We start from the raw sequence: 72,089 nt of genomic DNA, 5'->3' as shown, positions 1-72,089 counted from the left end.
TGTGTAACATAGCTTGAAATAGGGCTGCCCTAATGTGTAACATAGAATGAAATAGGGGTGCCCTAATGTGTAACATTGAATGAAATAGGGCTGCCCTAATGTGTAACATTGAATGAAATAGGGCTGCCCTAATGTGTAACATTGAATGAAATAGGGCTGCCCTAATGTGTAACATTGAATGAAATAGGGCTGCCCTAATGTGTAACATAGAATGAAATAGGGCTGCCCTAATGTGTAACATAGCTTGAAATAGGGCTGCCCTAATGTGTAACATTGAATGAAATAGGGGTGCCCTAATGTGTAACATTGAATGAAATAGGGCTGCCCTAATGTGTAACATTGAATGAAATAGGGCTGCCCTAATGTGTAACATTGAATGAAATAGGGCTGCCCTAATGTGTAACATAGAATGAAATAGGGCTGCCCTAATGTGTAACATAGAATGAAATAGGGCTGCCCTAATGTGTAACATTGAATGAAATAGGGCTGCCCTAATGTGTAACATAGAATGAAATAGGGCTGCCCTAATGTGTAACATAGCTTGAAATAGGGCTGCCCTAATGTGTAACATAGAATTAAATAGGGCTGCCCTAATGTGTAACATTGAATGAAATAGGGGTGCCCTAATGTGTAACATAGAATTAAATAGGGCTGCCCTAATGTGTATTATCATTTGTCTGTTGTGACATAGCCACATGTGTGACAGTATTGTGAAATCTTATGAGCTATACAAAAACATACATACCAGCAATACAAATATACAATATATGTTTAGATTAATTTTTTATAATATATTTTCAAAATATAATGTCAGGGGACTAGGTTTTATCTAGTCACTGTTAAAAAAGTTGTGTAAAATTTGCACACATTCTAAGGTCAAATGATTCATTAGCCATGTACAATTTTAGGGAGTATCATATTGCCCAGTACACTATTTCCAAAATGTATGTGATTTATCTTTTTGAGTTCAGGTATTGATTTCACCTTAAATACACAAATTTCATCTTCAAAGTTGTGAAAATAAGATGCAAGATACTGTGTGGTACTGTAAAGGATTGAGTCCTTCACATTGCAACCATTATCCTACCAGGTCCCCACTTATACATTTGGGTTAACTTGTAAACAATCTTGGTCTACATCTTGTCCAAGGGCTGTAGTCATACTGAATTAAATGCTCGTGAAATGGCTCAACTGACAAGTTTGCAGCATCTCAGCTGGCCACACTAACCAACCAACCATCTTGACTCCAGAAAAGTCAATAAACATGACTTGACAAATATGCCATAGAGGGCGCTCTTTACTTGACATAATATTGTGTACTCTATTTTTTAATCCAGATATGTTTTCATTTCCATTCCAGTAATGGTAGAGTGTTTGATAGAAGGAAAGATGAAATGATTTTATACCAAGATGTGAAGTCTATCCTGCAACAAATCCAGGCTAAAGGGATTCAAATAGCTGCTGCTTCAAGGTATTTTATCTTATGGTATTATAGCGAATAATAACGATAATAAGAAGAATCATTATTCATCCAATTAAATAAAGAAATTTGTCGAATGGTTACCACGGATTAGCGCCCTAATGCCCTAGTATTGAAAAGCAGGAGGAAACCGAAGTACCCGGGGAAAACCTGCATTGTTTGGCAGAGTCAAACTGAGCATCACCCTTCTTACATACAGACATGGTTAAATTTTAATTTTACCCAGCCAACACCTGGCGGGTTCGAACCCAGACTGTAGGGGTAAGAAGCGTATGAGCTAACCACTTGACCACTGACAACCCATAATTGGAAACTGTTGTAATAATATATTGATATTATCAGAACTATGTATACTGTTCTAGTTGATAACAATCACATATATTACTTTGGGAAATGTGCTATTGGCTAACCAAGATAGACAAACTGTGGAAAATGTGCTATCGGCTAACTAAGATAGACAAACTGTGGAAAATGTGCTATTGGCTAACCAAGATAGACAAACTGTGGAAAATGTGCTATCGGCTAACTAAGATAGACAAACTGTGGAAAATGTGCTATCGGCTAACTAAGATAGACACAAACTAAACCTATTCTTGCATGTGGTAGATTACACAAGTGGATGACAGCAGTGCCTTGGCTATGTGCATACAATCACCTTGTAATCAAGATAGTGCAAACACTGAGTGAGTTTGACTGTGTGGTGACTAGAGGAAAACTTGCTATCAGAAATGCCACCCTACTTTGAGTGTAATTACATAAATTAATAGCTTATATCAACATGTAACAACAATAGTTTTACTTTTTGTATGTGTGGTAGCTTGTCGATAGTTGATCTTCCATTGTTATATGTTCTTTTTGAATATTTTTTAAAGAACAGAAGCTCCTCCTGAAGCCAAAACATTATTGAAGTTGTTCGATATTGACCAGTATTTTAACTACAAAGAAATCTACCCTGGCTGTAAGAAAACACATTTTGGAAAGTAAGTTGTTTTCCTTGTCTTTCATTTGAAGATAAACAAAAAAGTTTTCAAATGAAATAATATTTGAATGAACTAGTCAAAATGTTGCAGGGTCTTTTTTTGATAAAATTTGATACTATTAGTTTGTAGCTTTGTCAGAGTTTTTTGCATTTGACAGCTAAGCAGGTGCCACCAAACCAGAAAGAACAAGCACCATGTTTTTTTACATCTCACACAACATGGTTTTTTTGTTATGAATGACACATACAAAATACAGACACTGATATCGCAAATGCACATGACATGTTACATTTTATCTCACTGTGAACACAAATAAACAGTTCTGTGTTGAATCTTCCTTGTTTCATCTGACAGTAATGTTGATTTGTGTTCATAGTGAGATAAAATATATCGTTTTACATGCTTGTGTGCTATTAGTGTCTGTATTTTGTCTGTAACAAAAGACATGGTGTGAGACGTGAAAAATATTGTGTTGCCTAATTGAAACTCTATAGTCACTCCGGTTTGGTAGTAATTGTAATCTATCCATTTTGTAATTTAGTCTGCTAGTGGTGTTTTGTACCCTTTAAATTTCATTGGCTGTTACAATGACACACGTGTACATATATACAGTATATGTAAAGGCTTACACCATCTGTCATGGCTGCTACAATCGTAATACAAATGTTCTTCTGTCATATTAAAGTTCGAATTTTCTTGTTTGTCTTCTTTTTCTCCTTGGTATATTCATATTTGTCTTCTTTTGATAATTATATTAGCATATCTCTTATATTGCCACAAAATTCACATTTTAGATCTTTAATTCAACTAGGTTACTTTGTGATCCAATCAAATGGAATGTTACAAACATCCAATCACATGAGATGTTACAAATTTGTTTATTACTTTGCTTTCCTGTACATGTATGTGTTTATAGAGGGCGCTCTTCACATGAGATTTTCACTGTACTTTTATAATTTTGTTTCAGGTTTCACAAACAGAGTAAAATAGCTTATGAAGACATGCTGTTCTTTGATGATGAACCGAGAAATATCAGAGACATAAGTAAGATAGGTGAGTAGAAATATGATGCAGTGAAATTTGGCAGAGGCCTGCATTACACACACACACACACACACACACACACACACACACACACACACACACACATACACACATGCAAATGCACACACACATACATAGCAGCACACAATCACACACAGACACACAGACACATTATAGGATCCTTGAAAGTCTGTCAGATTCTTGGAATAACATGACTGTAACATTTGTCATATATTTTTATCCTATGTAGGTGTGACTTGTATACATATTGACGAGACTTATGGGGTGACGAAAAAAGTGTTTGAAGACGGACTTAAAGAATTTGCTAAGAATAGAAGTAAAGGCCATGCTAAAGGAGAACTTTGATGTCAACTGTACACTGAGAAATATACCATTCTATATTTACAGAGAGTGCACTAGGAATATGTATTTTTGTCGGCCATCTTTGAATTGTAGGATCATATGCAAATAATGTATAGTACATAGCTATTATATTGATGCTATTGATAACAAATTACAGGTAGATAGCATTTATACAGACTTCAGTAAAGCTTTTGACACTGTATCACATACTTTACTGTCACACAAACTGAGCGCATATGGTTTCTCTGGCAATGTTATGTCCCGGCTTTCATCTTACCTCCAAAATAGAACACAACTTGTAGTTATAAATGGTCACATGTCATCACCTTGTGATGTCACTTCAGGTGTGCCCCAAGGTTCCCTGATTGGGCCACTTTTGTTTATTCTGTTCGTCAATGATATGCCAGACATTGTCAACAGTCATAGGTCATCATTGTGCTCAATGTATGCTGACGATGCCAAAATATATCGCATAGTTAGAACACAAGATGACTGTATTTCTCTTCAAACAAACATTAATAATGTCTACAAATGGTGTAATACATGGAAATTGAAGCTCAATGTGGAGAAGTGTAATGTAACTACATTTAGTAACAAAAGGAAACTGATTACATACAATTACATTATTGCTGATGGTCCCCTTGTTCGTGTTCATAGTATCAAAGATCTTGGTATTCTACTTTCTTCACAGGTGTCTTTTAGCACCCATATTGATAGTATTGTCAGGAAAGCTTTTAGAATGATGGGTTTTATCAAACGTACATGTGCCAATTTTTCCAACATTTCTACATTAAGATCTTTATATGTGACCCATGTTAGAAGCCATCTTGAGTACTGCAGTGTAATTTGGTCACCATGGCAAGTAACTCAAATTAATAAAATCAAACGGGTACAGCAGATATTTATTAAATTTTTATGTTTTAAAACAAATGTGCAATATACTTCAACAGATTACGATTCGCTATGTGCTAGGTTTAAGCTTCCTCTACTGGTGAGGAGGCGAAAGTTTTTAGATGCTATTTTTGTTTACAAACTGGTCAATTCATACTATAATTGTCCATCCATTTTGTACAAGGTTTGTTTTAATGTACAGAGCAGACAGCTACGTAATAACCATATCTTTCGCATCAGTGCCTCCAGAGTAAATCTGAGAAAATATTCCCCAATTTTAAGATGTTTAACCACTTGTAATGACGTTTTTAAAGCAAATCCAAACATAGATTTATTTAGTCCTGTTTCCGCCTTTCGGTGTGTGCTTCAGGCTGCGTATTTTTAATAATTTTACCTGTTTTGTTGTTTTTATTTGTGTTTGCCTTTTATGTCATGTCACTTCTTTCTGTTATTGCTACCCCTTGTTTTTATCTTTTTAGTGCTTGTTTTTCCGTATTTGTTTCTAAAGGTGCCTGTAAATGGGCTTTATGCCCGTTGGTTTACCTGAATAAATAAATAAATAAATATTAATGAATATGAATATACAACTTCATTTATCCTAAGCGCTGTCCCCCTCCCTCCCTCCCTCCCTCCCTCCCTCCCTCCCTCCCTCCCTCCCTCCCTCCCTCCCTCCCTCCCTCCCTCCCTCCCTCCCTCCCTCCCTCTCTCTCTCTCTCTCTCTCTCTCTCTCTCTCTCTCTCTCTCTCTCTCTCTCTCTCTCTCTCTCTCTCTCTTAATCTCTCTCTCTCTCGCAATGATAACTACAGGAAATCCCAAACATGTTGGACCATTTCTGATTTATTTGAATTCCCCTTTTCATCATATTGAAAATAAAATAGATGCATGCATTTTTGGAAAACAAAAGAGAACTATCCATTTTACGTTGAAATAAAGGAGAAAAACATAAATGTGTTGAGTTGTACTCGATCAGTAAATTTTATGGATGTAAGGTCGTCATTGCTAAAATAAACCAGGCCCATGTCAGTGGTACTTTCTCATGATTACATGAATAGTCACAACATAAACTTGAAGGTAGTCAATATACAGTGATATGAGTGACATCTAGTGATATACATAAGTAGAAAAACATAAAACATCTCACGTTTACAACAGTCTGATTGTAAAATGTGTAGACCTGCAGTCAGACGTACAAGAATGTCAGATTTACCAGATTTTCAGATACAGGAAGTGGTAAGCCCCAAATGACGTGATCAAAGAAAAAAGGTAGTTGGGCCAGCTCTGATATAATGTTTTATTCTGACTGTGTTACTAGTGAACAAAGCCTGTCCTTAACGTAGGCTGTAAGATGTGACATTCATGTCATGCCACGCTACCAACTATCACCGGCCTTCTCTATCTGATGATCAATGTGTGAGGGTGCCCCATAAGTGTATCAGACAGTTTAAGTTCTACACAAACTGTAAGATACGTCATATCAGTCCACCCTCACCGGCCTTCTCTATCCGATGATGAATGAGTTGACCGATGTGTCAGGGCGCCCCATCACAAAATATCTTAAGAGTCTAAGCCTTACAATATCATTTGTAAATCTTCTAAACACTATAGAAATCAGTTTTGATATGTGATACAGTTACAATGATTTACATTATACACCTAGAAAACTATGAAATATCTATCTATACTCTATACTTAAATTAGCCTTTGAGACAAATTTCTATATTTTATCTTTATACACAAATATTTTGTGTCGTCTAAGCTTACCATCAGTCTATATTTTCACCATATATCACTGTGAATCTATTTCTCTGTTGTATTCTATCTATTTTTGATCATTTCCAATTTTTAAAATCAGTTGTAAATTTTCTGATATTTGTAAATTTAAAGTTATAAAATAACAAAAGTATAACAAATCAGTCTAAAAGTATATAGATGTAACAGAAAATGGTCTTTGTCACCAGGGGGAACTATATATTGTATAAGGCTAGAAGTTCAGAAGTTGGTATACCCACAACAAATTCACCTCTAGAGGGCGCTATTTACTGAAAAATTCAAATGTAAATAAAGTGCAAACATATTTCAAAATAGTTTGATTAAAACTGCACTAGCTGCAACATGATCAGTTTTTGATAAGATATAACAACGTAATCGCAATATCGGACATCCATGAACAGTATTGAATATTATCTGAGTAAAGTTATTTGTAATAATACTCCAGTTCCAGCAAGTGCCCCTTTAACAGTGTGCACAGTTAACATTTCAATAATGTTTGTGATTACATTAATCAAATATTTTTGAAAGTTTGAAGCCACAGTAACTTTATTTAACAATTAAAAATGTTCTTATGTTTTTGTAGTTACTCAAACACAAATGATTGCATAGTGACCAGCATTCCATATATTTACATTTTGTTGACAAATGATTAAATAATTTGGACTTTTTTTACTAGCTATGTTTACACATGGACATCAATGATGAGGAGACACAGTAATTCAACTTATTACAAGGATTTTAACCATTTCTAGTTTTGCAATATTAAAAATAACTCAGAGTTACTGCTATCGTGATTCTGAAAAGAGTTTTGAACCAATTTCATACAACTGCAAACACAAAAGCGTTTACAAAAGCTTTTGACTATAACCCCGAGCATTGTTCATTTGCTGCCACTAGAGGGCATAGTAGCAGATTGGACTTTAAGATTGCGATGACGCGAATACTAACATTTGATAAATTTAGGTATTTTATGCATCCTCCTCAGGTTGAACAGAGCCTATGTAAGTTTCACAAACTCCTGTGATTTAGTTCTGAACACTGCTTTCTCTATGCAGACTAAGTTAAAAACTTTACTACCCAAGGTAAACTTTCCGATAAATACAAAAACAAATATTAGACACGGGACATCGTTTGATCCGTGACTTCCCCAACACTTGTCCTACCATAAATCTAATACCTGCTTGTCACTGGATGAGCTGGATAATATAATTTGGAAATATTCCAAAAAGCTGATTGGTCTTAATGTGGTGTGAGTAACTATGTCAGACTTGATTATTCAAATTAAGTCATTATGTAAGTGAACACATGTAAATTGTGATGAATACAGATTGCAACACATGAAGTGTGATAATGTACATGTCATGCTAATATTATGTAAATTTAGACATAAGTTAATCCAATTATGGATTTTGTGGGTGTGGCTAACTTATCCAGTTTGAATGACCATAACAAGCTGGTAATACAATAGAAGTAACACTAGCACAGTGACAGATCCAGCGATGCAAACATACTAAACAAATAGTAGTAATAATAATGTTGCTTCTTATATAGCGCTTTTCCATCCAGTCTGGGTACTCAAAGCACTTTACAATTATTACCCCTGGCATGGATCTATAGCAACACAACAGCCCTTTATACTTCCTCAGCTCCCTGGGGAGCATACAATCCATTGCAGCCTTTATAAGCGTATAGGATTAAAGCATTCACTATCCTACCAGGTCCCCAGTTATACAGCTGGGTTGACTAAGCCGGCCACTCTAACCATTCACCCATCATGACTCCATAGTAACCTGTATACATGGTCTGCTATTTGTGTTGTAATCTAATCTCATGATACAGCTTACCATTAAAAAGCTCCATATATACAAACCTAGCAAGAATCAACAAATTATCCATGATTGCATCAATATTTACAAAACAACAATTGAGCACCCTTATTAACCACATTGTATGGAAAGTAAAACAATAACAAGCTGTCAATTTCTCAGATTTATCGTTACCCCGGTAATACTGATTTTCTTAAAAACCCTAAGTATTCAGTAATCATCTCTGTTCAGTTTGTGGACTCTGTGTGTCTCCTGTTGGCTCTGGTTGGAAGAAGTCTTCACTGTGAAAGATTTCAGGTGGCTGGTATTTTCTCATCTCAAGTACAGGTTTGCTTGGTGTTTTTTTCTGCACAAAAAAGACAAAGAAACATTTAAGAACTCAAACCATTGTACTCATAACATCATTGATTTACTAAACATTCATTATTAGTGTTAGGCTTTCAGTCATAGAAGGGATAATCCAGAAACATCAGCTATCACTTCATTGGCCTGAGTACATTTTATCTCAACAACATTTAAAATCTTTGTGTTTGCTAATATACACGGTCAAGAAAAGAAGACTGATTTGAAATCAGAGTTTGAAATCTACATAGGAATGTACTCTCTGGAAAGAAAGTTACAGGGAATACCACTCCAGACAATAAAGACATTTTCATAAACTACACACAATTTCTGAGAAACACCAATTTAAACTTCTTCGTCATTTAAAGATTTTCATTGTGGGCCACAATGCATCATGGGAATCAGCAGAAATACATATACAATAGGTGAACAATGAATATTCATGATTCCTAAGTGCTTATTATCTTCAGTGAAAACACCATGAATATTTAAACAAGAGAGTGTACTATACAATGGATTATGAAATATTTAGTGAATGGTATTGAGAGATACGACGTTACATACTGTTTGTTTAAATGGTATTGGCAGTGAACTGAATGCTTTCTTGATAGAACTTAGTGATCCAAGTTCAAGTTCATCTTCAGCTGTATTGACTTGTTCTTCTAGAATCCCAACATCTTGCTGAACACGACCAACAAATGTCTGAAAAAATGTCAAAATTCCCTGTATTACTGTGAGTATTGAATGATTTCTAAACAATGCAAATAAAGTGACTTTTATGTGAATATGAATAATTACATGTAACATATGAACCACTGACCAGTAATTAGTTGCATCGGTGTGTACCTGTCTGCAAAGAACACATAGTAAATCCATGTATACAAACTTATACTTGAACACACGATAGTATTTTTTGCTGAAAGTTATTGTTTTGGAATTTGGAAAATGGATAAACATACGTAATAACAATAGAACCACATGAGGTTTGAGTACCAGTGTGGGTACTACGGGGTATTTGCACTTGAACTTGTGGTGTGTTCTTCTGCATTTTCATCCACAATGCTTCTGAAAGTATGGGTGCAGAGAACACCACAAACAGTTGTACAAATACCCAGAGTATGCCACACTTATTTCGTCATGAGATTCTGTCATATTATGTGTATATACTGACCTCCAGCTGGTCTATTTTACTAAATATCCTCTTCATGTCTAAACTCTTGGTATATATTTCTGGTATGGTTCGATTTAGGGACTGAGAAGACTCGGTGCGAATCTGTCAATCAAAGATTTGGATCAAATACATTACAAAATATACTTATGGAATGCCAAAATATGGTCAATGAAAACTCACAGGCAATAAGTGTTCTCTTAGTTAACATATAAATCATTCAGTTATTTATGATAGAACCATTTCACATTATGGTTGGGTGCATTTTTCAAAGGGTAAATATGAAATAGCTACGTGGGGGGGGGGGGGGGGGGTTATAATATAAATACCCAATCCCAATATGGTATGACTGTATTTATACTTTTAGTCTCTTGCTTAAACTGTACATGATTGAGGTAAGTCAAATCTAAAAGTAAGTAAATGAATAGTACTAATAAATACTGAGTTTATTATTTTTATGAATGATGATTTATAAACTATAGCTTGATATGGTGACACCATGACAAGACTGTATTAAAGCTATATTAAATATACAACAATAGCAAATGATGAAATTGCTTTTCCTTTGAGTAATACATACATGTACTGGAAGATTCATCACTCAGGACCCTCCAGTAATGTCTGGAGCTCAATTACGGCAAAATAAAAACTATATAACCCGCCTGACCCTAGTTTGTGCCACAGACTATGAACATTTCTTGAAAATTTACATGTAAAACAAAAAGATAAGAAATTCTTTGTTTTCTTGACCTTCATGTATGTCTGTTTTCTTTCCTCAGTGATATCTGTACATATTTCATCAAACTATCACAGAAGTGGTATTCTAACTGAAGACGCCGTTTGTTTTTTGAGTCAAAGCAATATTTTTAAAAAATAAAAAAGATAAAATAAAACCCTGACTTACCTACCCTATTCTATCACAAATACACAATTTTTTTTCTTGCCTAATGACACATGTCAGTCTAGGGACTAATTTTTTAAAATCATACCTAAGAAATGACAATATTCTGATCTTACCATGTCAACCAGACTAATAAATTCCTCTAGTCTCATTAGCATATCTTCGATAGAATCTTCCAGGACGGTTTTCTGATGAAGAGAGGACACACTTAGAGTACATAAATGATCAAAACAGAGTCGAATTTTAAGCAATGATGTAGTTGGCAAGTGATTCGTTGAGACAACGATGTGGGTTGTTGTGACTTCCTCATTTCAACATACACAGCGACTGTTATTAATATTTTTATGTGAAATCATGATAACTCTGATGAGACTTAAACTGTCTGCACGCAGTCTCTAATTTTAGACAGAAAATAATCATAATATCAATGAATGTACTGTAACACTTTCAGTTATACACTGTTCACCTTCAAGCTTTCATATAAAACTCGGAATTTCATCGAGGGACAATATCATATGCAACTTTATAGACGAGTACATTATTGTTACAAGTTACAGACGGAGTTGTGAATAGCTACTGAACGGATGAAAACATCGTCATTTTCTCTAACACGTAAACAACTAAATTACACACCTCTTTCTTCACATTGACTTTGAAATACGTTGCATATTGCTCTGCTGTCTGTGCCAGCATTTCGTCCAGATCGGGACCATTTGTCTTGTTTTCGTCTGACTCCACTTCGTGTTTATCTTCCTCCCCCTTGTCAGCCATTTTGATTAAGTCTGTCCAGCTTACTGAATATTGGTGCTTATGGTATCCCTAGGTTGATAGCAAATCATCTAGTGCGCATGCGTCAACTAACAAAAGTTGTGAGTTGTGACAAGTATTATATGATTTTCGAAATTGTTAAATTAAGATTATAATAACTGTTATCATAAATAAGTAACTTTCAAATCAGATAAAAATTAATATAAATATTTTCTCACATATATTGAAATCCAATAAAACTGATGGCAATGTTTGTGGGGTGAATGTGACTTGTCTTGTGTACAGAATATTTCTTTACATTGATAATGCACCAGTAGTAAAGATATTATAATTTACAAGTATAAAGAAAAAAATGGGGGGGGTGGGGGTGGTTCCCAGCCTGGTACATTAGTGCTAGTTGAGTTAAAGAATAAGTTCAGTGATGTACCAGAAAATTTATTTACTCTAATACGTCACACACAGCTATTCAGAGATACTTTATCTCAAATAGTAAATACTAGTAGTTAACATTGTGCAAACAACCAAATATAGGTATGGGGGGTGTTAACATGAGATACACTTCATCTACAGTGCAACATTTTCATAAACTAGTTACTTAGGAATGATTTTATGAAATGAAAATGAAAATTATAGTTAACTTTATTCCTTATGACAAAATTAGGTGCATATAGTTTCTGTAATTATATCCACCTGTTTTGAGTATCCTCTGCCAAAATGACTCACACACACCCACATTTTTTAAGTGATGTTCCCACCCTGAACACACTGCTAACCCATCCCTCCTCATCCAAACACCACAAACATTAGCCCAAAGAGTTTCTGGCGGACAATATATTAGCGCCCTCTACGTTCACAACACTGATTCTTTCGATTTAAATTTAGACTTTCCTCTAGCCCGTACACAATGCGAAGCCTCATAAAAGCCATATACCGGTATCCATAGCACCAAGAAATTTTTCAAAACGTGGAAGAACTAACATAGTGTCATTTAACATTGTAATTCATTCAATTATCTACAAATTTTTAAATCCCTATTACCAATAGCTATAAGTTCTCACAATTTTGGGGTAATGCATCTATTGAAAATTACACAAAACCCTTTGTAGTGAATAGTAGGGTTCAATCCTTCAAATGTAAATATGTGTGATATTGATAAAGTTTGATGCTTATAAATGACTTTGGATGGAACCACACCAATAAGTTGATAATAAGTAAGTATGACTGTGACAGTGAAGGAAGTTTGATTAATTGTTCATTTCTTGGTGTATGTGTATGTGAAATTATATAAGTGTGTGATTTTGTATGGGACTGTATAATCAAAATGGTTCACTGTTATGATTGCTCAAATTATAATCACAAGAAAATTGTCATACCACACTTGCACACAACTGAACTGTTATATTACACAACTACTTTCGAATCATACCAGTGAACTGTTGGTGAACACCAATGAACTTTCATATCACACCAGGTAACTTTCATATCACACCACTTAACTGTCATATAACACCACTTAACTGTCATATCACATCACTTAACTTTCATATCACACCACTTAACTGTCATATAACACCACTTAACTTTCATATCACATCACTTAACTGTCATATCACACCACTTAACTGTCATATCACACCACTTAACTGTCATATCACACCACTTAACTGTCATATAACACCACTTAACTGTCATATCACATCACTTAACTGTCATATCACATCACTTAACTTTCATATCACAGTCAACATTCATATCATAACAAGTCAACATGCACATCACAAGTCCACTTTAATATCACACCAGTCAACATTCATATCACACCAGTCAACATTCATATCACACATCAGGGACTATCTACTGTCACTCTTGAAGAATCATTTCTAATTATAACTCCTCTGAAGCTCTTTAACAAAAGTACACAAAATAACAAGCTTGGGTTGAATAGGAAGCTATTGAATTTATTCCTCTAGATTCTGAATGGTGTAAAGTTACAAAAAGCACACATGTCACAGCATAACACAGTATCATCAGATCATTAATATCGGTTTCACAATGCTATGTACAAATTCTGTCTTGGGTTTTAGGTTGTATACAAGTTACAATAACCAACATTAAACTATCAATCCCATTTCTTTCAAATTTCTGTTTTACACAATTAGTTTCTGTGTGGCAAGTGCCAAAGAGAAGTCTTCCTTGTTTAGTGAAAGTTTTGTACAAAATTTACTCATTGTTTGGGTTTATGCAGGAAATGTACTTCAGTAGAAATCCATGATTCTGGAAAGACATTTGAGTTTTGGGGGAGGGAGGGGGAGTTTTATGGAGGGTAGGGAGATAAAGTATACATTTGAATGTCAAAGAATTTACCAAATATGAAGATATGTTATTAAGGACCGTGTACCAAGGGAATGACTTTGTTTTGGGAGATTTTGACAGAATTAAATGGAATTGTAGAATCAGATTGCATGTCATTTGTTTGACTGGACTGCTGTTGCTATGGTTTTACACACAGAAACGAAATAAGTGAATGAGGTAAAACTACACATATAGTTGTATACAGTTCTATAGTGGTGAAGTATCTATTTACAAATTGGCAGGCAGGCAGGCAGGCAGGCAGCTATTTTATTGTTAAAAGTAGAAAACTTCTCACAAATAGCCCGACATATTTACAATTTGCTCTTTATTGTGCAACATCTAGGTTTTTAAGGGCATGTTCTACCAAAGTTTGTGATTTTTTTCACATTCCAGACTGACTACTGTACATGCACAGGACAACTGACATGTCTATATATGGGTATGAGTGCAATTTGTTAACATAATCGTTACAGCACAACAGAGGTGTGAGGGGCATCTTTAACAGTCTCAGGTGTGAACAGAACTGAACAGAAATGTGCACTACACTGGCGAGAAGTCATTTTCATGATTCAAATAAATAAAGAAGGCCCTATACTAATTACTCCAGGAAGTAGTTTCATTTATAATAACAACAACAACAACAACAACAACAACAACAACATCAGACTACAGGAGTTCAATTTATCATTTTTTGCACCATGGCTAAATTTGAAAATGGTCACAGGAGCAATATCATGTTAGCAACATGCTATGTCAGAGATGGGTGCTATATTAATTTAATGTCAAACAGAGCATTGGGGAATACAAACAAGAACTGGTCTTTTACACAGCATATCAATGGCAAATAGATTAAAAGAGGGGGCTGCTACATTAATTGGTGTCTTGCGCCCTCTATGCTGAAATGTCATGAGGTTTTTGTTAATGAAAGTAACTGGGTGTTTAGAAATATATTATTAAATAAATATTACTGTTTGATGAAAGTCTGGGAGGTACCGCTTTCTCTTTTTTCCACTCTTGTCAGCACTGACACTGCAGACGACAAGAAATTGTGAGGCATATGTAAATAATGATAAATATGTATGAAGACAGAAAAAAAAATAACTACTTTTTTTTCAGTATTATGCTACTGAGGTCAATTTAGTTTGGTTGAAGGTGATGTAGTGTCAGATTTTGCAGCATCCTTGAAACTATGAAGTGTTAATGATAACAACTGTGGTGGAAGCAGTGAAAAGTGGAATGTAATAACTTAGTAATTTCACTGTTTTCAACTCATCTAGTTTTCTTTGCATCGATAACTTGTTTATGAATCAATCTTTTGACGTTGAAACTACCAGACTATCCAATAAAATTAGATCAGTATTGTACATGGTATTAAAATACACACTGATTGATACTATTACAATAATAACGTGTTGTCCTTTTTTTTCCAATTCTTACGTAAGGTACACAGTGGTGGGATATATATGTATACAAATGGAAACTTATCATTTGACAGTCACGTGGATATCACATGACCATAGAATGATACCACATGACCAAATTAAGCCAATAGAATTGACACTGTTGGTTGGTATCAAAAAAAATTACACATGTATAAAAACATTTCACTTTGTAAAAGTAATTCTCATATTCCATGTTTAAATATGTGTGAAGATGGTTTTTGATTTGAAGTATTTGAATACATGTATTACAACATTTACAAAACGATGTTGATCTTGAAATAAGACCCTGTTTTAAAATGAAATCCTAGGAAATGGAAACAGCAAATACTTCCAATTTTAAGTTATAAAGTAGCTGTTGTGATTGGATGTTACAAGAGTAACAATGATGCAAAAGGTCTTTTTCTATTTAAAAAAAAAACCACATGAACTTTTGTCTTCAAATAAAATATGGTAAAAGTAATCTAATGCAGTCATAAAATAAGAAGGCTTATGTACAATATTTTAAGATAAATGCTTGAAGTTTTTAAAAAAGTTGAAAGACCCTGTAATAAGCATAAAAAGTCTAGGTCAAATTTGTGAATGCAAGGAAGCAAGGAACTTCTACATGTCTCCTTGCAAGGTAAAGGAAAAGGCATCAGCAATTTTCAATCAGCCAGGTCTTGGCAGCCATCTTGGATGGTCAATGGTGGCCATAGTGGATGTCAGCATGTGAACTCAGCCAGTGGTGGCCATATTAAATGCAGCCATGTTAGATATGGTTTCAGTTACTCGATCCTCTACTGTGCATGCTATATCAGCAGCCAAAAGTCTGGAGAAATGCTACCTAAATACCTCTGAGCCAAGATAGCTAAAAGATATTATGATAGAGTGATATGACTTAGATATTACACGTTTCTTGTTGCCTACTAAAATCACATAGTTAGGCAATACATTCTGGTATTCTGGTCTATGTTATTATCCTGCTGGTGCACTATTGTTGATATTTAACCACCTTGGCTCAGAGAGTTTCCCCCAAACTCTTTTGGCCAGCAGATAAGTTTTTGAGCAGAAGAATCTTGAATGAAGCCGTATTGGCTAGTCAGTGGTGGCCTTCTCGGATGCAACAATGTTGGTTTATCAGCATCCATCTTGGAATATCAGCGGCCATCTTGAATGCAGCCATTTTGGATTGTCAGTGACAGCCATATTGGATGCAGCCATTTTTTTGAAACTCAGCATTACATCAACACAAGCGATACAAGGGATGGTGTTAAGTTGGAGTGCAGCAAGTTTGATACACAAACATGTAAATAAGAAGTCTTTGTTTCTTTTTTCGTTACTTTTTTTTTAAATATATATTTCAGTTGTACAGACACGAGTCACTGTTTTCTCACTAAGCCAGCATACTTTGGTTGACAGACATCTATAGGGAAACACAATCAGATTGTAAAACAGTACGACCTAGGAGAGGTTTGTTTTCAATATTGACTGTACACTATACATTGTACTGTTCTATTAATAGATCAGTTTAAATCTCTGTCATTGTCTTATTTCCTAAGGTTATAGACTTGACCACTTCGTGTGACATCACCATAATGGGCCTTGGTGTCAGCAATTGGTCCCGAGTCAGAGGTGCGTAGTCGTAGCGTAATGATATTCTCGTGTCCTTCAAGTCCGATGACAGCGATGTCACCTTCAGCGTTGATTTGACAGCAAGTAACTGGAACGTCAGGAGTAAAGGTGGCCAAACAGATACCTGCGAAAAAAACAATATGAAAGTTGTCATTAGAAAATTATTAGAGTAGACTTTGTTATTAATTACTCCTGTTTTTGTCTGGTGTCAATCACGTTTAAACATTTTAAAGAAATATGATGTCAAAGTCAGATTCCTAGTATCTGTGCTTTCAATTTTTTCATTCACTGCAACAACAACAACTACATAAATAACTTTTCTCCAACAAAGTTAGCAACCTTACCTTGGCGGAGGTCCCAGAGTCGAACACTTCTGTCTTGCTGATTAGTGTCATAGGTCAAACATCTCTGACCATTCTCATTCATGTAGATTCTATTGACAGGGTGGGTGTGTCCTCTCAGAGTATGTCTGAAACAACATTACAAAGACAATCAATAAATCAATCAATCAACCAATTCTTCGATCAATCAGTCAATCATTGTTGATTGGTTTTCTTGTCTTTTACTTCTGACTAATTATTTATAGATAATTTCACCTTTGTGAAGTATATCTGTACCTGTACACGTTGTACAGGGTAGAATCCTACACCATGTTATTGTGTACTTCAGTGTCTCATATGGCCATAACTATGAAATAAAGTAGTACTATGAACTCAGTGTCTGGTTCATGTAATACCTCCTTTTAATTAGCTGAAAGTGTTAATTCTACTTCTTTGTAGTGAATCTCTTATTTTCTTTAACTTCGCCATCCAAACAACCTTAACTCTACTACTTATATATATACATGACTTTTTATCATTTTCATGTCAGCAATAAAACTCACTTGAGAGCACCAGAGGAAAGATTCCAAACCAAGATGGTATTATCCTCACAACCATTGACAATGCATTCACCCTCTGATGACACTGCTACACAACATGTATTAGACACAGGTTTCCATTTCTTGAACAACTGACCACTTTGTAAGTCATACACAATAACAAAGTTGGGTGAAGGGTCATCAAGTTCCTGTAATTAAAATACACAAACAGGTCAAGGGTCAAACAGTCAAAGTTCAAGAGTCTGCAGACTTAGATTACAGTACTCCAAATTATACAATTTTGTATTAGTTATTTTCCTGTTGTTTTAATACTACAAGCTTGTTCTTTGAAGCTGTTGTCATTACTGTCTTCTATACAATGCAAAATACCTTTGTTACTCATGACTCATGAGTGTATCTCTCATGAATATTCAGTGTGCAACCATGAATATATTATTTCTGCTGACTCCCATGATGCAATTGCTCATAGCAAAGATACTCTATAAAGGCACAAGATCAACTTGATGTTTCTCTGAAATCGCAAGTAATTGTAGGTGATGTCAAGTCATGAAATGACTCTTCAGAACCTATAGTTTATAAAAATGACTTTGATTTCTGGAGTGGTATTCCGTTTTTAAGGAAAGACTTGACATGTTGTACTAGTAGAAATATCCTACCTTGATGACAGACACCACATAGTTACCATCTTTACTGATAGCAGACATCTCTGGTTTAAATTCATGTTGTGCAATTCGGAAATCATGGATTAATTTCCTGGCATTCAAATCCCACACCAATAACGGACTTGGTTTCTGTGTTTCATCACCACACACGCATCTCTCGCCGTTCTCGCTCACAAGGAGGCTGTTCAGGAACCTGTCTTCGCCGACTTTGAAGGTTGACTCGACCTCACCACTGCTGAAGTTGATAATGTTGACGTACATCCGGTTCCTTGCTAGTGCAACCACATGGTCAGCATCTTGTATACCGTAGTATGGCATTTGGAGATTCATAATACCCTTCAGAGTAGTTTCAAACGTTCCCGTATCTAAATTGTAGATCTTTAGTTCGCGATTACACAAAACAACGACTCTATAATCGTCGATCATGCGAATATCTCTTGGCTGATCGATACCCATTAACGTCCTAACAGCTGTTTGAGTTTCAAAGTCCCACACTTTGATCTCGCCCTTGTTGGTTGATATTGACACCATGTGGGTACAGTTCCCTTTCATTCGGTACATTCCATTCAAGATGGCTTTTGGATTTGTTTTCGGTGGCGTGTCTTCGTCTTGGTTGTCGTTATCTACATCACCCAGATCAACAACTTCCAGAAGTGACTCCCCGGACGGCAGGAAGTTAGGTATGGGTGGATTTTGTGTCAGCTTGCAGATCTTTTTCATCCTGGGGTACTGCTGTGAATCTTTGCCTTCCAAGGCACTCCGAAGCCTGATGTGAAACTGAGCAAACATTTGGGTTCCATCACAGTACAACGCATAGGCAGACAACTGTAGCACCTTCTGTAGCATGTCCAAATCAGCGTTGTTGGGTTCAGCTCTTCGTGCCAGCGCAACGTCGTCGAGCATTTGTGAGACGTCAGTGCCGTCTAGTTTGTTGCACATCCAGTTAACATTCCAAATGTAATCATTGATAAATCTCTTGTGATCACCACTATGAAAGACATGGTAAGGAAGTTCATCTAGTTTTCTAGAATTATAAAGTTTTTCAAATTTCACTGGCTGTGGTTGTATGTGTCTATCCATCAGCACCTCGATGCCTTCCTCGTTAGACAAGCATGGCTTCTTCTTATCTCCTCCCCACCTACCTTGGAAATAATCGGCAAGACATTCATGAAATTTCCCTTTCTGATTCTTTGAGGAGAGATACTTTTCAGAGACTGCATCGGTGAAAGCCCTATGTGACCAAGTTCTCAGAGAACGTCCATGTACAATGTGCTCTGTTAGGAAAGGAGCGAGCTCCTTTTTAATTTGTGTCCACAAAATGGTGGGTGCTCTTCTGACAGACAATCGTCTATAAATGAAATATTCATCTAAAAGAAGATCATCACATGATAATAAATCCAACATTTCTGTATCTGAAAGACCATGCTTTGCAACGGTCAAATAACACAATGTGTGCTTGACTGTGTTCACCCCAAAACGCCTCTCTAAGTGCACCAGGTAGGCAGAGATTTCATCTTTGAGGTTCTTGGTAAGTACAGTCTCGTTGCTAATATTGTAACTGTGCCATTGACTTGCTATGTGAGTAGCTAATTGCACATAAAGAGGCAATGGACTTTGGTTTATTGCATCGTGCAGTGTTTTCTTCTGGCCTGCTGACAGCGTCCTTATGTTAGATTTCAGGATTTCCTCACACATAGCTGTTGCTTCTTTTGAACTCATCTTTGGCACCTCCAAGAAGCATGATGAATCGGTAAGATACGACTGTAAAATAGAAACACACAGATCACTACAGTTAGTCACCAGACAGATTTTACAACCACACTCAGGTAAATGTTGAAATCTGCAATAATAGCTGCCATTCAGTCTAAATTGATAAAATGGGTGAAACAAAGCCAAATATGGCTCCTATAGTATTGTCATCATCTTTGTAGCAGGTTTGAATGAAATCAGCCATAGCATGTCATGAGATATGGCTGTGTAGTGACAAACAAATGGAACGCTTCTAATGCAAGCAAATCATTCCTAAAGTAAACCTCTGAGTCTGGTTTGAATGAAACAAGCATTTGCATAATCAGAAATACGACTGTACAGGGACAGATTGACTTCATTGTAATGTAATTCACTAAATATGATTGATATATAATCAAGATTTTTATAACATAAGGTTATCACTTGTTATGGATTGATAATACCTAATACTTGATGCCATCATTTGTTCATCCCAACAACTTACCTTCAGTGAATTAAATCCCGGAGAGTTGTCACTTGATGTGGATAGAATCATCTTGACATGTGGAGGCAAGGATTTAGGAATCCAATCTAACTCATTATAGTCTGATGACTTCACTTCATCTATTCCATCAATTATCATCACTAGAGGGCGTTTTGCTTGCACTTTCTTTAAAATCTTTGGCAATTCTTTCCTCAGTTTGTCAGCCCCCTGCAATTTGAAGTAAGAGAGAAATTTGATTTTGAAAATCAGTATTCATTGTACTATACTGCTGTGACTTGCATTGTATTGTATTGTACTGTACTGCAATGTATTGTTACATTGATATATGTATTGTTTTCAATTTTTCAAAATATATCATTCCTTATTGTATCACTGACTTGTACTGTATTGTATTTCTTTGCATTGTAGACATGTATTTCAGTGCATTGTAGACATGTATTTCAGTGCATTGTAGACATGTATTGTATTACATCATTGCATTGTACTGACTTCTACTGTATTGTATTGTTCTGTACTGACTTGTACTATATTTCATTCTATTGTTTTGTATTGTACCGACTTTTGTACTTATTTGTCATTCTATTGTATTGTATTGTATTGTATTTCACTGTATTGTATTGTATTGTATTGTATTTCACTGTATTGTATTGTATTTCACGGTATTGTATTGTATTTCACTGTATTGTATTGTATTTCACTGCATTCTATTGTATTGTATTGTATTTCACTGTATTGTATTGTATTGTATTTCACTGTATTGTATTGTATTTCACTGCATTGTATTGTACAGTATTGTATTTCACTGCATTGTATTGTATTGTACATGTATTGTACTTACCTTTGAGCCAACAGAGATATGATGTCCATAAAGATATGCTACTTGTTCACATATGCTCCTGAGTAGTTGTCCTAGAGAGTATGTTTCAACAGTTGCTCCTACAAAACGTACAATGCATGCACAGTCATTGATCACCTTACAACACTGTGCTGCAGACTTGGCCATTAATGCTGTTTTACCACATCCAGTGTGTCCATGGATGATGAGGGGATGTCTGGCATCACTACTGAGGTACTTCTCTACTTGGGACAGTAGTTCTTGTCTACCTTGGAATGTTTGACAGAGTTCTTGGCAGTGTTTGCTATGCTGTTGCAGTTCACTGTATAGACGCTCATGGATTTCTGTTGATGGAAATAAAACAGAACAGGGTTAGAATTTAATTAAGTAACTGAGTTTATACCGCTGAAGGTCTTCTTATATATTTCTGTTGGAGAAAAACTGAAAATTAAAACAAATTCCTAATTAGATACCAAAGGAACATCACTACCCATGAGGGTGGTACCAAGTATCATTGCAACCATACCAGCAGGTTATGACTTGTGTTCACGCACACACACACACACACACACACACACACACACACACACACACACACACACACACACACACACACACACACACACACACACACACACACACACACACACACACACACACACACACACACACACACACACACACACACACACACACACACCCAACCAACCAACCAACCAACCAACCGACCAACCAACCAACCAACCAGACAAACACTTTACCATGTCTATTGCCTGACCAAACCCCCAATCCCTAAAACTAACAAAATGACTTTTATACACAGATTCATTGCCATGTGTTTCTGTGACCCAGGCACTGAAAATAAACTGTTAGAATTCAAAGCTTGTTGTATAATAGTTAACAGGGTTGAATATGGTGACACTGAGAGATATCAATTGATTCTGAAATTCAAATTCAAAGATAATCTTTTCATAAAATATGCTAAAATTTGTCTAGAGGCTACTGTATCAAAATTTTAGTTTGTTGCCATAAACAATGTACTCATACTGAAGGTTAATCAACAGTTCAAATTGGGAATATTAATTTCGAGATATCATCTCCCCTTCCCTTCTTCCAACCCTCCCTGACTTTTAAAATTAAATCTGATAACATGAGCAAAGCCTACTTGTGTGGGCACTGACTGATGGCCATCAATTTGAGAGGACATCTCTTCTATTCTATTCTATCCCCACCCCTTTCCTACAAACCACTCCTCTCTTCCAATATTAATTGTGACTAGAAAAATGTACATCCATGTGGACACTGACTGATCACCATCAATTTTAACCCCCTGGCCTCATTTCTGAGAAGTGAGTAGACAGAGATAAGTCTAAGCAACCTATTCAATTTTAATGATGTAATTTTCTTTCCTATCCTAGACAACTGAATAGAGTGTATTATCTAGCAATCCCTTGGGTGTCAGCATTCCGTTGCTGGCTCTCCTTTGATAGTTTCATGGAGGTGTACGATGACTTGGCAATCACATGATTGCCACTAACAATGCAAATGCCCCTTCTTACATATCCCATTGGGGAAATACACAGATAAATGAAGGTGACAGGACATGCCCAGGATTGTAATTTGGGTTCATACATAACCATGAATTGTGATTTCTTGAAGAGTTATCTATCATTTGTCTTAGTCTATGTATAAAGGTTGTTTATCTAGATGTGATAGCAAGTAGATTTGGCATGTCAAATAAACTAACAGAACAAAGAGGCGACAAGGGTTATCTATTTTTTAACAACAGGAGAGAGAGAGAAAGAGAGAGTGAGAGACAGAGACAGAGACAGACAGACAGACAGACAGACAGACAGATAGACAGAGAGACAGACAGACAGACAGACAGACAGACAGACAGACAGACAGACAGACAGACAGACAGACAGACAGACAGACAGACAGACAGACAGACAGACAGACAGACAGACAGACAGACAGACAGACAGCGAGAAGAGAGAGACAGAGAGAGACAGAGACAGAGTCAGTCAGTCAGGGAGAAGGAGATACAGAAGGGATTGGAGGATGGGTATGTGTTTTGAGATTTTACACAAATCATACCACACATTCAAAATACCTTTTTATGGACACAGGAAATGGTAGATTAAATAATAAATGCATAGACTTAGAACTGGCAAGCAGACTTCACAGATGATTTCATCCGTAAGAAATTGACAAGGCATAAGATGACAATTTCCTAAATCAGGGTTGACTAGTCAGGCATATCAACCATTCCATTTTATGAGCCAATTTCCCTATGTAGAAAGAGTCTTAGACTGTAACACCAATTTGCAACTTGTTTTACATTCAGGCAGCGATAGGGGCATGTGATGGGGGTTCAAAGAATGACAGAGAGAGATAGAGATGGGGAGATATTGAATTCTAATATGTGCCTGGTGATTCATTCCAGTGAAAAATTATAGAATTTAGACATCAAACGGCTGAAAGTCTTACTTGTATAAGTAAACTTCCTAAACACACATTATTCAAGTACAGCTGTCATTCTCATTGGGAGAAACATTGCATCCTGATAAAATAATATCAAAAATTGTCAATTGCATTGTCGATAGTACATTTGTTCATTTATTATCCACAGACCTTTGATCTTGCAGTTCACATCCCTCCTCCCTCCATATACACACTTACAAACAGACAGGCTGGCAGGCAGATACATACATACATACATACATACATACATACATACATACATACATACATACATACATACATACACACACACACACACACACACACACACATACATACATACATACATACATACATACATACATACACACACACACAGACAGACAGACAGACAGACAGACAGACAGACAGACATGGACAGACAGACAGACAGACAGACAGACACACACACACACACACACACACACACACACACACACACACACACACACACACACACACACACACACACACACACACACACACACACACACACACACACACACATTACCATGACTATAGCACTAGTGATTTCTATTTTAGTTGGTCTAAAAACAAATACACTCAAAAACTTACAACAAATTAACAAGACATAAATGATTACTGGATAAAGGTGACGAGAAAACACTTACTTTTGACAGGAGTTTCATCTTCTAATGTTTGTACTTCACAGACTGTTTTATCTATCAGTGCTTTCAGCATGGCTTCACTTTGACTGCACAGACTATCAATGTACTGTGCATGTTCTGAGATGCCTTCTGGGTCCACTCCATTCTTGCTCCAAGAGATATCAAACTTGAGGATATTACCCTCATTAATCTTGCTACCTAATCGGTTTTTTAATTGGTTTAGTCTTTCCTGCATGTTCTCGTCAATCTCGTTGTTATCTCCCGTTGTGTCGATGTAACATCGGATGGTAGAATCGCCGGTGTGGGACTCGATGTCTTTGAAGACACGTCGACTCCACATTACGGCATCAGTTGGAGAGTCTGAACTCAGAGGTCCTTCTTCTATTTCCATTTCCATTACTGTGAGACAATACAGACAAACACAATTTGAATTTTGTCAATATGAGTTAATCATCAAAATGTAATCTGAGAGGGATATTTACGATCATTTTATGGTCAATATCTTTTCGACCAAACACCCCTGCTAAGACTTTGCTATACTATAAACATGATTATATATATATACATTATTACACCATACAATTGTTTGATCTAGGCTATGTTTTCATCTTTGGGTGGACAAGAAATTGTTTAATGTAATTTATATAAGCTTGGTCTGACAATAATAATATCTTCATCAAATATTGTAATCAGCACAGTAGTCTAGTTGACTTACATTCAGCACTCATTCCTTCAGAGATACAGATACATGCACACACACATATACAAACACAGATGCACACTGTCAGGCCTACAGCACTAATGAACCCCAGTTCAGTTGTGACTTACAACACAAAATTTTTAACTGGCCCTGCAATTTTGTTCACATATAACCATCCACACACAGACAGACAGACAGACAGACAGACAGACAGACAGACATGTAACCGTGCCTATATGTATACAACTACTGACCCCTAAGTTATTCTGGCTTACATATATGTAAATTAGAATCTAGACAGGGGTTCGAGATACACAGCTGGGCTGATAGTGACTATGTATGTTGTGACATCATTAGTGGCATTGTCAAAGCTAATCTAATCAAGAGGTTCACAACCAAGGACAGTATGAGACACTGTATGACGTCAAAGTACATACACTTACTGCTCTGCTTGTCAATTACTGCTCTTCATCTTTCACTCACAGACACTGAGACAGCGTGACTCATTAATTTATACCATTTCAATGATAACCATACCAATCAAATAATACTTTCGAGACACTTGAAAAATATACATAAGAACCTAAACCAAGGCAATTATTCAAATGATTGAAATACTGCAGGTTGTTTTAAAGGTACACTTTGGATTAGGATGAAAAGCTAGGAGTGAAAAACAATTGTTTGGCAGAGATTTTGGTCCAGAACAAAAGAACGATTTTTGTAATCCCTGATTAAGCTAACACTAATGTGATGACCCAGGATTGAAACATGGCTCTTTAACGACTGAATATACTTGATAACCATTCCTTGCTTCCCATATCACTGTAAGTCAGTGATGTATTCACTATCTGTAACTATGGTACAGCAGACAAGTCCAGTGTATTCACTATCTGTAACTATGGTACAGTGGACAAGTCCAGTGTATTCACTATCTGTAACTATGGTACAGTGGACAAGTCCAGTGTATTCACTATCTGTAACTATGGTACAGCAGACAAGTCCAGTGTATTCACTATCTGTAACTATGGTACAGCAGACAAGTCCAGTGTATTCACTATCTGTAATTATGGTACAGCGGACAAGTCCAGTGTATTCACTATCTGTAACTATGGTACAGCGGACAAGTCCAGTGTATTCACTATCTGTAACTACGGGTACAGCGGACATTTTGTGTCATGACAACCATAAATGACTCATTAGTGGTGTACATTGTAATGATACCGTACAGGGACTAGACTACTCATTTGAAAAAAAAACAACAACAACAACAACAACAACAACCCCACACTATGAATAGCATTACATTGGTAGTTACATGCATACAATATGCATGGAAGTACACTTGAAATAATGTTTTTTATTTAGTAATATCAATTTTGTTCATGACAAATCACACTTTTCCAAGTATTAGAAATAGAGTTTTTCACTTGACTTCTATCTCGAATGAATTGAATTATTCAGAATCAAACTGAAGACTGGTACCAAAAAGTCAATCTTTCTTGTATGGTTTCATTTCTTTTGGTAGAATTCCTTCCAAGATGTACACATACAATCCATTGTAAGACATTTTACCCCATTGACACGATGGTCCACTGTTGCAAGGTGTCCAACTTAAAAACAGAGTTTTAATATGTATATGAACTTGGCTAATGTTACCAGATTTCTCGTTTTCTACTCATTGCCATGGTAATCCTGGTATTAGTATGGAAATATGGCAAAGAGTGGCACCACATTACAGTTTATATTGAAGTGACATGGTCCTATTTGAGACACTTTTCTTATTTTTATATGTTATTACAGACATACATGAAACTCGTTTATTATTACATTGACATGTAGGCCTGCTGTGAGTATCAAATCACACTATAGTCTACACCATACATGTGTAGTTTTTTCTCCACGGTCTTGACATCACATTATAGTCTACACCATACAAGTGTAGTTTTTTTCTCTCCACGGTCTTGACGTCAATATTTTTTAATAAGATGATTTTAACTGAGAACTGGTTTGAGTTTTCTTAGTCTAGTGCTATCCTTCATTGAATCTCTAGATCTCTCTTTAGAACTGATTCAATGCTATGTTGGAATCTGGACTCAAGTTTCCTTGAGCACAGTATTAAAATAGCAACATTTTGAATTTCCATTTCCAAGATGTAATATATACTTACTTGAACACAGGTACCTTTCTTGTTCCTGTGGACTCCAGGCATTAACAAGTATTTTAATGATCCTCTCCTGAATACTATTCCATTCAGCTTCTGCAGTCAACCTTACATCTTTGTTAGTATCTTTGTATTTCTTGATCTGACCACTCACTGGTTGCAATACATACATGGGTGGAATACTATTATCATCTCGCCTGTACCACTCATCCATAAGTTGCTTCTCACTGCTATCTGTTAGAGAGCCTTGCAGTTTTTCAAACGCACTTGCCAGAATTTGCCGCGGACACTGGCAGTTATATTTCTGGTTAAGGAGACTCTGCAATACAACATAATAATTTGACATTGCAGCATAAGAATTTTCATTTTTTAAGATAGAGTCAATGTTTAATAATCAGACATAACTTTCATTTCTCTTTTGATGCCATGCTTTCTTTTTATTAATACATGTATCTGTAAAATAAGCTTACTTGACACACACACACACACACACACACACACACACACACACACGATACATACATACATACATACATACACACACACGATACATACATACATACATACATACATACATACATACATACATACATACATACACACACACACACACAATACATACATACATACATACATACATACATACATACACACACGATATATACATACATACATACATACATACATACATACATACATACATACATACATACATACATACATATATACATTCACACACACACGATACATACATACATACATACATACATACATGTACATACATACGTATACATATACACACACACACACACACGATACATACATACATACATACATACACACACACACGATACATACATACATACATACATACATACATACACACACACACAATACATACATACATACATACATACATACATACATACATACATACACACACGATACATACATACATACATACATACATACATACATACATACATACATACATACATACATACATATATACATTCACACACACACACGATACATACATGTACATACATACGTATACATACACACACACACACACACACACACACACACACACACACACACACACACACAATGTATAAATCACCCTACTTGTATTTCACTCAAACATATTTCTAGCATTTTTTTACAATGTCTTCCATTCATACATTTATAAACATAATTTTTTTCTAAAGCTGCCATGAAATTTGACATTTTATGGTGAACACGGAATTTAAGATAGAAAAGAAGAAATCTCTTGACTGACTAAAAAAGAATCAATGTTGTACATGTACGGCTTGGAGGCATGGTGTAGGTTTCCTACAATGGCATACAATGTGATGTCTATGAAACAAAAGATGGGGAAGGACGTCACAGTACCCTGAATGACGTCAATCAAATGGCAGTATTTAATATATGGAAGGTCACGTTATTCTCTCTGGCTAACATCACCCAGTCACAGACATGCAATATATGTAATAATACACAGTCTACAGAGATACAAAGATGCTCCGTGTCTTCACAATTATCATTTGTGTAGAACATTTCAAATCAATGACATTTGTAGACCAAATGCTGTTATAAGGGTGAAAGCAAGTCGGAAGTTTTGGAAATCTTTTTGAGTGGAGCTTTGTTGAGACTGTCCAGTTTTCGTATGTGTTTTATGACAACATATTGTGCATATCGACCTCAGAATTTGAATTGTCATATTTTAACATACATCCATATATACACATTTATATTTACTCACACATATGCACAGACATCTTACATATACTTGCACACAGATCTACACACTCACTTCATGCATGAAATTTGGAAATTTGACATATACCATATTTCAAAATGACTAAATGTACAATATTTCAAACCTGTCACTATTCCCATCTATAAAAGAATTTACTGATTTGTGTGTGTATGTGTGTGTATGTATGTGTGTGTGTGTGTGTGTGTGGAAAGGATGGGAGTCTTTCTGTGAGCTGTGTGTGTGTATAGATATATGTAATCGTGTGTGTATAGCTGTGTAAATGTGGAAGTGAGTGCGTAGATGTGTGTGTCGCTAGTGTTTGTCTGATGTCTGTGCATGTATGCGAGTACATATAAATGTATATATATGGATGTGTGTTGAAATCTGACAATTTCCAACATCGATATGCACATTCACAATACATATACTAATGTGAAACAGTATCAATGTACTTATAAACATGAATTGAGTTTATATTTTTAAAGAATTTTCTGAATTCAGCCAAATTTCATTATGCTGCATAACACAGACACATAAACATGACCACAGGGGATACCATAATATTCTATGCTACAAAAAATTCTCTGTACACACACAACACCACAAGCAGAAATCAGTATAAATCCTTGCCACACAATATCTAAGGAAAATTCCATAATTTGCATATTTTTGACATTTGCATATGACAAGTTATTTAATTAGAATCTATCAAATTAATGTACTTACCAGGAAATTTGGTCCTAAAGATTTCTTTTGGCATTCTTTTAATTCATAAAGACTATAATCTAAGAGAGAGTGGTCATCCATATCTTCTGACCTTTGACCCCAGTGGAGGTCAATGAACTGAAGTTCATATCCTTGTTCATTGCAATGCCTTTGAAGTTTGGGAAACACTCTTTCCATCAGTACACTACGCTCCAGTTCAGAGTCTGAAACAATAATGAACCATGAATCTTTATTAAAATGTAAATACATGTAGGTATAATTTATCAATGTTTTTCATAATTTTTTAGGTTCACTGATACAATAAATAAACACTTTTATTTTATAATCAGTCAAGGCAAATAACGAAATAAACTTCTTCTTTTTTTTGAGGGGTGCCAATTTGTTTCAAAGGATAACTGACTGCTATGTATGTACATGTATATAACAATGTCCCCTCTAGGCCATTTTGATTCACCTCTGACACACAGCAATTTTTTGCGGTACACCACAATTTGATCTTTGTTTTCCTAGGGTAAGCAGTGACTCATAATATATGTATAGAAAATCCATTCTTCATCATTTTAACAAAACAACAAAAAAACCTGTCTCTTATCTGCAGACAAACTGGTACCACGATATATCAAACGTTATTTTAACTATCAATAGAAGAGATATCTGAATCATAACAGGTACTGTAAACCTACAAGTTTTAGAAATTTTAGCTCCAGACTTATTTTCACTTTATATTTCATTGAACAACAAAAGAAAACACAAAAAACAAGTAGTGACTAAAACGTCAAGTTGTACATAAACACAATGTACCAGTCTGGCAAGCTGTAAAAATAGCGCCAATGGCATTGTCGCACAACTGTACAGTTTTTAAAAAATGTTTACCCACATGCTGATCCATGCTAGGTATAGGTGTTTATTTGCTGAATGATTATCCAGTTGCCTATCCAACCCTGTATGGGTGTGGTCATGTTGCTAGACATATCTGCATACATTTTTTGAATGTTTGTTCACTTATCTATGAATCCCTAATGTTATCTTTGCAATATAAGTGATCATATGGATGTTGCTATGGGCGTGGTCTTGTTGCTAGGTATATTTGCATACATTTTTTGAATGTATGTTCATTTGTCTATTTACCCGTTATCTTTGCAATATGTGATCATTTGGCTGTTGCTATGGGCATGGTCTTGTTGCTAGGCACATTTACATATATTTCTTGAATGTTTATTCAATTGTCTATTAATGCCTGTTATCTTTGCAATATCTGTGATCATTTGGCTGTTGCCATGGGTGTGGTCTTGTTGCTAGGCATATTTTCAAACACTTTTTGAATGTTGGTTCACTTGTCTATGAATCCCTGTTGTTATCTTGGTGAAATATACCAGCGTTTGACTGTTGGTATGGGCATGGTCATGGTTGCTAGGGACATTTGCATACATTTTTTTGAATGTTTACTCACTTGCCTATCAGATGCTATTTAACCAAAATATACTACCATTTGGTTGTTGCTAAGGGTGTGGTCATGGTTGCCAGGGCCAATTTTGTCAAAATCTTTTGATGAAAATCTGCAGAACAACACTTCTGAAAACATCTTACCAGGTTTCAGTCTCATTGCCCAAGTACTTTTTGAGATATAAGTTTTTCACATTTTTTATACTTAATTTGCATTTCATAATATGCTTAATACTTCTTCATCTATACACCTCCAGATGCACCTCCATTAAATTTCAGTCCAATCTGCTCAGTAGTTTTGGAATTAAAGATTTTTTACCAAAAAGACACATTTTTAGCCCTAATTTGCATATCACTGATGGAATCATCATGTCGTGAACAATTCTTAATCTTAACACCCTTAAGAATGTTCCCACCAAATTTCAGACCAAGTTTTTTGACCAAAATCACATTTTTTGACCAAAATCACACATCGGTGGTAAGATCATTTTGATTTGAACAATTTCCCAACTAGACACCCAAGGTAATACACCCACCAAATATCATGGCAATCGGTCCGGTGGTTTTTTACTTTAAGTTGTTTACACACACACGCACACACACACACACACACACACACACACACACACACACACACACACACACACACACACACACACACACACACACACACACAGACAGACACTTTGCCATGTGCATAGCACTACTGAACCTTATCAGTTCAATTGTGTCTTGGAGAACTAGCTAAAGACTGCAAAAAAACGTAAAGTTTCCTAGTGCCATAGTGGTGATAATATCTAGATTTTAATCAGTATTCTATTGTGGTGCTTTACAACTCAACTATTGCGTATTCAGTACTGTATTTATATGTGATTAACACAGTTGAGTTTTTATCTTGACCTCTGGCCATGGAAAACACGGAAACTAAAGAACTACAAGATGATTATCACATTGGGGGCAGTGTGACCTCAATCCACAGACCACACTGTACATCACTGTCTACACAGAATCATTAACACTAGGTCCCTCATTGCCGTTTCCCCTTTTAGTACAGTGTACAGATGGTAAAAGTCTTGGCATAATGGGTTAAGTATTTACTAATGGTAATTTGTAATGCTATGGAAGGCAATTATTATCAGGATATACATGATGAAAACCTGAGACATGGAATGAACAAAATCACAAAGAGTGAATTTTTGAATTTTGTAGATTTAAAGTCAATCAACTTTGTAGTTGGTAATTTAGTAATATCCTACAAAAATTTACTTCTCCAGGTTTTATGTGGGTATAATTTCCAGAACCCACCCCAGACAATGCATGCACATCATATACTGTATCTAGAGAGAGGGGAGGGGGGAGAGAGAAAGAGAGAGAGAGAAGAGAGAGAGAGAGAGAGAGAGAGAGAGAGAGAGAGAGAGAGAGAGAGAGAGAGAGAGAGAGAGAGAGAGAGAGAGAGAGAGAGATCGAGAGAGAGAGAGAGAGAGAGAGAGAGAGAGAGAGAGAGAGAGAGAGAGAGAGAGAGAGAGAGAGAGAGAGAGAGAGAGAGAGAGAGAGAGAGAGAGAGAGAGAGAGAGAGAGAGAGAGAGAGAGAGAGAGAGAGAGAGAGAGAGAGAGAGAGAGAGAGAGAGAGAGAGAGAGAGAGAGAGAGAGAGAGAGAGAGAGAGAGAGAGAGAGAGAGAGAGAGAGAGAGGAGTGGGGTTACCCTGTTTAATATTGACTACAACTGAGTCTGGGTCACCATAAGCAAATATTACTACGAAAATAGAAAATGGCTGAAAACACAACCAGAAATATCAGTTATCAGTTTCTTATTTCGCATGCATATATTGAGCAAGTATACCAACTGGTCTAATATTTCCCAAAACATAACAGTTACCATTGACAGAACAGTATGTACATGAACTCATATAAATTTTACCTGATTTTCCTCATTAAACTAATTCTGTAAATCACAAACACATGAAACTAGAGTACACATTTCACAAGATAGCAAGAAATCACTTACCTAGACATGCACTGACAAATATACTAATTGTTCTTGACTTCAGTGAACATTTCACTTGTGTTACATCTCCTAAGAGTAACTGTTTTACATCTGGTCTAAGATTTGCTAACTTTGGCAATGGTGGTTCACTTGGTCCAGATGGGGGAGGTGGCGAGTAAGGTTTAGAAGCAGGGACTGATGTTGGAGGAGGGGAGGAAGAGGGAGGGGAGGATTGTACAGTGGACTGTGTAGGTGGTTGGCCTGCTGTGTTAGCTTCTGATGGACTACTGCCTTGAGATGGAATTGGTTTGTCTTCTACGTGCACAGCTACACTACTGGATGATGCTGCACTCGGCCGTCCCTTATCTTTCCGTTGTTTCTTAGGGTTGTCTTTGTCATCAGCGGACTGACTCTGACGATTTCCCATACTGCAAGAAATAAGAAGAGTTTTGTGAGATAATGGAAGATGTAGCAGAAATGATTTACGAGTACAGCAGGATACAGTCCCACTTTTACCCTGGAAGGACTGCACCCTGCTGTAATACATGTGGAAGGTCTTGGAAAACGATTTCCCTAAAAAGACGGTCTTAGAGGAAGGTTTCCCTAAAAAGAGGGCTTTGGAGAAGGGTTTCCCTAAAAAGTGGGTCTTAGAGGAAGGTTTCCCTAAAAAGAGGGCCTTGGAGAAGTGTTTCCCTAAACAGAATGTTTTAGAGAAGGGTTTTCCTAAGAGGCCATAATAAAGAATGGTGGATTCTTTTCTCTGATTTCATGACAATCCAGATTTTTATATATGTATTAAACAAGTTCCATTTCAAGTTCATCAATATTCATATTGTTTGTAATTGAGAGTTCTATCACACATTCACCCCAATCCATCTTTTTACATACATCCCAGGTAGTTCAAAATATGCAAAATTTAAGCTATATACAATATACATACAGTACAAGGCATGTCCATGTATAAAAGCTCAAAACTGCCACTGTATCATACATGCATATGCAAATTTACTTGTTGCACTTTTGAAAAAGATATCAAGAAAAATATGTGGGTAGTGCAATTGTGGCGATGCAATGCCTATGCACATGTACATGTACATCACTACATGTTACTGTTTGTAGTCTGGATGCCAGTGTAGTAAATGGTAATAATACTGTATAAGAACTAGACCAATTAATGTACATGAAACATTGTAAATCTATCAATACAGTTATGTTTTCAACCTAATTTTCCACACCTTGGTATTCATGACTGAATGACATTTATACCAAAACCTGACAAACCAAATTATCAAAGTGGTTCTTTATTACAAATAAGATAAAGGATACGGGTATATATCAATTATGGGTGTGTCTCACACACACTTTAATGTATCTGTATTTGATATAGTAGGTTTACAGTATTTCAAAGCCACACAAAGATCACATTATTATTTTTCATAAATTTTCTCTAAATTTCACAGCATGCCGTAGAACATGTTGTTGATGACATTGATATACACAAGTCAAACAAAATTACTCAAAAATATTTTTTTTATTACAAAGCAAAGTGATATATGGGTGAGTTTCCACCGTAGATTTTTCAACAAAGATATTATCTCACTTTACACATGTTTTATGATTCATGTGTTTTAAATTATTTACACAAAAACCCTGTAAAATTTTCACTGAAATTTCAACATCTCAGTATAATGCATGGTATAGCCAAGTACTATAGTATTAGATACTTGAGACACAGTCAGGTCGAGTCAACAGACAGATCTAAATTTTGTCTAAAATTTTGACATTCTGCATAATGCATGGCATATTTTGAGAATACTTGGCAGTTTACAACAATGTGTATATACAAGAAAATCAAACTTTTCTCTAAATTTCCTTTAAAATTTACCACCTCAGCTTAATGTATGGTAAAAAAAATACTTGACATAATGCATGGTACAGGTTTTTGTGATGACAGGGGAAAGCAGTACAAAGGCAATAAATAGAATACAACAATTTCTCTGTATTTTCACTAAAATTTACCATCTCAGCATAATGCAAGGTAACTTTTGATATTTTTTAAAGAAAGTTTGCAGCAGTAAACAGACTATGAAAAAAGATAGAAATTTTCTCGAAATTTTCACTAAATTTACCATCTCAGCATAATGCATGGTTCAATACTTGGAGACACTATGCAACAACACATGCTTACATGTACACAGGTTCACAATATCTAATATTGTGACATGAAGATCAAAATTTCCTCTCAATTTTTCAATGAAATTTTAAAATCTCAACATACATGTAATGCATTTCAACAACACACAATTACAGTACATGTACAATATACACACACACTTGAATAAAGTATTTAAAATGTGCCAAGAAGACTGAAATTTTCTTGATATTTTGACTGAAATTCACCATCTCAATACATGTATAATGCAAGATACAGTTTTATACCGTACTTGAGACAGTTTGCAGCAGTACAAAAGCAGTTCTCTCCAGGGAAGCATTGACAGATATACAGTTCTGACACAATATTGTAATTGACATCCCGTCTGCAGTGAGTCAGGTTTGACGTCATTCATTCTCTAGGGACACACACTTCAACCAGGGTTCTTTCAATTTATCCAGGTAACACACACACACACTTTCTTATATTCCTAATTATGCCTGCACTATTGCACATGGAATTTTCCATATTTCAGTTGGAAATGAAATTCAAAACACATTTTTTTTTTTCAGTTTTATAGTAGTTTAGAAGAAATACAAGGCTTAATACAGGAAAATACATATAAAAATGAAATGAATTCTCGGACACTATGATGTTGCTGGTTACAATCTTTCCACAAATTTGCATGTTATAACATCAGATGTTACTATATTGTGAATGTGAGGCAGTCCATAAAATAACTAATTAAAATTTCTACTCACAGAGTTTAATTTATTTCTTAGAAAGCAAATCCAAAATTTGCGACTTCTTGTCAACACTGTCTGGGTATACTACAATGGGCTACTGTCACAATACTGACAAGACATTAGTGATAATTTAGAATTTGCTTCATAGAAATGTTTTGACGAGTTTAATCGTCATTAGTAACTATGAACCTAGAGTTCATGATAATTCATTCTCACAGTATGACAAAATGTATAATATATATATATATATAAATACACACTTAATTTAAATCATATGCAAATAATTTTGATTACATGAATATGAAAATATTGAAAAGAAATTGATGTTGAGGTCCATTTTACTTTGTAAAATACAGACTTGGGTGAAATCTTCAAGTGCGACTTCAAATAAAAAGCTAAAAATACGAGATATTTTTCAACAAATGTTAAACTTGTATTTTTTGTGCACAAACAAGTACCTTTCTGGTAGAAAGAGGATTAAGAGATCATTTCAAAATTCATACTTTTCAAATATAAATTCAAATGTACGGAAATAATATACTTTAGTACCATTAACATCAAACACAAACACTGACAGAATTCTGACTAATCTGAGCTGATCGGTATATTTTATATTCTGTGAATATATTTAAACAGAGTCACTCATCATATTAGTATATTACCCTGGATTGAATAAAGACAAAGCTTTTAAAGCAGAAGGGGAAAAAATCTCCAAAGTTTCAACAATTTTAAATGAATTTCTACTCTGACTTAATCATGGATGAAAAATCACTTCTTTATTTCTCCGATTAAATATGCCACGCCCTGATTTTATTGTAAATTTGAAGCATTTTACGATGTGCCCTTCAATTTTGGCAGAATTTAAATTTGATTCTTCTTGTGAAAACAGTGTGCTGGGAAAAGGTTGTAGTGATTACACTATTTACAACAGAGTCATTGGTTGCTTAGCAACAGAACAACTACTGACGTCAAACCCTTGCTTCGTATCTCATTCTTCACTGGGAGAAAACAAAGACGTTTAATTTTTCTTTGGCTCCGTTTTTAGTGTGGCTTGTATTATCATGTTTTATATCTTCTGTGCCCCTAATGATTTTTTAAAGGCCCATCCTTTTGTTACGGTCTTTGAAGCAAAACGGACCTTAAGAATGAGCATCTTATTTCTTTGCAAAATCTAAATGTACATGTAAGGGGCAAAGTGATGATGACAATGTTGTCATGGCAACCTATTACGACTTCTTTCTTCATAAGGGATTTTCTGGCGTGACATGTTTCAGGCTGTACTGGCTTGTCAGAAACTACGATATATTACCTTGTTGGACTGTCAAATCGTTTTGTCACCCAAATTCACTTTTTATCAGAACAGAACAAGGGATCTTTGTCCGTCTTGCCTTTTCATGCGACTTTTTTATGTTTATTGTAACACTGTATAGCTACTGAAGCATGATATTGACACTGCATTGTTAAAATTAACATTTTTTGTTCTTTTCTCAAAGCAACATAAAGATGGTTTTATGACTGACGCCGACATGAAAACAATGAGTGAACAGTAGACAGTTAACTTGTAATTTATTTTTGAATTCACTGCAGCTTTTATTGGGACGCGAGCAAACAATTTATACAAAATCAAAGGTGTAGCTAGTACAGACATAGAAATGTGCAAATCTGAACAGTTTTTCATAAGGTTCATTTTGGCATACATGTAGTAAGAGAAGGTGTATCTACTTCAAAATCAAATTGTAACAATTAGATTTAGATTTTTGTAGAGCCAGACACTAAAATGTACCAATTTAGATTCTTATAGTCAGACACTAAAATGTAGCAATGGTAATAGGATTTTTGTACAGCCAGACACTAAAATGTAACAATATACTTTGATTTTTGTACGGCCAGACACTAAAATGTAACAATCATACATTTTGATCTTTGTAGGGCCAGACACTAAAATGTAGCAATTATACATTTTGATTTTTTTGTACAGCCAGACACTAAAATGTAGCAATTATACATTTTGATTTTTTTGTACAGCCAGACACTAAAATGTACCAATTATACATTTTGATTTTTTGTTACATGTAGTAAGATATTTGTACAGCCAGACACTAAAATGTAGCAATGTTTAATAGTAAGTAATATTTTTGTAGTCAGGCACTCATGTTAGTAAGTAACATTTTTGTAGGATTTGACAGTACATGTGTCATAATGCAACAAGTAATTAGTATAACTATTTCTCTTTCTGTTTCAGTTTCGGTTGACATGTATATTGTATTTCTGAGTGACAGTGTGTTCAACTTTGTCTTACATTTATCATACACTGATAACCTACATTGTACAGCTGATAATCTGATGGCATGTAGAGATGAACATTATATAGTTGCTAACACATAGCCCTTATTCTTGAAATCCAATACATGTATAAGAGAAGCTAGTTAAACTAAAACAGAATGTCATCTCAATGTCATCTCAATCAACCTAAAAAAAATGTATTCACACTATTTTAACTTGTACATTTTTCAGCTGCAATGTTATCAGTGGTATTAATGTAAAACTTGTAATTTATTGTTTCCATACATACATTTACTTTCCTTAAAATCAGCAAAAAACAGGATCTGGCTAGAACAGCAGACTTGTATTTTCAAGGAAAATTAAAGCACAGATAATACAATACTATACTTCACAGTATAAATGTAAGATCCCAGGTTTATACCTGTACACCATAGCAAACGCAATACATTATTTAAAACAGCACCCTGTATTATCATAAACCTACAGGCCAACTATATCAGTATTTTTGTTTTGGGTATTAAATGCAGTACAAGTAAACAAAATCTAGTGTCTAGTTCACAACATGGTTTACCAGGATAACCACAAAATTTAGGATATAATATTGCAAAAAATATGCATTTCACCAGAACCTCCCTCCCCAAAAGAACCTCACATCCCTTTCCACACAGCACTTCCTTCCTTCCCTTCCTCCCCCAACAGAACCTCCCGCTCCATCCTTTCCCAAAAAGAATCCCCCTTCCCTTCTTCCCCAACAGAAACTCCCTTCCCTTCTTCCCCAACAGAAACTTCCTTCCCTTCTTCCCCAACAGAAAGTTCTTCCCTTCTTCCCCCAACAGAACCTCCCTACCCTTCCTTCCTCCCCTGCCTGCCCCAACAGAACCTCCCTTCCTCTCCTCTCCCACAAACCAGGGTTTGAAAATCTACATCAGATTACAATTAATTTATAGGAAACTCTTAGATTTATAAACTTTTTGCCCCTCTTTATTACCAGGATCTAAAAACCGTGATAAAACACTTGATATTTCCATTTTAACTTGTAGATTTCTCAGAATTACACAAATAAGTAGATTAACAGGTATTAAATACAACTTGAGTCAAATTACAATAATTAAGCTCTCACATTATAATTCAATACACACTACGTATCAAATATAATGTGTACAGTGGTACAATTGTTCCCCTTGCTACACACATCTGGGAACACATAACTCTAGTCATTATATGGCTGTGGCCTCACAGACCAGACATTAATTAATTTGTCCATCAATCATGCTCACACTGAACTATACTGAAATTCCAGACAATGAAACTATCTATGTGGCATGGTGATACCTCAGAACTAACAGATTTTAAAATATTCCAAGGGTATACATGTACATTTGTACATTGTAAACCCTACCAACACTGGCACTCATGGATTATGATGAGGATCTATTATTTTTAAATAACTTAAGGTCTCATTTTGACTCACAATGTTCAACAAAATTTGGTTATCATTAGAGGGTGCACTGTTTAAAATAAGTCATAAGTTTATCTGAAACAGCAAAATTTCTTGAAAACATCCTGTCAATTATTGTGCAATCACTGCAATTTCGTGTGCGAAGAACAAACAAGTTGTCTACGACATTGATGTGCTTATGATTTGCATAAAGGTATGCAATAATTAGTTTGGCATTGCACTGCAGTGCAAATAACAAAAGCATTATATATAAGTGAATATGCAGGAAGTATACATGTACCTGGTACATATGTAATAATAATATAATAACCAAACAATTTATTTGTATTTGATGAACACGGATTATGAAATGTAGAATGTATTTACATTTGATAGACACATGTGAAATGCATAAAACAACTTATTTGCATATTGATTGGCCATGGCATGTGTGAAATGCACAAAACATATTTGCATATTGATTGACATGTGTGAAATGCATAAAAAACAACTTATTTGCATATTGATTGACACGTGTGAAATGCAGAAAACAATGTATTTGCATATTGATTGACACGTGTGAAATGCATAAAAATCAACTTATTTGCATATTGATTGACACGTGTGAAATGCAGAAAACAATGTATTTGCATATTGATTGACACGTGTGAAATGCATAAAAATCAACTTATTTGCATATTGATTGACACGTGTGAAATGCAGAAAACAATGTATTTGCATATTGATTGACACATGTGAAATGCATAAAAATCAACTTATTTGCATATTGATTGAGAGTGATGATTATGGATTTAATATGGTGAAATGGTGATGTTAACGGATTAATGGATTAAAATGAGTAACTTACTCTTGCTGCGATGATGATTGCTCAACAACCTTCCCTGACTTTTGGCAGCTGTAAACAGAATGAAATATCAGAAAAAATAGTAACGACACTTTCTTTTTTTCCATACTGGAATAATTTCAAATTAATAAATCTCTATTTTGAATTAAATTATGTTTTAATTAATATTTGTACAAAGTTAAGATCAAATGGATATGCTGTTTCATCTCTGACCGGAAGAAAACGTAACAAATTTTAAGGAAGTAGAAACAAGGGATGTATGATGCATGTAAAAATCTGAACATGTTTTTTAATTAGATATTCTACGTTTTGAGATATAAAGTTCTTTGTGAAACACTAACTTCCAGTGGCACAGGCTGTGTTTATAAGCTTTTTTACTCACGTGAAAATATTTACATAACTTAATTTACCTTTATTAAACTATTTCAAAACGATTTTAATATTGATGCATATGCATGCCTTCTATAACATTACAATTATTGTCTGGCATTATTAAAATGGTTGATTACATAGTAGAGATTTCTTGAACAATTTTGATATGTGATAAATTATGTCATCAGACTGGTTATCAATTATATCTTGATATCAGGTTTGAGTTCAGTTAATTACAAGTGGTGGTCAAGTGTCAATACTATGAGTACCTTATAAATATGCAGCATAAATTATGCCCAAACAAGGGTAAACTCAGCTTGTGCCCCTTATTTTAAGTCAAACTTACTTTAATTAAAGAATGTATATATGTATATATACAAATAAGGAATTATGCATTTATATGTAAATTGTTATAATTAATATGCATAAAACATGTTGCTTATCTTAGTGATTCTGTGATGGATTCTGATTTGCATAAAGTGACAGGTTTATAATTCAATTCTGCATGTCCTAATTATTATTATAACTGGACAACACTCCTTTTAACTAAATGACCTGTTTCATACACACATAAATTTGTACACTTAGCCAGTGAGACCTGTTTTATATTTACAGGAGAATGGTAGAGTAACAAAGAGTTAAATAGGTATGTCCTAATTATTATAACTGGAGAGATTGTTCTTGATATTTAATTCAAACCTTATTTCCATACACACACTAAATGACCCATTCCATACATACATGTACAGCAGCCAGCGAGATCTGTTCTATAACAATGTATATTTTTACAGGAGAATGGTAGAGTAACAAAGAGTTAAATCTGTATGTCCCTAATTAGCATAACTGGATAGACTATAATAAAGTGAAGGAGTTGTATTGACGTCATCAGCACACAATGCATTGACTATACCATGTACACACACTACATGATGTAGGTCTACTATGTGTCACCTCTGTTACAATCACTGACTGTTTCTACCAGCTTTACACAGTCACATTTCAGCTACAGTCACATCAACTCCAAGCCACAGTTTGGCCCACATACATGTATCACCCCACCCAAAAATTACCACATTTCAAGTACGGTATGTTTAAAGTGTGGAATGCTGTAAGGTACTGTGCAGCCTGCAGCAATCTAATCCACATGCTAATACACAAATTTACAGTCTTCCGTCATACTTGATTTCAAATAGAATATAACAAATGAATTCACCTTGACATTTACAATACCAACCTTTAATTATTTCAATTTGCAAAGGAGTCGTTTCCTGTAACAACTCATCCATAATTTGAAAAAAGCCGAATAGAACACAAGGTTCTTCATTTAATGTAACAGTACCTCGATCAGTTATTCCCATTTCTAGAAGTATCTGATCATCATGAATATATTTTATGCATGTATTGATGGCAGCTACCGAATACTGCACACAACATATTTTTTATATTGACTAGCAATCTACTACACTGACTAAAGTTCAATACATACATTTTCTTGTTATCTTTTTCGGCTACTAACAGCAAATGAAACAATAATGCTATAAATATTTTAACTGCAAATCAAATGTATTTTTGGAAAATGCTATTTTACATGAATTTACTTACAGGAACATATGCACATATTTTTCTCAATCTTTCTGGTGAAAAGCAGTTATTTACCAAATAGATTTGTTCATTTCTGTAAGTTACAGAAAATCTTGCAAAGCTTTTGTTAAAATATTAACTGAAATATCTAGATGAATTTCAAAAATAAAATTTGATCTGCATATATATATATATATATATATATATATATATATATATATATATATATATATATATATATATATATATATATATATATATATATATATATATATATATATATATATATATATATATATATATATATATATGTATATATACATGTATATTACACCTGACGATCCTTCGGGTGAAACGGTCCGTAGTGTAATTCCACTATGTAATATCAGACTCGTCTTCTTTCATTTTTATGTATATATACATGTATATATATATATGTATATACATATATGTATATGTATGTTTGTATACATGTACAAGATCTTGTGACTAGTAAAAGAAAACATTAATACATAGATGCATGTATTAAAAGGAGACAAGGAAAATTTAAAGGTGTAAAACGTAAATGAAATAATTTCTATATTTTTCTGATCATTGGTATAATTATTCATTGACAATGATGAATGGAATGATTTCATATTGTGGTGTTAAGTTTATGTTTATGTAGGACGACTAGTGCACACGTATATGATGGGTTTTTTAAAAGTACGATTTGATTATCTTGAAAATGTCACTACTCTGGCAACTGAGGTCTCAATTTAATAAGATAGATATTGGAAATCTCCAAAATGTACATGATGGAAGTTCATCAGGAAAACCCCCATACTGTGAGTATAATCAAGTATAAATTTTACCACAGCCTCCATCTACATGTATCCCTACCTGTTATTAGGGTTGTAAAACCTTGTCACTCATTCTTACATCTAGTTGTATCGATACATTTGTATGTAATACTAGTCTGCCCTTAGCCCATACCTACCCTGTTATCAGAGCTCAGAAAACTAAGTGAAGCCCATACCTACCCCAGTTACCAGAGCTCAGAAACCTTAGTGAAGCCCTTAGCCCATACCTACCCCAGTTACCAGAGCTCAGAAACCTTAGTGAAGCCCTTAGCCCATACCTATCCCTGTTACCAGAGCTCAGAAACCTTAGTGAAGCCCTTAGCCCATACCTATCCCTGTTACCAGAGCTCAGAAACCTACAGTAAAGCCCTTAGCCCATACCTATCCCTGTTACCAGAGCTCAGAAACCTTAGTGAAGCCCTTAGCCCATACCTATCCCTGTTACCAGAGCTCAGAAACCTCAGTGAAGCCCTTAGCCCATACCTACCCCAGTTACCAGAGCTCAGAAACCTTAGTGAAGCCCTTAGCCCATACCTATCCCTGTTACCAGAGCTCAGAAACCTACAGTAAAGCCCACTACATGTAGCCACCTACAAGTACCTCCCCTTGTTACCAGAGCTTAGAAACCTTAGTATTAAGCCCACACCTACCTCTCCTGGTTACCAGAGCTCTGAAACTTCAGTGAAATCAGATAATACAATATTTACTCAACAACTGAGTTTTGGAAGGCAAACCCGTTTTAAATATATATCCAAGGTTTAATTCTTTGTGGTGTAATAATGGTAAAACTATTGCTAGACTAGCTTACATAGTTAACTATACTAAAACTAGGACTCATCTCTTTCTCTTTCTCTCTTTTTTCATTTGCTAGTGATGCTGATGCTAACATTATCATCAGACTAATCCTACGACCCAGAGTGATACATCATGTATATGAAAGTGTAATGACAGCTAGGACTACAGTAGTTTATTACATACATTGTACCTGTCATTTCCAAATGATGGATTGAATCATATGCATGTAACATTCAATTTATTGAAATTTGTACAAACACAAATCATCGTTTGTAAAAAAGTTAATATGAAAAATATAACTCAATAATATAATATATACACCTTGGAAATTTCAATGAATATTTATAATATTAGATTTAGGAAGGCAGAATATGTAATACATGTACATGTATGCTATAGAAAATTACATTTGAAAATGAAAACCTGTTGGTCTCAACAAAACTCAACTGTGTGTGTGTGTGTGTGTGTGTGTGTGTGTGTGTGTGTGTGTGTGTGTGTGTGTGTGTGTGTGTGTGTGTAATAATGTACATATACAAATGTAAATGAATGCATACACAACATGCATGCATATACACACTGCTCACCAAAGTATTACTTAATTTTTCTATTTATAATGAAATACCATTTTCTATTTTTTAAAATAAAAAATACATTTCAATATTTTTAGTTATAGTTCCCCCTATTATATTAAAATTAATATACTTGAATGTTATGAGTCACTTCCATATAATAGTCAATAAATGACACAATTGAATGTAATAGGGATAAACTTTAATTGCACAGGGGAAAGAACTTGTTCCTGTGGTTACTATGGTGATTCTGAATGATTGACAATGTTGTCTTGGCAACACCATCTCTAACCAATCAGATTGTAATTGACCTCATATTACTTTGATGTCAGTTACAGCACTACGTGTTTTATGTCACTATTTAGAGGGACACTTGTAACACAATGTGCATCTGATGATAGTCTACAAACCATATGTGTGCTCATTTTCTACATGTTCTCTCTCTCTCTCTCTCCACATACAGTAAAATGAACAAATTTTACCGAAAATCTAGTTACATCTCCTGCTGGGGAAATTGTGAACAGCATGTGTGAGTAGTAATTCATCACACACACTGACTGGCAGTTGTGATTGGTTACTTTGTTCAGTTTACTACAAACTCAACTTCTAGTCTTAAAGTAAGTCATGTGAAAATACGATAATGCAATCACGTTTATATGAATGCTCCAATAGCATTAAAAACCACTGTCGGTGTAAGAACAAAAGATCATACCAGAGAGAACTATTTGACTAAACGGTAGAGAGAAAGAGTGCAGAATACGAACATACACGTACAGGTTTTAGACTAATATAAATCTGATCACTATGTTACATCAGATAACTTAATATTCACTTTATAATTAATAGTCTGTCTGTGATTTAATTCAACAGGTTTAATAGACAAATTAATTGATATATTCACAGTATTTTATTTGGATTTGCTGAGATCTACAGTTTTGAAAACAATCGAAAAGACTGCAACGTACTTAAAATGTGCTGTTGATTCAAACAACAGATTCAGTAAAATTTACTCACACAGTATACATATAGTATCCGAGTTCATACACCAAATTACAATGTATGTTTCCAAAAGTGTTGAAAAATCTAGTTTCAATTTAACAGCTTCAAAACAATTGCACAGAATCTGTATTTGATATCAACCCACTAACCCACAGTCAAGCAATCTTTACACAGATTCATAACTATTCAAAATTATGCTAATTAAGCTATTATTCATAGGTAACCCATGTACATGTAGTCAAAATTATGCTAATTAAGCTATTATTCATAGGTAGCCTATGTACATGTAGTCAAAATTATGCGAATTAAGCTATTATTCATAGGTAGCCTATGTACATGTAGTTAAAATTATGCGAATTAAGCTATTATTCATAGGTAGCCTATGTACATGTAGTTAAAATTATGCGAATTAAGCTATTATTCATAGGTAGCCTATGTACATGTAGTCAAAATTATGCGAATTAAGCTATTATTCATAGGTAGCCTATGTACATGTAGTCAAAATTATGCGAATTAAGCTATTATTCATAGGTAGCCTATGTACATGTAGTTAAAATTATGCTAATTATGCTAATCATTCAAATAGTGGAATTATATGTCAATTTTATCCCATGTCTATCTCCCTCTTTTAAGACTACATGTACATGGGCTAACTGCTCATAAAAGGTGACTAAACATTAAAAACTTTCACACTATAGCTCGGCAGTTCTATTTTCTGTCTATCCACGTTGTTGTGATTCTCCATCACAATTCAGAGAGTTTTCAAAAAATGTCTGTGAGAAGGCCATCTAAGCCTGCATCCATTAACCTACAGAATGTACATGTGCAACCCTTTTTTCCACCCAACAAGCTACTTTCAGCATCAGTTCACTTCTACTGTTAATTTGTTTGAATCTACGCAGTGAAACACTTGACACAGCTGTAGACAAAAAGACCAGGATGACCCACACAGCCAGCTATACAGAGATGGAGTAGGGATCCAAAACACCACATGCTAGACTAGCATGCTAATGGTGATACACATTGTTAGCACAGATACCTTGAATAGTTCACATAGAATTTGGGAGTTCATACATTCACCCACATCAGGGACTGTCTCAATTTATCACATACCTACTTGACACTGAAGTTGGTAAATGTGTGTCATGCTTCAGAAGTGTTCTGTCACGCTTATTAAGCTGTAGTACTCTTTGAATGATTATAATATTATGCTAATATTTTCACATGATGAGAAATGGCTGATTCCAATGTCCATGTGTATACGGTATTGTAAACATGTCACAGTATATCTATGTTTCAATGTTGTATTAGCATTATGCAAACCATTATGCAAATGACAATGCTAATGATATGTAAATTATTATGCAAATTAGTTGTCATCCTTGTAACCTATCATGGGGAGATACACTCTAATCTATACATGTAGTGTATCTTCTTACTTTGAACAGAGTGGTGGATCAAGTACATACTGAAGTATAGTCATTTGTTTTTCAGCACCCACCTGTGGGCTCTTCACTGCTATGTGACACCCAAAATTGTGCTTTACAAATTATAGGCATGTCTAATGTGAAGGAAGGCGTTCATTAAAAGTCACTGAAATAGAAATTACACCCATCTAATATACTGGCCACATGATCAATAAATGATAACAACACTACACTTTTAAAGCATCCTTCCACAATGAATGTTTGTCCTAAGAATATTATTATCCAGGGTACAGACCCAGGTCAAAGGTTGACAACAGACTGAAAGATTACAATTTGTCTTCAATTTGCATTACCTGCAACTCACACATTTTTAAAAAAAAACTGTTTTATTGATATTCTCTTCATATTGTACACCAAACAGTATTGAATCACCTGTATGTAAACATATTTGTGAACACATAATCAATATGGTACAATAAATCCAATCAAATTATTTTGAGTCCACACCTAAAATAAATCAAGATTTCAACCTTTTACTGTACTACATTTATGAATATTATTGACAACCAACTAACATGTATAATATGTCTAATAATGGTAATAACAATGGTCAGTTCATATATTGTTGACTCTGTGATTAAAAAAAATAATACTGATGTTACAGCCAGTGCAGCTTTAAGGGTCAGAAGAACACCTGAAACAGCTGATACAGTGAAGAAGTGATGAAGATTTCAACTTGAGATGTGATTATTACCTATCAATAAAACAAATTGACTACATATACAAATACACAACACCAAGACTACTTACGAAACTTCATATTTAAGAATTTTTTTCAGGCTTTGACTTACAAATTAATTACAAGTCCCAAACAATTAATCCTTGAGTGGTTTCTGAGGTCAAAGGTCACACAGTACCTGGGAGTGAGAAATGACATTTTGCACTGCATGCTGGGAAGACAACCCTGGTAGCAAGGTGTTCTGTAAATACATGTAATACATCACAGTGGTAGGTGACATATTTGTTACTAATGGCACACTTTTACAACAACATGTATGTCATGGGATTGGCTACCAAGTTTTCTTTCTCAGCTTTTACCCATCTTATGACAAAATCTCATCTAATAATATATTATAACTTTATCCACTCTTATCAGTAAAATTCTTATATTCTCAAATTTGTTTTTCCTCTTTACCAAAAATTCTAAAATTCTCCACTTACCGGTACCCCCCCCCCCCCCTCCTAAGTATTTTTATTCAACCTTTTACTTTCTTATATTTTTTAGACTAAGAAATTTGAAATTCTCTTGTTCAAATTATTTCTTCTTACAGAATATTATAAAATTTTCCTATTTTTTGGTTTTTATTACCTTCTTGCCAAAAATATTGCATTTTCACTATTGAATGTAAAATTCACATTTATTTCTAAATTTGTACAAATTTGAATCACAAGGTATGACTTGTATATTATCTTCTCATGGCAATTGAGATTTCCTGATTGGAAAATAAATTTACCAGAAGAAATTGCAGGATTGAGATTTGACTTGGCATTCAATCACTATGTGACAGTTTTTACATTGAGATTTGACTTGGCATTCAATCACTATGTGACAGGTTTTACATTGAGATATGACTTGGCATTCATTTACTATGTGACAGTTTTCACATTGAGATTTGACTTGGCATTCAATCACTATGTGACAGTTTTCACATTCAGATTTGACTTGGCATTCAATCACTATGTGACAGTTTTTACATTCAGATTTGACTTGGCATTCAATCACTATGTGACAGTTTTCACATTGAGATTTGACTTGGCATTCAATCACTATGTGACAGGTTTTACATTGAGATTTGACTTGGCATTCAATCACTATGTGACAGTTTTCACATTGAGATTTGACTTGGCATTCAATCACTATGTGACAGGTTTTACATTGAGATATGACTTGGCATTCAATCACTATGTGACAGTTTTTACATTGAGATTTGACTTGGCATTCAATCACTATGTGACAGGTTTTACATTGAGATATGACTTGGCATTCAATCACTATGTGACAGTTTTTACATTGAGATTTGACTTGGCATTCAATCACTATGTGACAGGTTTTACATTGAGATATGACTTGGCATTCAATCACTATGTGACAGTTTTTACATTGAGATTTGACTTGGCATTCAATCACTATGTGACAGGTTTTACATTGAGATATGACTTGGCATTCAATCACTATGTGACAGTTTTCACATTGAGATTTGACTTGGCATTCAATCACTATGTGACAGTTTTTACATTCAGATTTGACTTGGCATTCATTCACTATGTGACAGTTTTCACATTGAGATTTGACTTGGCATTCAATCACTATGTGACAGTTTTTACATTCAGATTTGACTTGGCATTCAATCACTATGTGACAGTTTTCACATTGAGATTTGACTTGGCATTCAATCACTATGTGACAGGTTTTACATTGAGATATGACTTGGCATTCAATCACTATGTGACAGTTTTTACATTGAGATTTGACTTGGCATTCAATCACTATGTGACAGTTTTTACATTGAGATTTGACTTGGCATTCAATCACTATGTGACAGTTTTCACATTGAGATTTGACTTGGCATTCAATCACTATGTGACAGTTTTTACATAGAGATTTGACTTGGCATTCAATCACTATGTGACAGTTTTCACATTGAGATTTGACTTGGCATTCAATCACTATGTGACAGGTTTTACATTGAGATATGACTTGGCATTCAATCACTATGTGACAGTTTTTACATTGAGATTTGACTTGGCATTCAATCACTATGTGACAGTTTTTACATTGAGATTTGACTTAGCATTCAATCACTGTCACTGTGTGGCAGTTTTTACATTTTTACAGGAAACATGTAATAAATCTGAACATTTACAACTGGGGACACTTCAAGGCCTTTATGGAGTAGTGGGTGCCAGTCTATGATTTCTGAAAATTAATATTATAAAACCCTTTGACATGCGAGTGCCAGACTGAGAGTGATGTACTGCAGGAACAATGAGGGTTGAGTGACATGATATATCCTAGGGACAATCGCATAATGTCACACAAGCTGAATAAACAAACATCGTTGATTTAGAAAAGGAAAATGGTCTGGCATCAATGCAAATTTCAGAAACTTTTAAGCCTTCAATGAATCAACAGGTTCTGTATTTAGTACTGACAATGTGAAATGTTGATAAGTTGATTAAAATATACTTCTTATGTGATATACAGTGCTGGGTTACCGGTAGTAACTTTATCATCATGTTTTTTTACATTGCATCAATCATAATAGTGTGGCCACAGCGGCCCGCTACAAATTTCATCATGGTTTACATCATATATAAACGTGTGACTGTCGATTTCAAACTTGTGAACGTTTATTTAGAGGAATACATTTTGTCATTAATACATATACATGTAGAAAGTTGTAAAATGTCCAGGGTTTACAACAAACACAGTGTTTGATTTGATTTGATTTGATTTGGGGATTCATTACCGTGAAGAACATTACCATATACCACTGTTGGGGGAACACAGCCAATATATGGATGATTTAATAATCCTGTCCTGTCAGAAATAACTTAACAACTTTAAAGGACTGAGAAATAAATTCCCTTTTTTTTCCTTTCCACTATTGATTCCCAGGGACTTGGATAATCTCTTGAATCAGGTGTCAGGCTTGGAAAATTACTTTACTACTTCACTATACCTCAAAGAAATGACTTTTTGACATTTTTTTGTACAATAAGAATATTGATAGCACATATTCTGACATGTACATCATGTACACATCATGACATGTTCTATTTATTCTATGTATTGATAGCACATATTCTGACATGTATGTACATGTATGGTTCTAACTTCTAGGTATTCTATGCATTGATAGAACATATTCTGATCATATACATGACATGTACATGTATGTATGGTTCAGGGTATTCTATGTTTTAAGTTTTCTAAGTTTCTATTCTAAGTTTTTTTTATACTACATTGTACTATTCATAACTTGTCAATTTGCTATTGGCTTTGCTAACCACTCATTTTCATTTTGATGACAAATAAATAAATTTAGCACTTAGTACAGAGCTAGAAACCATGAACAACATATCAAATTTCTGTTCTGCCATCATCAATATTTCCAAGAACGCACAATCTATCATTTTGGCAGCTATATTTTCAACACTTTCAAATGTACATGTTAATTTCAATATATCATATGACACCTGTGTGATCAACAGACTCAGTATAGTCTATTCAGCAAACAATTCATAGATAACCACTATTAAAATGTTTTACAATTTCAACTATATTTGCATTTTAGAATTAGAATAACGTTGGTGGAGGGTCTATGTGTAGAACCATTAATTTTAAATTTAAGTTCAGAAATTCAAAAATTCGACAACATTTTGAATTTCATGTCTACAGGTGAAGGTCGTTGACCTGGCCAATGGAGTCCTTAACCTTTGACCCTTCACCTCATGCATTTGCAGTCTTGTCAATTTGTGCTTTATTAGTAATAATATGATTACTTTAATAATTTGACTTGGGCTGGGCTTTATGACTCAAGTCAAGAAAAAAAGCTGCATCCTGCTACAAGTATAGGAGAGTAAAATATGTGCAATAATTCCCATGTGACCCCTGACCTCATACATAGGTACATGTAGTCTTGTCAAATTTTAGAATTTGAATAACATAAGTGTTTCCATGATTTGACTAAATAACAAATCTTCTGACTAAATTATGACTTCACTCCTGAAAAAAAAAAAAGAGCTACAGTTTTGCAGGAACGGTGAAAAATATAAATGTCATTCCCATTTGACCCTTGACCTTCTTTAATATGTAAATGTTTGGAGTCTTTTTTTTTTTTTTAGTAAAGCACTTGTTTCTGTGCCTTGACATAATAATAAGTGAAGTCAGTTTAAATCAAGACTTCAATCCAGAAAAAAAGAACGACAGAATTGTCTGAACAATGAAATATGTGGATGTCAATTCCCATTTGAACAATTGTAGTCTCCGCGTATAAATGTTTGAGGCCTTGCAATGGGTAAGTAAGAACAGGTTGCAGTCATCTATATCTATGGAGTTGTAAATCATTATTATCTTTACAGTTACATTGTATCGCTTTATGTTTGAGTTTTTACGGCTCTGTTTTAGTCTACAAAATCTGATGTCATCTTACAAGTGTCCGTGTCATCTATCTTATCGTAGCATCTCAAATGACATTATGGGGATTACATAGACTAGAGATGTACTGGTCATACCAATGACATGGACATGTCACATTATCCATCCCTTTTCTAATCAACCAGTATGCATGACAATAAAATGGTCATACCTGCTTCTAAATTCATAATTTTTGAAGTTACAGTATTCTTTAATATTATAATGACGGACAATTTATGAAAAAGTGAGATTTTTTTAGCCTAAAATAAGAATTTTTTTTCAAATTCATGGTGAAGCTTTTGTAGCAGTTCATGAATGAAATTGAATAAAAAATGAAATTTCTCTGTCATAATATCAGATTTTAGGAAAATTGAGACAACTATGGTACAATATTTATCCTACAATGTACTTGCACCGTCAGACCAAACACTATAGTCAAAATACTAGTAGTTAGTGAAATGTCATTTACAATCAGATCAAATTAGCCATTTCTTTTAAAACCAGTCACACATTTTAGTAGTGCATTAACTATTGAACATAAACGATTACAAGATTAAGGCATAAAAACATATTTATCAATAAAACCCTTTGCCATTCTGTTTTATTTTTTTTATTTGTCTGTTTGCCATTTTATAAAAGATAGATTTTAGCACCTTTGCCTGCACTGTGTTATAAGTGTTTTCATTTTTCCTTTCCATTGAAAATTTCACGGCTTAAACTAAGTATTATTTGCCTTTCTCTTTTAAGATAAGTACACTCTTTGCAGGTTTATTTCTTCTAACAGATAGATTTTGTAGTCTTTTTGCTTTTTATCCAAAACACCCAATTACTGAGAACTCTCTTAAGTTTGCCCTTTTTAATGAAAGATTGGCCTAGACTCTTTTCTCTTTTTCTGTTTATATACATATTAGTTTGTTTTTTTATTACATGTACATGTAGCCTCTTTGCCTGTTTTTTTTTATGTCTGTGTACATGTACAAGTAGTCTCTTAGTCTTAGCCTGTTTTTTTTTTACCATTTTGTGTCTGTTTAGATATATTTTTACATATACATGTACTTTAAACTCTGAACCCGTTTTTATTTAAACCATAGCCATACATGTAACCTCTTCTTTTGCCAGATTTTTTTCTTAATATAGATGTATACATGGAATTCTAGCCTCTTAGTCTGTTTTTTTTTAAACGCAGACCTTGCCTCTCTGATTGTTTTTTTATTATCTTTTTAAAGCTAGCCCTCCTTCTTTTCACACTCTACATTTTGTGTGTGTGTGTCTTTCCAGTAACCTATTGCACATGTATAATATATATGCCTGTAGGCAGGCTGTCGCTATCCTACACACACCCCAAAAATAAAATTTGTCAGTGCCGTCATTGACGTCAAACGCACACAAGTTTAAATTACAGTCACTTATGATGAAAACAGAAACCTTACATGGTGACTGCCTAGGGATGGATCAAGTCTTTTACAAATTTCATGACGTCATACCTCTCTCGCCTTGCATAAATTTCAACGACCACTCACATTGCAAAAAAAAACCACACTATCAAGCCAACTAGTCTATTTGTACGTCACGCCACAGACTGAGTGTAGCTTTCAAAAAATAATACACTTTCACAAGTATATATTGTGTCTTTGAATTTTACACATACAAATTGTACCACAAAAAATCATTTCAGTACTAAATCTTATTAGATTTGGAAGTCAAAATTGGATTTAAACATCCCCATATTTATCATACTATCAATCACACTATTTATATTATGCAGATTTCAAACACTTGAACACATGAGTTTAGTGGCAATGTTTGTAGAGAATTGACTTTTGGCATTTGCAACTGATTTTCATCTGAGCATGTGTACTCATTAATTATAACAATATCAATCCATTCCCTCATTACACATCCCTTCCTCTGTACAGATTATTCAAAGTTACACAGTCTGTAACTCCACGCATCTGAGACTCCAGTTTTGGCTAAAGACAAGCGTACAAAATGTATAACACCAGAGTAAAAATTATGGTATCGACAAGCAGATCAGCATGAAGAGAACATGATAAGGGTACTTGAGTATGCACAATTTGGTAAACCAAAATATGACATACTTCTAATTTTTCTTCAAAATTTGGTATCCAAAAAATTGTCATATATATGTACGTTATCCATAGTGAGAATACATTGTATACTATGTCTGAACACATGTAATTGGTGAGAATTATTCCAGTTGTGAGATATGATTCAACAGCCTACATACATGTATATTAGTAATTGTTGGAATATAACATTCAGATATTTCAATATAAAAATAAAATTCACCACCAAAATTCATACACGGACTGTGCCCCTTTAACTTAGGTTGATGAGTACTTGAATGTCTGATGATGTAACAATCATGTTTTTTTCATTTGACGTGTATACATATAATTTACAAATACTGGCAAATTATTGAACATTTTCAATCATGTACCAAAACCAGCCTTACAATGTAGTTAGTTAGACTTCAAAAATCCACCTGTTGTGTCTTCAACACATTATTTCAATAAATCACATCACTTCACTGTTTGGATAGAGTTCACAATGTACATGCCTTCCATTTACAATGCCTGCATGGATTCACACATTACAAACATGTCTTTTAAAATACCATACATCATTACATGTACAGCTGATAACAAAGCTCAAAACAATATTATCAATATTTTCACACCGATATCTTAAATTTGTCAACTCCTGTTTTACTCTTTTTTTTAAACACCGATCTATCAACAAGGTTCCGGGCATAGCTGATGGCAAGACATCATGATAACAAAATCTCTGAGGAATTGTCTATAAGGCTTATAGTATCAAAATTTTGACATGAAGAACAGTTGTCTAACGCTGCAGAGATACCATACTATCCATTTAATCCTCATGGTCCCCACTATTAAGACAGTACTAATCCAAAACTGTGGGATTCAAACATTGGGGTAACAGTCTTGGGTAATAGATGGTTTCAATATGACAAATGTATAAATATTCCTCAGTTTATTTTAAAACTTTGGTAACAGCAAATATAGGTTCAACCTGAATCTTGAGGACAGAAAACTAGCCGCACACTCTACTCTGACCCTGTTTGCAAAGCATCTTTAGGTCAGTAAAATCAAATTACCATTCATTAGCTCTCATTGTATGAAAGCTCAATTTACAGAAAGCAGCTGACATTACAAAGTAATATTTCATGTGTAAACTGACAATTGAAATTGAAAAACAGAAACACTATGACAGCTATTTGTTAACTAAGAAGCAATAAAAAATGTTGGCTAAGTTACACACCACAGACAAACCAAACCACATCAAGAAATGCTGAGAGAGAAAAAAAGACATCATTCAAGTGTCTGAGTTGTTTCTTTTACACAGTAATCTGGACTACATTTGCATAGGCTATCACCTAGTCCCCATGTCTTGTAAAATATGATCACTGTTGACCCCAGACCAATGAGTTAGAGTGCACCGTTCTTAAAAACAGTAACTATCTCTAAATTATAGAATTCAGGTAGAAAACATGACAGGTCTCACGATATCAATGAACTGAAACTGAGTATATCTTTCAAGGAATTAACGCAGCAAATTCTAATGAAACAGTAACTATAAATTGACAGTGCTGTGAAGACAGACACATCAAAGTAAATAACCACTACACAGACTACTACTACTACTACTACTACAGAATTCAGGTCACCGGTTGAAAACAAACATCATAACGCACCCTAAAAGTATATCATAGAATTGATACACATAAAAATCACCCCGGCCCCTCACTTCAAGTCTTGCACACTAACAACTAATGTATACCACACACCTGGAAAATTATGCTTGACACAATCATTATTATAAGGCTTGGTCTCTACTGGATTGCAAATATACAATATTATCTATCACTTGGGTGTTTGTCTCCTATAAACAAAATACACACAATCCCCCTGTACATGTACACTGTTCGCTGTACACACTGTGGTATGGTTTACTAGGTTATGAAAACAGCAGGGATGTGTACTCCTTTCCATCCACAACAGCTAGCTATAACACTTAACACCAGCAAGACTGACACCTCTGTCTATGAACACATCAAGCTAGGCCTACTAGCTGTGTATGTGTGTGTATGTGTGAATGGAAGAAACAGACCCATTATACTCCCAACCTTGCCTCAATAGATGCTTACATAACACCCCAGTCTAATCTAGTCCCTTTGCGATCTATCTACAATATGAACAACATCTACAGAGTGACAAATGTACACTTACCAGGCTCCCATACTGTAGAATTAAAAGAAGGTATACTTCTACACAGGGTAAGAAGGACAGCGTTGATCCTCAGCTAAAGCAGTCTAAACAGCTAGAGAAAGCAATTGACATGTACAGCTCAGCTACCACTCATTATTTGCATACATGAATTATTCATACATGCAAATATACTGTGTTGCATGCTGGGTGACTGCATAATTCATGCAATGGCAATATCTTTTAAGTTTTATGTTGGATGTCCCCTTGGGAAATAAAAAGTGTAACTTTGAAAGTTTAATAACTAATTTTCTAAGCTACATCGTGCCTGCAATTTTGCAATGTTTTGCAATTTGTTGAGTTAGAAATAACAACTTGATGTTCTTTCACACTGTACAAAAATGAATCATGAGTAAACAGGATAATCACTTCACACTTTTGATGTAAATTTTCGGATAGCCTAAAAAAATGTCTTTTGTTTTGCATAAATTTTGGTACATATACTGTAACTGAACAGGAATACAAAACAAGAGACAACAGTAAATTATATTTGAAAACTGACCATATTCTTGTAGATTATGGAGCAATTCAATTTCACTGGAAAAGTGAGAATGCTATTATTATACACAGAGGTACTATTGCCAAAAAAGAGGTAAAGTTTGGAATCAACTGCCCTGACTTTACACTGCCTACTTCGTCTTGGCTTTCAGTATATTATATTATAAAATAGTGTAAAACAGTGTTTGATATAATTTAGTATTTCTAACCTGTAGCAAAGACAATAAATCAGCAATCAATAACAAATCTTCAAATGATGCAATAATATTATAGTGGTTATAGTCTCCTTGGCATAACTCAGTATATAACTGTGACTTCCCTAGTTTCCATAATTCAGTATATAACTGTGACTTCCCTAGTTTCCATAATTCAGTATATAACTGTGGCTTCCCTAGTTTCGATAATTCAGTATATAACTGTGGCTTCCCTAGTTTCCATAATTCAGTATATAACTGTGACTTCCCTAGTTTCCATAATTCAGTATATAACTGTGGATTCTCTAGTTTCCATAATTCAGTATATAACTGTGACTTCCCTAGTTTCCATAATTCAGTATATAAGTGTGGCTTCCCTAGTTTCCATAATTCAGTATATAACTGTGACTTCCCTAGTTTCCATAATTCAGTATATAACTGTGACTTCCCTAGTTTCCATAATTCAGTATATAACTGTGACTTCCCTAGTTTCCATAATTCAGTATATAACTGTGACTTCCCTAGTTTCCATAATTCAGTATATAACTGTGACTTCCCTAGTTTCCATAATTCAGTATATAACTGTGGCTTCCCTAGTTTCCATAATTCAGTATATAACTGTGACTTCCCTAGTTTCCATAATTCAGTATATAACTGTGACTTCCCTAGTTTCCATAATTCAGTATATAACTGTGACTTCCCTAGTTTCCATAATTCAGTATATAACTGTGACTTCCCTAGTTTCCATAATTCAGTATATAACTGTGACTTCCCTAGTTTCCATAATTCAGTATATAACTGTGACTTCCCTAGTTTCCATAATTCAGTATATAACTGTGACTTCCCTAGTTTCCATAATTCAGTATATAACTGTGACTTCCCTAGTTTCCATAATTCAGTATATAACTGTGACTTCCCTAGTTTCCATAATTCAGTATATAACTGTGACTTCCCTAGTTTCCATAATTCAGTATATAACTGTGACTTCCCTAGTTTCCATAATTCAGTATATAACTGTGACTTCCCTAGTTTCCATAATTCAGTATATAACTGTGACTTCCCTAGTTTCCATAATTCAGTATATAACTGTGGCTTCCCTAGTTTCCATAATTCAGTATATAACTGTGACTTCCTTAGTTTCCATAATTCAGTATATAACTGTTGCTTCCCTAGTTTCCATAATTCAGTATATAACTGTGGCTTCCCTAGTTTCCATAATTCAGTATATAACTGTGGCTTCCCTAGTTTCCATAATTCAGTATATAACTGTGACTTCCCTAGTTTCCATAATTCAGTATATAACTGTGACTTCCCTAGTTTCCATAATTCAGTATATAAGTGTGGCTTCCCTAGTTTCCATAATTCAGTATATAAGTGTGGCTTCCCTAGTTTCCATAATTCAGTATATAACTGTGACTTCCCTAGTTTACATAATTCAGTATATAACTGTGACTTCCCTAGTTTCCATAATTCAGTATATAACTGTGGCTTCCCTAGTTTCCATAATTCAGTATATAACTGTGACTTCCCTAGTTTCCATAATTCAGTATATAACTGTGACTTCCCTAGTTTCCATAATTCAGTATATAACTGTGGCTTCCCTAGTTTCCATAATTCAGTATATAACTGTGGCTTCCCTAGTTTCTATAATTCAGTATATAACTGTGGCTTCCCTAGTTTCCATAAATCAGTATATAACTGTGGCTTCCCTAGTTTCAATAACTCAGTATATAACTGACTTCCCTAGTTTCAATAATTCAGTATATAACTGTGACTTCCCTAGTTTCCATAATTCAGTATATAACTGTGACTTCCCTAGTTTCCATAATTCAGTATATAACTGTGACTTCCCTAGTTTACATAATTCAGTATATAACTGTGACTTCCCTAGTTTACATAATTCAGTGTATAACTGTGACTTCCCTAGTGTCCATAATTCAGTATATAAGTGTGACTTCCCTAGTTTCCATAATTCAGTATATAACTGTGACTTCCCTAGTTTACATAATTCAGTGTATAACTGTGACTTCCCTAGTTCCATAATTCAGTATATAACTGTGACTTCCCTAGTTTTGACAAGCTAGGACAAACATGATGTACTAGAACTGTTATTGTTGCATGTGGTAGGTAATACATTGTTATACTTTTTAAGAATGCCCTGATGACATTCAGTCATCAAAATACTATGAACATTAAACTCTGGAACTGATTTATCTCATGTCTTGACCACTACAGAACAATTGCTATAGTATAAATGTATGATGCATTAAACCTAGAAACTTTTCACTTATTGTGTTCATATACAAGAAGGCATTTTAGTGACTACTTATTATTGCCTTTTTGTTTTTTGTTTTCCAGCAAAAATGTGAAAATTAAGTCCTCAATACAAATTTCCAGCTTTACAGTATTGAGATAGATGTTATATGTAAAATTACCAGAAAACAATTCTAAGTTTCCACTTGTGTATAAAACTTGGCTTGCATGAAGTGAAATATTTCTTTGTGAGTTAATTTTACAAGTATGTTATTTTCATGCCTAGATTATTTGACTATAATTCTTGCAATGTTTTGGTACGTTATAACTTTATTTTACAATTACAGAATTAGTCATGAACTTAAAATTGAGGTTTGGCTTAAAATGAGTAAACACTAATAAAAAACTTATTTTAAATTTCTTGCGAAATTTATTTGCTGACAATATTTGCACAATTAATTTAAATTTCAAAATTTGTGTCAAATTAAGGAATTATCATATTTCTATTTTTTCAGGTATTACAACCTACTTGTCTTTCGTGTCTAATACTCATGGGGGCACAAGCTCATACATATTTTGGGTGTAGTTATTGTCGCATATTTAAAAGATACTCACAGTATTGTACTTATTTGAAGTACACTTAACTGCCACTCACAATTGACTGAATTCAAACCTTGTATTAAGATATAACCCATAAATAATCCAATGACGTAATTTATCATACATATCAAAAAATGCTCAGGAAATCCTTACTGTGAAATCAACTGTTATAACAATGCAAGAAAAAAATGGTAAAGTCATAGAAGACATAGACATTATATTGGAATGTGGTTTTATTGAATGTATTTGCTCTTGAGTAAATTGCTTATAAACTCATATTGTGCCACTGTAAGAAGGATGTGACTTGAGAACAAGCTGTGATTGGCACATGAAACTCTCAAATGATCCCAGAAAAGACCTAGATACATCAATATTTGGATCAAAATCCTAGACAACCATGCTAGTTTACATTCATGGCCATGTGATGTACACATGTGAACTTTTGTTTAGAACATGAGGGTCTGACCACTGGATTTCACTTTAAACTTAGTTTGTCAGTATGTTTGCTTTAGGTTTGAAATCACAGTAACAGAGATGGGAAGTCTGGTTAAACTTGCATAGATTTTATAACTCGTACCATAATTTTGATGGTAATACCAGTAACAGAGGTGGACAATCTGGTAAAACTTGGAAAGATTTCCATACATACAGTGTATGATAATTTTGATTAGGAACCCCAGTAACAGAGGTGGGAAATCTGGTAAAACTTGGAAAGATTTCCATACATACAGTGTATGATAATTTTGATGAGGAACCCCAGTAACAGAGGTGGGAAATCTGGTAAAACTTGGAAAGATTTCCATACATACAGTGTATGATAATTTTGATTAGGAACCCCAGTAACAGAGGTGGGAAATGTATGTTGCTTTTACCTATTAAATGTGACAATTTTAAAATTCTTTCATATTTCTCTGAAATAGTCTAATGACAAACTGACAACAAACAAAATGTTCACGACAAAAATTGAGAATTATAATTATAAAGTTATAGAAGTTGGTCCAGAACAAAAAGAGTAATCCTATCCAATCCACTGATGAATAACGCTAATGGAAGAACCTGAGATTGAATCATGGGTCTTTAAAGATGCACTAGCTGCAACTGAACATAGTTTTTGAAAATGTTTTGTTAGATACAATAACTAATATTATACACCCTGAATAGTATTAAATCACCTCTACATGATAAATCATTTGCCTTGTCAAACTTTTTACTCTCTTTCTCATTCCTAGATCCTCTCCCTATTTCCTGGTTCTTTCCCTCACCTCATCTCTCTCCACTCTTCTTCCCTTACTCCAACTCTTTCTTTCCTTCTGCCCTTCCTATCACTCTAAATCCCTCTGGTAGGTGTGTACACTTACATAACAGTTACATGTATTCTGACTTTAACTGCCTACATTCACCTTGGTTTATTATTGTATCTTCACCACTAGAGGGCGCTATCACAAGAAAGTAAATTTCTTTAGCCCTTATTGACATTGCAATGCATTTTTAACCATGAACCATGGTTTTAATATGCTATAAAATTAACTTTGTACCTTAGTATTTGATCCTTTCAAGAAATGGTTTGAATTTAAATATTAAAATCAGCATAAATTTGGATATGTTCTTTATCTATTCTATAAAAGCATTTTTATCATGATTGTGACACATGTAATGAGGTATGGTAGGTTGTGTAGTAAATACTGTTTTTTTAATCAATTCAAATCAATATCACTCTTTCTATATCATATATTTTTATGACTATGGCATCACATTACAGGACAATGCCACTCCAGGAAATAAACGTATTTTAATAAACTTTGGGTTCTGGAGTCATTTTATTTTACATCACATTAAATTTCACTCGATTGCCAAGAAACATCAAATTGAAACTCTATTTCACTTCTATTGTTCTAGGATTGGTGCAATGTTGCTTTATGGGTCTTTAGCAGACGTGAATATTTGGTAGATGAACAATGCATAGTCATGACTATAGGAATTTCAAGGTTATAAGCACTTGGCAATCATGAAATCATGAAATGATTCTCCAGGACCCCAAAGTTGATAAAACTACCTTTATTCCATAACGTGGCATTCCCTCTTTATATTCTACATCATTTGAATGCAATAAGTGCAGACACTACAAAGTCTTTATTTCTTGTACAAACAGTAAACATACAAGTCATTTTATCCTCAATGGAAAGAAGTGTTTCATTTACTTTAGTACTGTAACACTTATTTGAGCTACCCTGAATAAAAAATATTTTATTATTATTATTCATTATTACCACTGACCAAGGTGAGGTTGTTGAATGTATAGAACCAGGAAGCCAAATTATGTTTCACATGACATGACTCAAAATTAATGATTGATGGTCCTGCATCTACAGATTACCAGTTTTGGTCAAGGTGCTACCATAATTTGCAACTGGTATTCCACTTAGGCTACCATAATTTGCAACTGGTAGCCCACTTAGGCTACCATTATTTGCAACTGGTAGCCCACTTAGGCTACCATTATTTGCAACTGGTAGCCCACTTAGGCTACCACTAACTCAATCATTGTACAGTCTAAATTCCATGTCATGGCGTGTGTATATCTGGCATGTATGTATAATATAATACACGCTATGTCGTTGATAAAGTCAATGTTTGGAATTCAATAAATTGCAAAAAGCTCAAATGTGGGGGGAAAATGTTCTTACATACTTTTTGAATTTTTGCAATTTATTGAGTTACAGACAAGAGCTTGGTATATATATATGTATATTGTTTCACATTATTTTGTCAAGTAGAAAAATATAGTAAACTTGTTTTATCAATTAACAATCCAAAATAAATACCAAATTCTCGTCCATGTGGCCATTTTAAGGGACATTCGGGGGTTTTTTTACACATGAAATTTACTTTGACAACTGATTGCCTCGAGTTATTACAGTCACCCTGACACCTATCACAACATCTCTTCTGACATACTCAACTACTGTAGTTCATTTCAGTTAATGACTGCCCTCTACAGTTGATATTAGAGAACACGGGATGTAGCAAGTACATGCCTCCCATGACTACATGAAACAAGGAATTTATTAGTCATGAAAAGTTTTCAATGTAATAGGTGTATGTTTACAACAAAATAACAAACACTCTAATAATATTGCATTTGATTGACAAATGTTTTCAAAACTTCAAATTTCATTCCGACAAGACCTAACACCTGCATATCACTGAAGATAAATAATCTACTTGAAAAACGTAACTTTTATGGAAACATAAATTCCTCATTGTTGGTTTTCAATATACTGATTTTTTAACGGCTTCATTCCAATTTCTAAGAATCCACTCATTTTAATAGTCAACTGTAAACCAGTAATTATCTGTATCATTGTAAAAAATCAATTACTTGACACTCAATTCTGCTTATATCAAACTCTATATCCATATCATACCAGATCAAACACAGGTCAATTTTCTATTTGTTTTCCTGATGCAAACATTTAGAACGACATCGAACCCCACACAACACAACACGTATTAACTCTTTAAATTGTTTCAAACAAACCTTCAAGCAACATCACCTGGCGCAGTATAACAGATCAACTTTATATTTGTAATTTTAATCATGTACAGTGTACCCTCTAAGCCAATTTGACGCACCACTGACGCACACAATTTCTAGTGACCCACCAAAGTTTGGTATTCTGTATCTCTACTATGTGGTGACTCACAAGAAATAATCCCAGTTTTTAACATTTTGACTCACGACAACAAAATTTGGCTATGATTAGAAGGCACACTGAGATTTGTGTCTACATAATGCATTATATATTATTTTCATTCCTGTTAGTACCTTGCTGTGAATTTCTGTACATTGATCTGTTAGGGGACAGGCCCAGACTAGCTGTAAGCTATTTTCTGACCCCCCATTTCCCTACTGTTATACTTTATATTTATTTGGGTAAATGAACTGAAACTACAACTATATATTACCAAAGAATGGTCTTTAATTTAATGTCTACAGAATATTCTTGGGGCAGATGGAGAGGTGTAGTACTTTATAATCACATTATTAGTCCTATGACTTGTAAACAACTATGAACAATACTATCTGGTTGCTAAAATGAATCAGATATACAATATTTATACTGACGTCATTAGTTGCCATGGAAACAAGTCACATAACTCCAGTATCTGATTGACACATAATACAAGTCATGTCTTGGAAATGAGTGAGTCTGTCTTTTTATTACAATATTTTTAGTTATAGCCACTTGTTCTTTCATATTCACAGTAATGTCAACAAATCTTCATGTGTGAAATTTAATATAAAATACAAAAAGAACCACTTCACACCAAGACGTCAGAGTTTATAATGAAAAGCATGAGATGTGATTAATACAGGCTTCCATCAAATGATCAATACACATGGATGATACATTCATTTTAATGTCTTTGTTACGCATAGCCAACATCTTACCGTTTTAATGAAATTTTGATGTCACTGCCTTCTTATTTGTATTACCTAGTTTAATATTTGTATCATTTCTGTGAACTTTTCAAGTCATAGTTATGTACAGTAATATTAAATATTTTGCAACTTATATGAATTCTTGATATCAAACTGTACTAGTTTTCACTGGGATATTATTTGTTTCAATCACACAACCAACAATATATTCAGTTGAAATATGAATAACAGACATTGTACATGTTAACCAGTGGGCGATGTTATCCTTAAATAGTTCACAAACAGGTAGAGTCTCAACAGACATCTTGACTTTTTTTGTAACTTATCTTTAAAACTATTATTGCCGCTGAAATTAATAGAATTAACCATGGCCGTGTTCACAGGACGTTCCATGAAGTCAAGAATAGATTATATTTTGTGTGTTCGAAATCCTCAGTGAGTGACTAGCGTGCATTCTATATGTGCATTGCGCATGCTGACTATTAGATTGTATGTTATAGAATATGTATTTGCACACAACTAGTATTTAAATAAAACATATTTCAGAAGGTTTTTTAGGAATATGACAAAATATAATCTGTGTCTGAATACAGACTAACAAACAGGTTGAAACCGTGATTGCCATTGAGGGCGCTGATTTTTGGGTGCGGACCCAAAAATCTATTTGATTTGATTTACTGTTTATACAGCTACAAAAAATATGTTTACCAACAGGTGATGCCATACTGTTGATTGTGTACAATATTACAGATGTTAGTTATTGTATCTACGAAAAACATTTTCAAAAAATACTGCCAATGGCATTGCAGCACAACCGTAGTTTTTTTAAATGTTTATCCATATGCTAGTCCATGCTAACAATAGGTGTTCACTTGCTGAATTACTATCCAGTTGCCTATCCAACCATGTTGCTAGCTTTGTGATATACGCGATCATTTGGCTGTTGCTATGGGTGTGGTCATGTTGCTAGATATATTTGCATATATTTTTTTTAATGTTTTTGTTCACTTTTGTATGAATTCCTGATATTATCTTTGCAATATACATGATCATTTGGCTGTTGCTATGGGCATGGTCTTGTTGCTATGCACATTTAACCTGTACTAGCTGTAACTTAGGTATTATTTTTTCAATCACACAGCCAACAATATATTGACTGAAAATAAATTGTTAAAATACTAATAATTGGACACTCACATTAATTACATGTCAATTTTATCCATACATAGTACAATAACAGGTTGGAATCATAATCACATAGTAGTACTGATTTTAGGGTGTGGACCCAAAAATCAACTTGACAGGATTCATTGCACCATTTGTTGGTGTACAACTACACAAAATTATTTAGTCATAGGTGATTCAATACTGTACACAGTATATACAATATTACTAGTAATATCTAACATAACAGTTTCAAAAAACATTCCTGTTGCCACTAGTACAGCTTTAAGTTATATCACTCAATTCAATCTTTTGCTGTAAACATTCAACGTCTTGCTATTTCAATGAATTCTTAACGTTATTGTTTAGTTATTATTAAATTTAATATTTTACTTTCTACATTTGACGTCAGTACTCAACATATTTCTATGAAATTTTGATATCCCTGTTATCACAAAATTCAATTATTTTGCTATTTCTATAAACCTTTTGATATAAGTGCTTATCGCAAAAAAAACATTCAAAGTCTTCCTTCTATAAAATGTTAATGTTATTGTAAAATTAGTTATCACCAAATTCAATATTTTGCTGTTTCTAAGAACTTTTGATATAAGTGCTTAGACCAAATAAAAACAATTATGTGTTTCCTAAAACCTGGCCCTAGTTTATGATGCCAACCATAAGCATGTTTTTTTTTTTGCATTCCAAAAGCTTTTTTTTTAAATGGCAAGAAGTTATCTGTATTGTCATGAAAACTGTAATTTCCGGTAGAAAATTATGAGTGAAAATCACTGTGTCAGATACTAGTATTTCTCGTACTGTATTCATGTTATGTTGTTGCTAAGACTATGAGTGAAAATCACTGTGTCAGATACTAGTATTTCTAGTACTGTATTCATGTTATGTTGTTGCTAAGCCTATGAGTGAAAATCACTGTGTCAGATAGTACTGTATTCATGTTATGTTGTTGCTAAGCCTATGAGTGAAAATCACTGTCAGATACTAGTATTTCTAGTACTGTATTCATGTTATGTTGTTGCTAAGACTGTGAGTGAAAATCACTGTGTCAGATACTAGTATTTCTAGTCCTGTATTCATGTTATGTTGTTGCTAAGACTGTGAGTGAAAATCACTGTGTCAGATACTAGTATTTCTAGTACTGTATTCATGTTATGTTGTTGCTAAGACTGTGAGTGAAAATCACTGTGTCAGATACTAGTATTTCTAGTACTGTATTCATGTTATGTTGTTGCTAAGACTATGAGTGAAAATCACTGTGTCAGATACTAGTATTTCTAGTACTGTATTCATGTTATGTTGTTGCTAAGACTATGAGTGAAAATCACTGTGTCAGATACTAGTATTTCTAGTACTGTATTCATGTTATGTTGTTGCTAAGACTATGAGTGAAAATCACTGTCAGATACTAGTATTTCTCGTACTGTATTCATGTTATGTTGTTGCTAAGACTATGAGTGAAAATCACTGTGTCAGATACTAGTATTTCTAGTACTGTATTCATGTTATGTTGTTGCTAAGACTATGAGTGAAAATCACTGTGTCAGATACTAGTATTTCTAGTACTGTATTCATGTTATGTTGTTGCTAAGACTGTGAGTGAAAATCACTGTGTCAGATACTAGTATTTCTAGTACTGTATTCATGTTATGTTGTTGCTAAGACTATGAGTGAAAATCACTGTGTCAGATACTAGTATTTCTAGTACTGTATTCATGTTATGTTGTTGCTAAGACTATGAGTGAAAATCACTGTCAGATACTAGTATTTCTCGTACTGTATTCATGTTATGTTGTTGCTAAGACTATGAGTGAAAATCACTGTGTCAGATACTAGTATTTCTAGTACTGTATTCATGTTATGTTGTTGCTAAGACTGTGAGTGAAAATCACTGTGTCAGATACTAGTATTTCTAGTACTGTATTCATGTTATGTTGTTGCTAAGACTATGAGTGAAAATCACTGTGTCAGATACTAGTATTTCTAGTACTGTATTCATGTTATGTTGTTGCTAAGACTATGAGTGAAAATCACTGTGTCAGATACTAGTATTTCTAGTACTGTATTCATGTTATGTTGTTGCTAAGACTATGAGTGAAAATCACTGTGTCAGATACTAGTACTGTATTCATGTTATGTTGTTGCTAAGACTGTGAGTGAAAATCACTGTGTCAGATACTAGTACTGTATTCATGTTATGTTGTTGCTAAGACTATGAGTGAAAATCACTGTGTCAGATACTAGTACTGTGTTCATGTTATGTTGTTGCTCAGGCTGTTTGTTGCTCTCAGAACAAGTCAATAACGAATTCATATCTGGCACAGTACCTATTAAATATGCCAGTGTAAGTTTACCATGTTCTCACATGGAACCCGCAAGAGCTATGTTTGCCTGGCCTGGGTGACTCCGGGATAGCCTGTGGACTGTCTGGGAAAGTCTTGACAGTTCCACACCAACCTGAATGGATCTCTGTAGCAGTGTGTGTATTTGTGTGTATATGTCAGCATAACAGAAAATCGCTGGGAGCAATTCCTAGCACAAAAACATTTTAAAACAAAAAAGAAAAAAAAAAGTTTACTATGTTCTAAATGATTCTGATGAACTACCTTAGGATAGAGTTTATTCCAATGAACATATTTCAGATGGTAGTTCACAGGTGATATGAATTATGCTATTCTATACAGTCCATGAAAACTTTTATGAAATTTCTTACTGGGGCCTGGCATAATTATTATGCAAATATAGAACCTATCTCTTTCATTTTGTGCTTGCTCAATATGTTGCTATATTGCAATGTAAATTTTTTCACATTCAAAAGGTAAAATGAGGATGATTAACTACTATTTCCATGTAAATTTTCTTGCCAAAGATACGAAAACTTACATGGAAATAGAAGTAAAATTATTATCATTTCACCTTTTTGAATGTGAAAAAATGTTTAATTTTTTCTTTAAAATCTCATTTCATGTCTTTTAAGACTATAAGTTGAATTAACACAGTATAGTCTGCAAATAAATAAATAAGTAAATAAACAAATAAATACATAAATAGTTAATTAAATTTAAAAAAATACAATAAATTAAAATTCTGACCTACCTACCCTATTTTCTAAAGTCATGTTAATTGTTATACTGTAAAATCAGTTATCACTAAATTCAATATTTTGCTGTTTCCAGTAATTTTTTGATCTTAGTACTTAGCATAAACACATTTAAAACTATGTTTCTATGAAATTTAACATCACTTTCAAGTTATCAACAAATTCAATAATTTGTTATTTCTATAGTTTTTTATATCAATTTTCATCACAAAAACACTGAATGTGCTATTTCTATGACATTTACCGGTAGATATCATTCTTAAACATAATCAAATTCAATATGATGAAATATTAATATCATTGTTAGATATGATCACACTCAATACCCTGCTATTTCTATGAATCTTTTGATTAACAAAGAATCAATTTACAATATTCCAAGTCTTTAAAAGCGTTGCCTTGGCAACAATACGATGTGTCATCTACACTAATATTGATTGTGCCTACTAATGGGATAATTCTGTTTTGTTAATTCATAACATCTTACAAGTCACACATTTTACTGTCAAAGCCTTTTCTTCCATGATTAATACTCACCATCTGTATAACTAATCAGTTTTGTTCACAGTAAAAGTTAAAGAACCCTGGTAACAGAAAAATCTACATTTTTCATACCATGTACTTAAGTACCCTAGATTCTATCTTTGCCACTCCCCACAACTCTCACCTAAAAATTAAAATAACGACTTCAACATTTCATTGGTCAAACAATGGGTGAAAGTTCTTAGTAGCCTAGGTTTTAAAATTACCCACTGTGCCAAATGATGTTGTTAGCAATACCACCAGGTTAGAATCACCAAGGATAGTGGAGCTGTGTGACAAAAAAATAATTACCATACAGAAAGAAAATTTTCAATTCATTATTATCAATTATGACAATATGTAATCGTTACAATCGGAGAATACAAGGCCTAGGTACATCTAGTCTTACTGCAAGACCCCTTGGGCTATTCTGCTTACTGTACAGGTGACCGAAGGTTGCCACTGAGGGCAGTGTCACAGGTACTCATTACTGTGAGTGTGAGCTTTATTTAGCTACCCCCAAAGTAGAGATCTAAGATCTTACTACAAGATTAAGGTACAACCTGCTAACGATGTATCTCAACAGCACAGTACACAGGCTATGAGGGCTAGGAGGTACAACCTGCTAACCATGTATCTCAACAGCACAGTACACAGGCTAAACCGTTAGCGTTATTCTAGTGAGTTGTGGATACAGCCCAAATCAACTACAAGTATAGAATCTAGGCTGTGAGTTGTGGGTAATAGCCCAAATCAAGGACATGTATAGAATCTAGACTATGAGTTATGGGTTATAGCCCAAATCAACGTACGACATGTATAGAATCTAGGCTAAGTAACCAGTAACAAAAAACTAGGCAGTTTGTGGTTGTGTTTACTATCACAGTGACTGCAAATCAACCTTTTTTAAAGTACTAGTACATTGCACCTAGCCCCCTCATGAAAATTTATCTTTACTGAAGGGCCTATTGAACGTTCAACTTTGGCAGTTATAGATGTGGTTGCTATGACACTAAGAATGTAGCTATGACATCATGTAAACAGTTGCCATGGTAAAAGTCAGAGGTCACTGTGAAAATAAACAGTAGTTTATCCCTGGCTGTAGACTAAATAAGAGTAAACAAGTGAACAAACATGTAGAAGGTTAAATAAACAGCCATCAACTCCCTGGTGTATATCTCTCCATACTGACAGTAAACTGCCTAGATTGACAATCACAAATTGAAATGCCTGTTTGTGATTGATGTGTTGTGTGAGTGTTCTCAACTATGTGTTACTGCATTAACTTTCCCATTGATGCAATCTATGGTACATGTTAATCAAATAACTCTTATTGACAAATTGGCAAATTTCACTCACACTGAATTTGAAGACTGGTTCTTCCATAGATTAATTTTGTGTCTTGGATCAGTATACATTTATCTTGGTTTTCAAATACCTTTTTTTTTTTACCATTACCTAGGTTTTCCAATGGTCTGCAAACTTAGACCTCGTTTCCAAAAAGTTTAAAAATACTCTGAAATGTAGGTTTTGTTGTAACAAGTTTTATCAAGGTTTTTAAACATTCAAAAAAAATATCTACCAAGGTTTGGCAAATGGTCTACACCCTTTTAATGAAATAGTCTAAAAATAATTTGAAATGTAGAATAAAAGGTGTTGCGTTTCAAAAAAAATATTTTCCAAATTGGATAGGTTAGTAGTGATATTTGTGTTTATTATAGTATGATTGATTGATTGATTGATTGACAGACTGGCTTATTGATTGATTGATTGATTGATTGATTGATCTTATTGATAGATAGATTGATTGATTGATTGATTGATTGATTGATTGATCTTATTGATAGATAGATTGATTGATTGATTGGTTGATTGATTGATCGATTGATCAATCAATTAATTGATTAATTTTAGACATTTCTTACTTTTCAAAAAATTTCTCATCACAAAAGTAAACATATCGTAAGGAAGAAAATAAAATCAGATACCAGGATAATACCAGGAGTCAAAAAAGAGCTACGTTATCTTTTCAAATTTCTAATTTTCATGTCATTTCCTAAACATTTTTCTGAAACACAATTTTAAAAAGTTTAAGATTGTCAAATAAAAACTATGTATTTACGTACCATTTCATTTTAATTCTATTTATTTATTTATTATTTATTTATTTGACTGTTTATTAATTATTTATTAGTCTTATGAGAAGAATGTAGTTGGTAAAATGTGAACAGTAGGCGTTAATATCTAGGAATAAGGTTC

At 34.3% G+C, this 72,089-nt stretch overlaps 3 protein-coding genes across 4 annotated transcripts in view; 1 reads left to right on the top strand and 2 right to left on the bottom strand.

The window, feature by feature from the left end:
- Positions 1–4,167, top strand: part of LOC144438293 (magnesium-dependent phosphatase 1-like) — an 11,515-nt gene extending 7,348 nt beyond the window's left edge. The window contains exons 3-6 of the mRNA XM_078127349.1: positions 1,361–1,471; positions 2,353–2,460; positions 3,428–3,513; positions 3,755–4,167. Coding sequence (XP_077983475.1) covers positions 1,361–1,471; positions 2,353–2,460; positions 3,428–3,513; positions 3,755–3,870 — 421 coding nt within the window. The 3' untranslated portion in view covers positions 3,871–4,167. The remainder of the gene's footprint in view (positions 1–1,360; positions 1,472–2,352; positions 2,461–3,427; positions 3,514–3,754) is intronic.
- Positions 4,168–5,588: 1,421 nt separating this feature from the next.
- LOC144437509 (biogenesis of lysosome-related organelles complex 1 subunit 4-like) lies at positions 5,589–11,543 on the bottom strand. Its single transcript, XM_078126449.1, has 5 exons — positions 11,399–11,543; positions 10,882–10,953; positions 9,868–9,969; positions 9,261–9,398; positions 5,589–8,700 (listed from the first exon to the last, which is right to left on the bottom strand). The coding sequence occupies exons 1-5, from the start codon at positions 11,534–11,536 to the stop codon at positions 8,572–8,574; spliced, it is 579 nt and encodes a 192-aa protein (XP_077982575.1). The 5' UTR covers positions 11,537–11,543; the 3' UTR covers positions 5,589–8,571.
- Positions 11,544–13,472: 1,929 nt separating this feature from the next.
- LOC144437226 (NACHT domain- and WD repeat-containing protein 1-like) lies at positions 13,473–57,136 on the bottom strand. 2 transcript variants are annotated; one of them, XM_078126123.1, is made up of 12 exons: positions 57,002–57,136; positions 40,946–40,993; positions 33,480–33,886; positions 30,032–30,234; positions 27,550–27,862; positions 24,686–25,081; positions 21,552–21,892; positions 20,714–20,920; positions 18,475–20,241; positions 17,822–18,006; positions 17,283–17,407; positions 13,473–17,062 (listed from the first exon to the last, which is right to left on the bottom strand). In XM_078126123.1, the coding sequence occupies exons 1-12, from the start codon at positions 57,010–57,012 to the stop codon at positions 16,854–16,856; spliced, it is 4,212 nt and encodes a 1,403-aa protein (XP_077982249.1). In that variant the 5' UTR covers positions 57,013–57,136; the 3' UTR covers positions 13,473–16,853. The 2 variants fall into 2 exon arrangements, with proteins under 2 accessions (XP_077982249.1, XP_077982250.1); XM_078126124.1 differs by lacking the exon at positions 40,946–40,993 and having other exon boundaries at positions 57,002–57,123.
- Between the last annotated feature and the right edge of the window lie 14,953 nt (positions 57,137–72,089).

The sequence above is a fragment of the Glandiceps talaboti genome, chromosome 7 (assembly GCF_964340395.1).
Source record: "Glandiceps talaboti chromosome 7, keGlaTala1.1, whole genome shotgun sequence".
Classification (NCBI taxonomy): domain Eukaryota; kingdom Metazoa; phylum Hemichordata; class Enteropneusta; family Spengelidae; genus Glandiceps; species Glandiceps talaboti.
The sequence above is the reverse complement of the archived record's forward strand: the minus strand, read 5'-3'. Positions and strand labels throughout refer to the sequence as shown.

Bases quoted from the DNA above. Each gene is read 5' to 3' on its own strand.
- LOC144437509 (XM_078126449.1), bottom strand. From the start codon at position 11,536: ATGGCTGACAAGGGGGAGGAAGATAAACACGAAGTGGAGTCAGACGAA. The intron at 10,954-11,398 runs GTGTGTAATTTA...TCTCTTCATCAG, and splicing joins AAGTCAATGTGAAGAAAGAG to AAAACCGTCCTGGAAGATTC. The intron at 9,970-10,881 runs GTAAGATCAGAA...TTTGATTGACAG, and splicing joins TTATTAGTCTGGTTGACATG to ATTCGCACCGAGTCTTCTCA.
- LOC144437226 (XM_078126123.1), bottom strand. The intron at 30,235-33,479 runs GTAAGTGATTTC...TTATTGTTTCAG, and splicing joins ATTTGTCAGTGCATGTCTAG to ACTCTGAACTGGAGCGTAGT. The intron at 20,242-20,713 runs GTAAGTTGTTGG...TCTATTTTACAG, and splicing joins CGGGATTTAATTCACTGAAG to TCGTATCTTACCGATTCATC.